This window comes from Castanea sativa, chromosome 7 (assembly GCF_040712315.1).
Source record: "Castanea sativa cultivar Marrone di Chiusa Pesio chromosome 7, ASM4071231v1".
In the NCBI taxonomy this organism is placed as follows: domain Eukaryota; kingdom Viridiplantae; phylum Streptophyta; class Magnoliopsida; order Fagales; family Fagaceae; genus Castanea; species Castanea sativa.
This window is the reverse complement of record NC_134019.1, coordinates 2,460,109-2,532,197: the sequence shown is the minus strand read 5'-3', so window position 1 is coordinate 2,532,197 and position 72,089 is coordinate 2,460,109. Positions and strand designations below refer to the sequence as shown.

Here is a 72,089-nt window from a genome sequence, read left to right as displayed (position 1 = left end):
AGTCCGATTTTGAAAACATCATCTCTTCCGACGACCTCGTCTCCATCTGTGACTTTGGTTCCCTCCTCTCTGGTACGATCGATCAACCCAGAAAACACAAATAGACCAACCAAAAATGAAAAAAAAAAAAAAAAAAAAAAAAAAAAAAAAAAACCTAGAAATCAACCCAGAAAAAATAGAAAATGAATCAAGAGACAAACCAAACCAGAAATCACAGAAAAGGAACCTTCGGTGCCGAGATCAACAAACCCAAGCCGCTCCGGTGCCGAGATCGTCAAACCCATGGCGCTTCGGTGCTGAGATCGTGAATTTTGGGTTTGGGTTTTTGCTCCGATTTTCGAGATCGTGATTTTTGGGTTTGGAATTTTGAGAAAAGGGTTTGGATGTTTGAGGAATGAGAAGAAGAAGGAAGAACTTTCTTCGGACAGAAGATGGAGAAAGAACCAAAAAAAAAAAAAAAAAAGAGAGAAAAAGAACAGAGGAGGAAGATGGGTTTTCTGCGTTGGCTTTGTTTTGAAGGAACTCGAGTCTTAGAGACTCGATTTCCAAGTGGATTTTTTTCCTCCACGTCAGCAACGCACCTCATGGAAATCGAGTCTTTAGAACTCGATTTGCTACAGTAAAATCGAGTCCATAGGACTCGATTTGTTAGAAACTAAAATAGTTTCAAACCTTGGCTAACTAATAATATAGTTTAGATTTTATAGTTATTTAAAAAATTTTGCCCTTTTTATGAGTTGTGAAATTATGATTTATGATATTACAAATTTGACTGCATAAGTCTTGTAAATTAGTTTATAATCAAATATATAAAACTAAATTTTGACATTGCACAATACATATTCTTGCCACGTAAGTTTTTTTTTAACAAAAATTGTAGTGACTATAATATTTTCCTTTTATATTATATATGTAAAAGTTGATATAATAGTTTATAATATGTGTATTAGTATATAGTAGCATTTATAGTATTCCAATAATTTTGGTTCTATCCTTTTAAATGGCAATTAAATTTTTATTACTTAGATCATTTTGTTAAAAATATATATATTAAAAATAAATTGTGGCCTTTTTTTTTTGAGAAACAAATTGAGGCCTTAATAGTAAAAGTTTTATAATTTATAGTGAAACGTAGAAGAAAAAAAAACACAGATTAGTGTATGATAAGACTAAATTCCCTTAAGCTGGTTTTTTTTTTTTTTCCATTTTTCCTTCATTTTCCATTTTCACCTTTTCATCTCTCTCCCATTGATCATCAATTCTTTATCCACCAAATGGCTCCATTTTAAAATTCTATTTTCCTATTAATAAATATTAAAAAAATTATGCTTTGGACATTCTTTGAACTCTTATTAAAATAAAATATTCAATTCACATTCAACTTAGTAAAATAAAAATAAAATCTTTAAAGCAATCATTATTTTCATAAATAATTTTATTAATTTTTTTTTATAGAATCCTACATAATAGGAAAATATTTAACTAAAAGTTATAATGTTAAAAAAAATTAAAAACAAAAAGAAGTGTGTGCATGTACGCATACATGTGTACATAACATTGTTAATCTTGAATTTGTCCGATGAGAGAGTTGTAACCCATTTTTTTAGGGTGGCTAATTTTAATACTCATAATATTATCAAACTGGCTATTTTGTTCAAGTTTGAGGGAGTGATTCACATCTCTTTTGTACTTGATTCTTGCCCAAGTTCATAGGATAGAGAAAGGTTTGATTCCCCCTTTCTATAATTTGCTACCTTTTTTATTCCCCCTACATTCTTTGAAATACTTTTATGCTATGTTTGGAAGTTTTGAGAGAGAGGAGAGTAGAGGAAAGGAGAATAGTGAAAAAGAGAGTAGAGGGGAATGGTTATCCTCTACCTTGTTTGGATGTTTTTAAAATTAAGAAAGGAGGAAGGAAATAATTAGTCTTTTTATTTGTAATTTTGTTAATATAGTAAGGGCAAATTTGGTAATTCATTTGGTCAAACATTTTTATTCTCTACTCTCTCTCCAATTTGGGGGAATTAAAAATGAGCGGTTAGAAGTAGTTCAAACCCCTCCAAAGCCCTCAAAATCATTCATCCTCCTTCCTTAAAACACATCCAAACAAGGTAATTTAATTGCTCTCCCTCCCTCTACTCTACTCCCCCTCCTTTTCCCAACATCCAAACATAGCATTAGGGTTACCTTTTTTCTTTCCCCCCCCCCCAAAAAAAAAAAAAAGGTTCATGCCTAAGAACTTTAGCCAAACGGACAATTAGTTCATTCTTAAGAACTCAGCCAAACGACTAGTTCATGTAAGGTCAATGAATATCTATGTATATGTAATTTTTTCATATTTCCATACTAGCCAGCCGCAAACAAAGATCCTTATCCTTGTCCATACTCTCGTGCTCAAGAACTTAGTTAAAAGACAAAAAAAATAAAAACAACAATAGCAACAACAAACAAATCAAATAAAGAAGCGAATAAAGAGAAAAATAAATGAATAACTATTTCTTAATCACGATTCAAATAGACTTGTGTTAAGAATTTAGCTTCTTATTTTTATATTAAATTAATGTCCAATTGGAATTTTAAGCTTAGGTTTAACTGGTCAATTAATGTGCAACCCCGTGCATATGCACGGATAAAATTAAAAATAATTACTGTAAGGACCTGAGAACTCACAAACTTGTTAAAAATGCTTCCTCTTTCTTACTCGATCTAAGGTCCTTATACAATATATTTGGTAGGGAGGGTCCAACAACAAAAGTCCCCTCTCCGTAGTGTCCTGACTCTTATTTATATTGTTTGTTCCTTTCATCATGGCCTTACACCTCACAATCTACTATGCTTTTCCCTCTGACACTTGTTTGTCGGTAATGGAGCAGAGTTCTAACTTTGCATTCAGCACTGTTCAGGTCATGTCCACATTAATGCAATGGATTGAGTTGGTATCCTCCAATTAATGCGGCCAGAATGGTTGTTGCCGGGCATTTAATGCAACACTCTAAATTAGCCTGCCACCTTCGGATATTTGTAACCCTTATGTCAGCAGTGCCCATGCCACGTCATCTTCGGGTATCCCCAGGTAACTTCCCTTACTCCTTCACTTCATCTTGCTTAATGCATGTCGGCCTTCTTTTCCTCGGGTCTTCGGGTTCTTGGGTCCTCGGAACCTCACAATAGCCCCTTTAACACTTGAGTCATTAACGATTAGTTAATAACCAAGTTTTAACTACTCACACACGCTTCTTACCTTCCCTTTGTTTTCACACGTACAGCCGTCTTTTCACTGCCCCATGACCCGCGTCTGGCGCCTCGTATCCCACGATGGAGCATTTATGGGATTTGGCGTTTCTTTTCCCGCGCACGTTCTACGGCTGGATGGGTAATGTACGGCTCAGATCCCGCTTTCAATTATGAGCGGGAAAGTTACCGCTCTTATTTCTTTTACCCCCCTATAAAAGCAAACTTTTACGCTGGATGAAGCTCATTTTGACACTTCGAAGGATTGAAAGAAAAGTGAGCTCCCGAGGACCATCTTTAAGCGATCTTCAGAGGTGTGTTCATTTTCCTTTCGTTTTTCTCTACTTGCTTGCTTTTCTACTCTTGTAGCGAGGGTTAATGGGTAGGTACGCTAAGTTAGTGAACACAGATGAGGCGAAGGCCGCCTTTAAGGACCGATATCGAATCCCCCATGACGTAGATATTACGTATTGTGAGGAAGAAGATATTCCACTGGTGTCTCGGCCACCCGAATCCGTTTTGATTCCGATGATTGCGTTTATTAAGGGGGGTATGGAAATTCCTATGGGTAGAGTAACTAGGGATTTTCTAATAAATTATAGGCTTACCCCTTCGCAGTGCTCCCCAAATGTCCTTAGAATCTTAGGATGTACTGATGCCCTTAACCGAAAACTGGGGACCAACCTGACCTGGCAGGATGTAAATTGGGTATATAACTGCCAGAAAGGGGACAGGACTAAATACTATATGAAGTGTAGAATCCCTTCTGTTAGGCTGATTTCCTGTTTACCCGATTCAAGCAAAGGGATGGATGAAGATTACCTCGTCATCTCGGGCAATTGGCATGACGGATTGCATTGCCCTACCCGAGAAGGGGTACCAGGTAGGGTTCCCGAGGACTAACCTAGCACTTAGGATTAACCATATTCTTTTCTTTGCTTTACATTACTCTAAGCATTTGTTCTAATGACTTCAATCATTATTGCAGACGATTACCATACCGCCCCGGACTTGTCTGCCGTGAACCGTGCAGATTTGAACAGGATTCTTCGGTCGGAGATATTCATACACAGGGACGGACAGCTTCGAGCAGCCCACATCATTCTCGGATACACCCCTTCTACTAAGCGTTTCCAAAGCCCGAAGAACGTAATAAGAGCAAGAGATCTAAGACTAGCTCAAATTGACGTTGCCGCCCCAGGATTCTTATTAGCCGTACCTCCACCTGCAGGAACTCAAGACGCACAACTTCCTGCCCCACTTGCTGCCCAACTGATCTATCCTCCTTTGGAGCAAGCTGCTACTCCTATCGCTGAGGAAAGAGCTGCCACGCCCGAGCTCCCTCCTCCCGAGGTGACAGAGAAAGATTTCGAGGTGCTCTACCGCCCAGACGCTCCCTCCAGTTCCCAACCACCAAGAAGTCAAATGGGTTTTCAAGAAAAAGAACCCGACCTGCTGGCCTTACTACAGGCACATGCAAGCGGCTCTTCGCCAGCGGTTCCTGCTCGTCCAGTTACTCCGGCTGTTACTCGGGCCCCTTCCTCGGAGGTGACAGATAAAAAACGCAAAAGGGGCCAGAGTAGCAAAAACATTATAGAAATCGAAGAAGGGGAAAGCCTCGACCCTTCTGTTAAAGATACTAGGGCTGTGAAAGCCCTTTCCAAGAAAGTTGCTCCCACTGGTTCGTCGAAAGACCCCAGTGGTGAGTCTACAAGGAAGGCATCAACCTGGCGACCCAACTTCACTCTCAGCTCGGGCAGCCCTGTCTTGGATGATGCTAATTTGCGGGATCCGAAAAAGGGAAGTTCGAGCCTGGTGGCTGAATGTTTGGAGAACGCTCTGTGCCTTCCTGAAGATATGGCCGAGTTGCGATCCTTCCGCAAGAGAGAGGTCTTCCTGTCTTTAAAACAAGATTTAGCCAAGGTACTTCTTAACCCTTGGCACATTCTATTTATAATCTTAGCTGTTGGTTATGACTAATTTTGTTCACTTCATTATGTCTCAGGCGGTCCAAGCTTCTTTTATGGCCGAAGAGTGGGTAGACCATTCATTGGATCTTGCCCGAAAAGCTGATCAAAATGCCGAGGCGGCAGTAATGGCACAAAAAGAAGCCGAATTGAACTTAAAAGAGACCCTTACTCGCCTGTCCGAGGTAGAAAACCTCACAAAAATGCTGAGTCGGCCCTGAAAAGTTACGAGTCGCAAGCAAATCTTGCTCTTGAGGCCCAAAAACAGGCTCAAAGCAGGCTCGCCCTCACTGTGGTCGAGCTCAAACAAATGCAAGGCTTGCTGGCTAAGAAGGAGCAGGAGCAGGCTGCTGCCGAGCAAGCGGCATACGATGCGGGGATGAAAAAAGCTTCTGACAGCTTAACTGCCCAACTTAGAGGGGTCGCCAGAGCGTTCTGCTCGGAGGTGTGGGGTCGCGCTTTGGACGCTGTGGGGGTAGATGCTGACGCGGTACTCCGTACTCCCGACAACATTTACTATCCCCCAGCGTTGCACTTAGCTCCTACTCCCCCCACGTCGACAAATGATCCTGAAGTGCCCATCCCTGCTTCTGTTCCTTCTGATGCCCCAGTCACAAAGGATCCTTCTCCCCCAGCTCAGCCCGTGGACGAGGCAATTGAGGGTGATTTGGCTGAAGAGCCAAAAAAGAAGAAAAAAGAAAAAGACCCAGAGAAAAGAAAGGACAAGCAGCCTGTTGCTTAGTCATTTTGTAGTTATTGCCCTATTTTTTATTGTATTGTTTTTTTTTTTACGGATGCAAGGGGCTATATGATGGCCCCAATTTTGTAATGAACACTTTTTAAGAGATTAATATTTAGCCTTTCTCTTTTCGTTTCGTGCATAACTCTTGTTATAATACAATGCCATCCAACTGTTACTTTGTACGCATTTAGATAGACGCTTACTTGAGTTAAAAAGCATAATATCACCTCAAAATTATTCATCATATTATTTTTTACGTTTTGAAAGAGAAGGCATGAGATTCCATATGCTAATAAGCGACAAGGCTTAATGATTTGTTTATGCTAATGCTGAGCTGCTTGAGATTACTTAGCCTTAACCTTGCCGGATTTATGATTCTTGTGTTATAGTCCGTGGAACCAAGGAAGGACAAAAATCAGTTTAGCACTTACATTTTTGCAAGTGGTTAACTTTTCTTGGACTTGTGGCCCGAGGAGCCGAACAAGAGATAATGTCAATTTAACACTGGCATTTTTTGCAAGTGATTGATTTCTTTCAGACTTGTGACCCAGGGAGCCGAACAAGAACTAAGTTTAACACTTGTATTTTTTGCGAGTGATTAATTTCTCATAGACTTGTGGCCCGAGGAGCCGAACAAGAACTAAGGTCAGTTTAACACTCGTATTTTCTGCAAGTGATTAATTTCTCTTAGACTTGTGGCCCGGGGAGCCGAACAAGAACTAAGTTTAACACTTGTTCTTTTTGCAAGTGATTAATTTCTCTTAGACTTGTGGCCCGAGGAGCCGAACAAGAACTAAGGTCAGTTTAACACCTGTATTTTTTGCAAGTGATTAACTTCTCTTAGACTTGTGGCCCGGGGAGCCGAACAAGAACTAAGTTTAACACTTGTTCTTTTTGCAAGTGATTAATTTCTCTTAGACTTGTGGCCCGAGGAGCCGAACAAGAACTAAGGTCAGTTTAACACCTGTATTTTTTGCAAGTGATTAATTTCTCTTAGACTTGTGGCCTGAGGAGCCGAACAAGAACTAAGATCAGTTTAATACTTGTGTTATGATTGAGACAAAATTGATACGAACAGAAGTCACACACAAAAGGAGATTCTTTTCTTAATAATAATATCGTCGTAAGTTGTTTACATTCCAAGGGCGAGGAATCACCCTGCCATCCAGATCTTCTAAACGATAAGCCCCTACACCTGCTATTGAGGTAACTTTATACAGCCCCTCCCAATTAGGACCCAACTTTCCCCAAGCTGGATTTTTTGCTACCCCCACCACTTTTCTCAGTACCAAATCTCCTGGTACCAAGGGTCTGGACCTAACTCCCTTGTCGTATGTCTGCTTGAGCTTCTGCTGATAACTGCCCAATTAGGACCTAACTTTCCCCATTAACTTGCCCTGCTACCAATCGGGAATCACAATACAACCTCACTACCTTTCCTCCCAAGTGTTTAACCATTTGGGCGCCTACTAAGAGAGCCTCGTACTCGGCCTCATTATTAGTGGCTGAGAATCCCAGCCTCAATGATTTTTCAATGACTAGCTTTTCAGGAGATACTAGCACGACTCCAATCCCGGCTCCCTTTCGATTTGACGCCCCATCCGTGTAGACTTCCCAAGGAGCGACGCTTTCCAGCCCAATGGACATTACTGTCATCATGGTACCTTCGTGGTTAACCTGACCTTCTGTGAACTCGGCCACAAAGTCGGCAAGGATTTGCCCTTTGATAGCTGTCCGAGGCATAAACTTGATGTCATAAGCTCCCAGTTTGGTTCCCCACTTTGCTACACGACCCGTGTAATCCGACTTCCTCACGATAGCTTGCAAAGGCAATTGAGTGAGTATTACTACGGTGTGAGCTTGGAAGTAATGGGGCAATTTCCTTGTCGCATGCACCATGGCTAGAAGCGCTTTTTCCAAAAGTAGGTATCGCTGTTCTACTTCCTGTAAAGACTTGCTGACATAATATATAGGTTTCTGGACCCCATCATCATTCCGTATTAAGACAAGACTTACGGAGTGATTCGTGACGGCTAGGTAAGCATATAGCACTTCTTCCTTCTCGGGCGTTGATAATATCGGTGGTCTGGACAGGTATTGTTTTAAGTCCTCAAAGGCCAAGTCGCATTCATTAGTCCACCAGAAATCTTTCCATTTGTGCAAAAGGCGATAAAATGGGCGGCACCTATCAGCAGACCGGGATATAAACTTGTTCAAGGCTGCAATCATACCAGCTAATTTCTGCACCTCTTTCGGATTCTGAGGGGGATGCAAGCCTAAGACAGCCTTAATTTGATCAGGATTAACTTCAATTCCCCGATGAGTAATCATGTACCCTAAAAACTTTCCCGATCCCACTCCGAAGGAACACTTTGATGCATTCAAGCGTAATTTATACTTTCTTAACACCGAGAAGGTCTCCTGCAAATCTGTCAAATGGTCTTCTGTCCTCTTACTTTTAATGACCATGTCATCGATATACGCTTCCATATTACGCCATAACTGCGCATCAAACATTCTGGTCACCATTCGTTGATAAGTGGACCCTGCATTCTTTAGACCAAAAGGCATCACTCGGTAATGGTAGTTACCATTAGGGGCACGAAAAGCCGTCTTCTCCTGATCATTCAATGACAAAGGGATTTGATGATACCCTTGGAATGCATCCAAGAAGCTCATTCGGGGGTGCCCCACAGTTGCATCCACCAGTTGATCAATTCTGGGTATAGGGAAAGGATCCTTGGGACATGCCTTATTCAGATCTGTAAAGTCAATACAGACTCTCCATTTCCCATTCTTTTTCTTTACCACGACAGTATTGGCCAACCACTCGAGATAGAAGATCTCCTTGATCGCCCCAGCTTGCTTTAGCTTACTAACCTCCTCTTTAACTGCTTCTGCGTGCTCTTGCGATGCTCGCCGAGGAGGCTGTTGCCTAGGCGTCGCATGGGGGTTAATATTCAAATGGTGGCAGATAACTTCTGGATTAATTCTTGGTACGTCATAAGTCGTCCATGCAAAAACGTCAATATTATCCCGCAAGAATTGAACCAATTCTTCTCTTTCCCGTATCGGCAATTTAGATCCGACTTGAAAATATTTCTCTTCGTCTACCCCAATAACTACCTTGACTAGCTGCTCGGCAGAGCCTTCATCCTCATCTAGGCCGACTTCCCGAGCAGCCCCCTTTAATTGCTATGATGTCTCAAGATATTCCCCTTCCAACGATCCTCGGCCAATTCGAGTGGTGACAGACGTTAGACATTGCCTGGCTACCATTTGACTGCCATGTAATATTCCCACGCTTCCTCGTGCATGGTACTTCACCATTACATGTAAAGTAGATGAAACTGCCTCCATTGCATGCAGCCAAGGTCTAGCCAAAATGGCCGTGTACGGAGAGTATGCCATAACAACTATGAAGTTTACCTGCACTTCGGAACCCTCCACCTGCACAGGCAACCTAATCATTCCCCGCGGGATCACCTGGTTTCCATCAAAACCGACCAACGGATGGTCGTATTTTTCCAAATCTTCTTGTTTCAACTTTAATCCATTGAATAGGTCCGGATACATAATCTCGGCACCACTTCCATCGTCCACCAAGACCCGTTTCACATCATATCCCACGATACGAACTGTAACGACAAGGGCGTCATCGTGGGGTTGAAACGTGCCTTCTTTATCCTCATCAGAAAATCCCAATGTGGGCGTCGCCGAGGACCTCATTCTTTTATTTGCTTGATGGCTCTCTTCTACGCCCCCATTCCCACATTTGTTTTGAACGGTCATGACCCGAGAAGGTTGCCCCAAGTCTCCTCTCGGCTGGGTCAAGATGACGTTAATAGTACCTAGAGATGGTTGAGGGGCCTGACCCCAATATTTTCGAGTGCCTTGTTGGCCCCTTTTCCCATCCGGATTAACCAATAAATGATTGATCTTTCCAGCCTTAATCAAGTGATTCAGATGATCGCGCAATGTCCGGCAATCCTCCGTGGTGTGTCCCTTATCCTGGTGATAATGGCAGTGGAGGTTTTGATTTCTCGTAGATGCATCTCCACTCATCTTGTTTGGCGGCCTAAAATAGGGCTCATGCCGAATTTTCTCCAGTATGTGATGCACGGGTTCCTTAAATAATGAGTTAATTAGAGGAGACTCGGCGGTCCTCGGATGGCTTGGAAAGTCTCGTTTGGGCCGACTACCTTGAAACCCCCCTACCCGAAGATCCCTCTTCTCCAGGTATCCCTTCATTTTTGCTTTGCTCTGCATTTGATCTTCTTCCACCCGTTTATACTTATCTATCCGGTCCATGAGCTGACGCATATCTATCGCGGCCTTCATTGTCAAAGACCTCCTTAACCCATGCTCCGCGGGAAGACCCACCTTGAAAGTCCTCACGGCTACATCCTCCACATCCCCATCAATTTCATTATACGTTTCCCAATATCGGTCGGAATAAGTTTTAAGTGTTTCACCTTCCCTCATAGTCATAGACAATAGAGCATCCAAGGGTTTTGGAATCCTAGTACAAGTTATGAACCTTGCTCCAAATGCCCTAGTCAACTCCTCAAAAGATCTCAGAGAACCTTCTGCCAAGGCATCAAACCACCTCATAGCCACAGCCCCCAAACTGGAGGGAAAAACTCTGCACATCAATGCCTCATTATTCGAATAAACGGCCATCTTCTGACTAAAATGACTAACATGCTCTACAGGGTCAGTCCTCCCGTTATACATAGTAAAGATGGGCTGTGAAAACCTACGAGATAGCTTTGCCCTATTTATCCTGGCCACAAAAGGGGATTTGGAAATTTGTCTCAGGGCTTTACCCATCGCATCACTCCCGTCATCACGATATATCCCATCAGTATCAGGCATCCTAATCTCCTTCTGTTGCTTTGCCCTAACGTCCGAAGACACACCGCCACGGGTAACACTTCGAGTAGGTTCAAGTACTGGGGGAACCCTTCCTCTGAGGTTTGCTCCCGAACTGTCACTAGAAGAGCTAGCATTACTTTTACGCCTCCGCTTCCTACTATCCATACACTTGCGTAGATAAGCTATTTCAGATTGCATCTGTTGCAATACCTCGTCACGAGACATATGGTCCTCAGTCAGTGATTGCTGCTCAGCCCCCTGACCGCCATTATGCGCTTTCACCACCTCTGAGGTATGTCCCTTCCCCTTGTCACGCTGGAGACTTACCGCTACGTCCCTGCTTCGTGAACTTACTGACTCCTCCCCTTCTAGGTACGCTTCAGCCATCTACTCCTATACTAGGTTGTTGTTCCCACAGACGGCGCCAATTGTAAGGACCTGAGAACTCACAAACTTGTTAAAAATGCTTCCTCCTTACTCGATCTAAGGTCCTTATACAATATATTTGGTAGAGAGGGTCCAACAACAAAAGTCCCCTCTCCGTAGTGTCCTGACTCTTATTTATATCGTTTGTTCCTTTCATCGTGGCCTTACACCTCACAATCTACTATGCTTTTCCCTCTGACACCTGTTTGTCGGTAATGGAGCAGAGTTCTAACTTTGCATTCAGCACTGTTCAGGTCATGTCCACATTAATGCAATGGATTGAGTTGGTATCCTCCAATTAATGCGGCCAGAATGGTTGTTGCCGGGCATTTAATGCAACACTCTAAATTAGCCTGCCACCTTCGGATATTTGTAACCCTTATGTCAGCAGTGCCCATGCCACGTCATCTTCGGGTATCCCTAGGTAACTTCCCTTACTCCTTCACTTCATCTTGCTTAATGTATGTCGGCCTTCTTTTCCTCGGGTCTTCGGGTTCTTGGGTCCTCGGAACCTCACAATTACGATTATACGATTTAAAATATACTTTTTTTTAGAAAAGGTTTAAATTATACATTTCTGAAATATGTAATAGTTTCTCATTATATATTAGAATTTAATTAGATTTGGACTCTTCAATTTTTGTATCCAATAATTCATTTTCCACAAAATTAAAAAAGTAGATAGACACGTTGTCAAAATTGGATTCCAATCAAAATGTAATTTAGAATCTAATTGGATTTAGAAGATTACATGGATATGCCTAATTTACCAATCCTTGATCTAAGTTCAGATATTACGTTATAGGATTTGGAAGGTATTAGACACCCAACTTACCTGGTAAAACCAATCTTCTAGACTGTGGTGGCTAATGATCATATCACATCATTCAAACAGTTTATATCATATGAAACATGTGATTACAAGGTAAAACATCCAAGAACAAGATGAAATCCTATTATAGGCATGCATAGATTGGATATTTGAAAGAGATAATGAATATGTATGTAATGTGACAAACCCTAATCTTAGAGCATATGCACATGTTATTTAAATTGGAAAACCTTAATCTAAGAGCATGTGAACAGTTTATTTCAAATTGAAAATCCTAATTCATGCAAGACTATGAACATCCTAGATCTAACATACTAATATATGGACAAAAACATGTGAAAAACCTAAAAACTAAACATGCTTAGATCTAAAACATTAGGGCATACAAATAGAAGAAGGTTTAGAAACCTTACATGTATGCAGAACTCTCCTAAGCACTCCAAGTTAGACAATACTTCCAAAGGGGTTTGTAAGCAAAAAGCTGGTAACTAGCTTAAGACCACGAGGTCCAAACTATCCCTTTTAGTGAATTGAGATCAGGAGGTAAAAAACACCAAAGACACCTTATTACTACTAATTATAGAGAGAAGAGAGAGAAAACTTAGTTTGCTAGGAAGCTTTGAAAGTTTCTTTATTTTATGGGGTGCTTGGTGTGTTTTTGGACTTATGGTAGAGAGGGGGTATTTGTACTAGATGTGTGGGAGCTTGGGTTTAGTCTATAAACATTGTGGGAATTTTGGAAAATTAGGTTTTTTGAAGGAAAAATTAGGAATCAAGGTCAGACTGAGTGGGGAGTAAGTCGAACTAAAAAGGGAAGATAATTTGGATAATATGGTCCAAGTGCCGATCAACACTTGGTCTAGATCCTCCTAAATCTTTTCCTTTTTAGGGTTTGTTTGTTACCCTTTTCAATTGTGGTTTGATTCCCTCTGAATTATATCTTTATTTTATGATTTTCTTGGCCCTCAAGGTCAGAAAATTAATTTCAAATATATATAATTAATTAATTACTTGTCTAATTAATCAATTTATGCTTATTTTGTCAGAAAATCAATCAATGCTTTGACTTTTGATTAAACTAGTCACGAACCTGTGTGGCGTGATAAATTTTTTTATAGTAGTGTTATTATTATTGATAATATTTTTCTATGTATTACTACTCAAGTTGCATTATATATGTATCTCTCTCTCTCTCTCTCTCTCTCTCTCTCTCTCTCTCTCTCTATATATATATATATATATATATATATATATATACACACACGAGCGCGTGTGTGTGTATGACCAATATATTGTAGGATTCATGGTGACTAGAGGTTTTGGTCATGGAATTAATTTTGTATTATTAGAGATTAGTATTTGGAATAGAAAGAGGAAATTTTTTTGTAGAATTTTTTTTTTGAAACATAATTTCTACCACACTCGATTGGCTAATTTGTACATTTCCAAGTCAATTGAGCACATTTTGCATGTTACATGTAGTTCTTCATTTCCCTCATCATTTGATTTGCATAACAGCCAATTGCGAGTCCATATTTTGCATTTTTGTCTTTTTTTATGTTGGCTTGAAGAATGATTTCTTTTCTCACTTTAGTTTGATTTTGTACAAAATATTTGTGAGCTCCGACCCAAAATAGTGTTTGTTTTTTTCCAGCCCTAAAGCATTGATGAATGAGTTTTTCTTCATCCTTTTGAAGGAATAAAGGATTTTGGAGCAGTCTAGTTAGATTGATGTGGTGAAGAACTTTTGTTTTTTTGGTTAGGCAATTGAATTGTTTGCAGCTATTTTTAAAACATAGAAACACATATTAAGAAATGTATGTACTAAAAAAAAAAAAATCAAGTGGCAACAAAACATGACAATAATCATATACTAAGGATGACACGTGAACATTATTATCATCATAATTGCAATATTGGATCCATGAACTCAAAATTTTTATTTTATTTTTTTTTTTAATTTCAAATTATAACAATGACTCTAGAACTGTGCACAACTTCATTGTATAAAGTTAATAAAAAGAGAAAATATAGGACTACAATATTTTGTGTGATTGTTTTGGACAATTTTGGATGTGAAAGATTGTGATTAGTAGAGAAAAAGTGGAGAGTTCATGTGAAAGTAACATAAATCAGTTGTGAACTTAAATTTTTGTACCTTGTCTTTGAACATTAGAAAATATTTCGAGCAATAATTTTATAAGTAATTCATGTTGTACGCTCATTTCGTGATTGTGTGGAGAGTATTTTTATGATATTTTTGGTTTGTATTTTTTGAAGTTGTTTAGAATTTTAATTTATAATGTTTTGCTTGTTTTATGGATGAGTGATTGCTTAAGTTATTAGCAATTATTTTTCGCTTTTTTTTTTTTGTGTGAATAGAAGTCTTTCATATACCCTCCACTATAAAGCTTAAATCTTATTGTATTGTATATATATTTCAATTGTAATTTACATTTAATGTTCTCCTCCATAAAGTGTATCATTATTTAGATGTTTTGATAAGTGGCGGCTCCAATAATTTTTCTTAGGGTGTTCCTTAAGAAGCATAAATTATACAATTTAATAAAAAGAAAAATTCATATATTGATAACAACAATAAAAAATACACAAATAAATAAAGTTTACAATTGTCTTTTACAAGTTTTCATATTTTGAAATTGTTGCATGATAGTCTCATTATCAATGCTACAAGCTCTTTCAATGTACACAACCAAACAATTATTCATCTACTCAGTGTAGAACAAATTATGAAGCAAAATTTAATTTTATTGACATAAAAAAAAAACTGAGGGTGTTCTCAAATTCTTATTTGTAGGGTAGACAAATAAAAATGATAAATTATTATATATATATAAAAAAATTTCCAGGTCAGGGTGGTCCTAGGACCACCCTGGCCTTAAGGTGAAGCTGCCCCTGTCTTGATTTGAATTGATTGGTACGGTATAATTTTGATCTGCCAACCTAGCCATATTTTAATTAATATTATAAGGTTTTCATTAGCAATCACATATTCCATGTATCTAAATAATCAACAAATGATGAGGGTAGCAAATAAATTAACATGTGTCTGTTACTTTCATTAATGGTAAAATAATAGTTGTGGAGCAACCGAATAGTTCTATATCTTTTGCATAACAGAGTAGTAAATTTTAGATTGAACATGTAACATATTCAATAAATAACTGTTACTTTTATCTTGACAAACCTGTGCCATACAACCACAACCTTGCTCTTCTGTTCTATAAAGCAATGTAGAGAAGGTGAGAAGTAAATATGACCACAAGTTGATTCCTTTTCTTGACTAGTGTTACCTTGATAGGCTCTTAAATAAAGTAAACAGCAATCAGTATGACAAAAGTTCACTTGTAAGATGATAGTGCAAGCATTGAATATTGCAAAAAGAAATAGAATGAGAGCTGGCCAAACACAAACCATGCATAAGTTGTATCAACATATAAATAATTTATTAATAATTTTGAAATAGTTGAAACCGTTCATGTAACAAAAGGAAAGGAAAAACTTGAAGTTTGTAACCTTGAAAACAAAGGGTTTCACAAAGGGTTTAGGTTGAAAAGGCTTTGGGTTTGGGCTTTACGATGGAATTAAATTAATAAGAAGTGGGTTTTATGGTGGAGATAGGGTTGAGATTTATTTTATATTTATTAGTATTTTAAAATTAATAAAAACTATTTTAAAATTTTTGGACAATGACATGGCTGTTGACGTGAATCAACATAAGCATAGTAACATTAGATGCTACATTTCAGCTTTTAGTAATATATATATAGGTTAGATGCATGTAACCTTATCATTAATGATATCCTTGGCTAATAGGAATATGACACATCATTTAATTTAATCTGGACTAAAAATAGGCCAATTAGAAACAAGAGATCACAATCACCTATAGTTTGAACCAGTTTTATGCAAGTACATATTATTGTTAAAATTTGATCATTTGATTTCTTTTAATCCGATGGTCGGATTAATACTCATGAACTATCATTTTGATTGTTGTGATCTCAAGATTTGTTTATGAAAAGTATTTGAAGATCAAATGGTCAACATTACAGTCTTGCCCTGAAAACATGAGATGATGTTGATATGCAATACAATGCAAGTAAGGTTAAATGAAAGATGCAAAATGGGGTGTCCACAGGTTTATGGTGGAAAAATATAATTTCTCATTAAATCTATAAAAAAAAAAATCATCAAATGTCATCTTAAAAATGATTCTATTAGAACCTAAGGCTAAATATTTATGGAAAACTATATAAAATAAGATCTAATTACTTTTGTTTTTGATAAACCGATTGTTGGGGTGGGCAAATTGAAGATTGGATGTTCTTGTTTGAAACACAAGGTGCCAACAAGTGGAACTGCAAGTGACTCTTGGCAATGACTCATTTGTTTGAAATGATGCTGCATGTATGATCAATTATAAAGACTTCTTATTTGGTCTTGGGCTGACAAAACTTCACCATGTTGTGTGTATTAGGTTTTGATGACTTCTCCTCCACCAGCGATGTGTTAATGCTCCCTACAAATGAAATTTTAGCCATATAGCAATTATGGGCACACCAGTAGCTTCCTTTAACCATTTTTTTTCTTACAAAAAAAAAAAAAAAACTATTAAGATTGTAAGCTTATTGGCCATTTAATCACATCCTAAAAAGTGACATAACCATGAATCAAAGCATTATATAACCTTAGGAGGTTCGTATTCAAAATTTTTAAGGAAAAAAAAAAAACCCCAAATTTGTATTTATATGTTTTTTGTGTTTTCAAAGAAAAGAGATATAAAAGTGGAACAAAATTATATATTTCGCAATGTTTTTAACCGAGATGGATTAAAGAAATCTAATTAAGCTAATTTAAAGTAAGTTGGAATCTACCAAAAAAAAAAAAAAAAAACCAGTTTTTTTAAAGGCAAATATATTATAATAATAATAATAATAATAATAAAATGAGTTACCGCTCTTTCTTTTATCTCTAAAACCCTAGCTGATCCTGTCATCACTTTCATCAACCTCCCCCCAACTTTAAGCCAGGGTTTTTGCTGCAAACCATGGAGGGCATCGAAATGGAGGATCCCACACTGTTCCTAGAATCACTCACCATCACCAACCCCAACGAAGACCTCTGCAATTGGATCCACTCTCGCTTCGGCAGGTCCTTGAAAGAAGACCACCAACACCTCTGCGCAGTCATAGGCGACATCTCTCAAACTCTCAAAGACCAGTCCCTCCCTTCCACTCCCGCCGCCTACTTCGCCGCCGCCTGCTCCTCCTTGGACCGCCTCACCTCCTCCGCCGCCGCCGACCCAATCGCCTCGCCTCCCGTCCACGTCATCCAGCCGCTCCTCATCATCCTCCACCTCGTGCTCCCCAGAATCTCCGCCGCCGTTCTCAACAAGGAGCGGCAGTTCTTGTCTCAGCTCTTGTTCCGGCTGCTGAGGTCGTCGTCGCCCTCGTCGTCGTCGTTGTCACCCGCCGCCGCAACAGCTTTTGGATTGAAATGCGTTTCGCATTGGTTCGTTGTCGGTGACAACAACGCTCTCGCCTGGTCTGAAGCTTCTCAATTGTACGGTGTTCTATTGGGATTCGTCATCGATGAGCGCCCCAAGGTCGTTGTTTTACTAATTGGGTTTTCGTTTTTTTGTTTTTGTTTGTTTAGTTATAAATTATGTGATTTTACTGTTTATTCTGTGATGAAATGGAAAAAGAATGCGAATTCGGTGTATTATGAAAATTTTAGAATCTTTTGGACTTGTTATTTCACATTTCTTTTGGTCATAGATAGGAATTTGAACTTATGACATCCGTTCCATAATGGTTGCTAGAAACCACTTAGTTAAGTAGTTCATAAAGATTACCTTTACTTTCAATCAGGTCTTTCGGACGATATTTTATGGGAAAAACTTAGGTTCCCTAATTAAATTGAACAATGTGGTTGTATTTACAAATAAGTCACATAATGGGCAATTCGGTGATTTTAGATTAAATGGGTTGTTGATGGAAATGGAGAAAAGAATGTAAATTTGGTGTATTCTGCTAGTTATAATCTTTTGGACTGGTTATTACACAATATCAATTAGGTATTTTTGGGACAAATATATTGTTGGTAAAACTTAGTTACAGCGCTTTACCTTCGGTTTCTAATTAAATTCAACAATTTGGCTGCATTGACCAAAGAACCACATATGCTGAATTTAATTTAATTGTCCTTGGGACAAGATGACACTGTTTGTGGGGGGAACATAATAGCCGCACTTTTGAAGATACCAAGAAACCAATGGCTCAGTTGGAATCCTTGTTGATTCAAACTGTGTAGTTGGCCTTGTGTGTGGGGTTTTACACATATCAACTCCATTCTCGAGTTCAATGATTCACTTCGTTTGTCATTTTGTGTATAATTCTCTGTAATTTTTTGAGTTACTTTGTGTTCATCATTGTGAACATGAATTAGTCTTCTCTCTTAATAAAATACCGTCACTTATGTGTGTGTGTGTGTAAACACTGTTTATCCATGTAGTTGAATTTAATTGGGGAAACTAAGTACAACACCTAAGGAATTGTACCTCAATATGATTACGCATCAAACACACTACAAAGGATATGTGGATGTTGGTCCATTAATTGAAACTAGATTGTAACTTGTGCGTAACAATAGTGATGATGAGGTGGTCTTACCTAGGTGAGTAAAGTGAAGTGATCATCTCGGCTTTCATGCTGAGTATTATGAATGAGTCACTTGTCATTGAAATTAAGAAACTTAAATTGAAACGTGGGGCAAAATCAAGAAATATTTAAAAACTAATTTGGATTCTGATTGTGTTTCGACTTTAATATAATATATATGATTCGCTTTCTAAAAAAATTATATGGGTTTTGAACATTTAGGATGATCAGTGCTATTTAGTTTTTAACCCTTGAAGCTGTGTGTTAATTTGATTTTGAACAGGTGAGAAGGCAATCACATCTGTGTCTTCGAGATGTCTTATCAAGATTTCAGAAAACGTCGTTGCTGGGACCAGCAAGTGAAGGCATTACAAAGATATTTGAAAGGTCTCTTCTGCTTGCTGGTGGATCAAATGTGAACAACAACGAAGGTCACAAAGGAGCACAGGAGGTCCTTTTTGTTTTAGATGCCTTGAAAGAGTGCCTTCCATATATGTCATTGAAGTGCACAACTAGCATCCTCAAGCACTTCAAAAGTCTATTGGAGCTGAATCAACCTGTAGTCTCAAGGCGAATAACAGATAGTTTGTATTCACTTTGTCTTGCCCCAGCCTTAGATGTTTCTCCTGATGCATTGCTCGATTTGTTAAGCTCAATAGCCCTATCTGTCTCCACAATTGAGACATCTGTAGATGCCATGACATTCGCTGCTCGCTTGCTAGATGTTGGAATGATTAAAGTGTATTCACTTGATAGGCAAATGTGTGTGACAAAGCTTCCTGCTGTATTCAATGCACTCAAAGGTCTGTTTTTATTTTTTAAATTTAATTTTGTTTTTTTTTCATAGATTATAGAACCTTTTTTCATGTTATTTTTTTTTAATATCTGTTTGACTCAACCAAACGAAAGTGACAATCTGCTAGTGTATTTCTCTCTTTTGTATTGGCAGATATTTTGGCATCCGAACATGAGGAGGCTGTATATGCAGCCATGGGTGCATTTAAGAGTCTGATAAATGCTTGCATTGATGAAAGCTTGATAAAACAAGGAGTGGATCAGATTTTGATGAATGCACACAATGATTCAAGGAGGACTGGACCTACTATCATTGAAAAAGTATGTGCAATTATTGAAAGCTTACTTGACTATCACTATACTGCTGTCTGGGATGTCGCATTTCGAGTTGTCTCGACTATGTTTGATAAATTAGGTAATCCCGTTGCTGTATCTAACTTATTTTGTTCTAGTTCTATTCACTTTAAGATTACTATTGATTCCCAGCTCATTGTATCAGAAACATAGATTTGTAATAAGATTAAGCAATCTGATCCTATGTGTAGGGATGATCTCCCTCATTCTTTCATCAGATGGTTTACACTTCTGTTTAATTTGTACTTTGATCTTCTAGGATGCTGTACACTTTTTTATTTTTTCCCCTGGGGAGAGAGGGGAGGGGGGGGAGGGGAGTCAAACCATGACATGGGATTTGGGGACTGGGCTAGGTGCCAATCAGGCTACAAGCCTGCTGGCTAGTGTGTCATATGTTTGTTTTTATACATATAGGTCTAAGTTTTTATAATATTATTTTGTTATCGAATTTCTTTCATACAGGGCACTATTCTTCTTACTTTTTGAGGGGGATTCTTAGCAGCTTGGCTAAAATGCAGAAGTTACCTGATGAAGATTTTCCTTTCAGGAAGCAGGTATTGTGCTATTTTTCTAATTGTCAGTATTGTCATACTATACCTATACTGATCGTAATATCACCATATCTGATTTAAACCTATGGATATGGTTGAGAGTTGATTCAATTGAAGATATAGGATTGCTATTCGAACAACATACCATCCATTTTTTTGGAGTACTGGATTTTTGTTCCTCATTTGGTATATCTTTGCTTGATTGCTATATATTGTTTAGAGATTACTATGAAAATGTCCTGTAGCTCTGCATCCTCTTTTTCTGGGAGATCTGCTGGTCCTTGTTTAAATTCTTCAATCATAACCATTTTGTGCTAGATAGCAAAAATGTAGAACCTGCTGTTAGATATTGATTAAATTTTTGGGTTATAACCTTCCGGAAGAGTTTTGGAGCCTTTTGATCCAATAGCAATTGTTAATGGGACATAATGCAATGACCAAATGATACTTGCAAACTGTATAGTGCTTTACTTTTTAAATAGATTTCAGTATTGTTGTGATCCATTATTGTGGTTTGTTGATGGAGATGCATACATCAGCTGGTTTGAAGACTTTTATGTATGGCACTCATTGGCAGTAGTAAGCTACAGTTTCTTAGCTGCAGACTGTACTGCTATTATGCATATCTTTGCTGAAGATAATGTGGAAGCAACCCTATTTACGTGCTTTTATTTTATAGTTTTCAACTTTGCAATATGCACTAACAAAATTGATTCATCAATATGCAGCTGCATGAATGCCTTGGATCAGCTATTGGTGCATTAGGACCTGAAACTTTCTTGGGCCTTGTACCTCTTAATTTGGAGGCTAAAAAGCTATCTGAGGCAAATGATTGGCTCTTTCCAATTCTGAAGCAGTATATTGTTGGTGCTCGTTTAAGCTTCTTCACAGAGTCCATTTTGGGTATGGTTGGAATGATGAAGCAGAAATCTCAAAAGGTATGAAACCTTTTATACAAATTAGATGCTGTTTGTCTCTTTCTTTATGGCATTTGCTAAGTTGTTTGACTTTTGGCAGCTTGAGCTACAAGGACAAGTTTCTTCGTCAATGAGGGCAAATGGACTTGTCTACTCTTTGTGGTCCTTGTTGCCTTCATTTTGCAATTATCCTTCGGATACTGCTGAAAATTTCAAGGATCTAGAGAAAGCTTTATGCAGTGCGCTTCAGGAAGAACCTGATACTCGTGGAATAGTATGCTCCAGTTTGCAGATTCTTATTCAACAGAATAAGAGAATTATGGAACAAAAAAATGAGATGCCTGATCTTGAAGAAGGTACTGCCAGACAGCGAGCAGTGTCCCATTATACCCCACAGGTGGCAGCAGATAATTTGAATGCACTTAGGTCATCTGCTCGTGAATTTTTAAATGTTTTGTCTGGTGTCTTCCTGCAATCTACAAAAGATGATGGTGGTTCTTTGCAGGTACTTATTCTATCTCAATTGCGTATTCTGCTTCATTTGTCATGGTCGCCAGGCGAATAGATTCTATTTTTAAGTTTCTTTTTAACTATATATAGAGATATAACATGTGTCTGTGTGTGCACTTATTTATTTATTTATTTGTGTCAACTTTTGCTTCTGAGCCTAGAAAGTGGGACAAAGTATTTACTTTAAGATTGCTGGCTGGACTGTAACATAATATACTTTATATTGATTTAAAGCTAAAAATTGTTATAGGTTCTAGCATCTAGCATTATTGTAAATTTTATAAGAGGATTCACAGTAAGAAAGCTAAAAATTTTAGCTTTTAGCAACTCAAATGAATATTTTATCTATTTTAACACCTCATTTTACAATACACCAACATCAAAGGTTTTATTTTTTTACTGCTTAATTTAAATATTATTTTTATATTCTTCCATATATGCTTCTTTCTCTCTCTTCCTCTCTGTCTCAGCAAACCCACCCCAACCACCACCACTGAAAAAAGAAAACACCAGGCACCCATACCCACTCCAGGCACCACCGCCAAAAAAAAAACACCAGGCACCCATACCCACCCCAGCCACCATCACCTAAAAAAGAAAACACCAGCCACCCGTAGCCGCCCCAGCCACCACCACTGAAAAAAAAAAAATACCAGCCACCACCCATCACGAAACCCACTCCACCACTGCCACAGCCACAACAATCACTGCCACTGTCACTGCCACCCACAACCGGAACCCCCAAAATCACATCCAAATCACAAGCCCAAAACCACAACAGCATCCACCACCAACCAAAAAAACAAAAATAAAAACAAAAACAAAGATCTGACCACTGTGAGAGAGAGAGAGGGACAAGGAAGAGAGGAGGAGGGTCAGAGAGGAGCTAACTGAAATGATAATCGGAACGATGTGAGGGTGCCAACCACTGGACCTTGTGTCGCCGGTAGGTACAAAGATGAGCTTGAATAGCCCTTGCCAAAAGAAAAAAAGATTTAAGAGAAGGGGGGAGAATGCAGGGAGAGGCTCGGCCAGAGAGAGAGAGAGAGAGATGTCTGAAGAAAGAGAAAAGAGAAAATGTAAAATAATGAAAGAAGAGAGAGAAACCAATAAATTTATTTATTTATTTTTATAACTCTGTTGCTTCAGTAAACTGCTATAGATGGCAAAAAATTTTATATTTAGCAATTTTGATGTAGTGAGTTTTTTAGTGTTGTTGCTAAAATAGCAATTTACCTAATTTTAATAGCTTTGATGTGAATGCTCTAATAATGTTGTTTGCACCATGCAGTCCACAATCAATGAATTTGCTTCCATATCAGATAAAGAAGTAGTATCGAGGTTCTTTAATACTACGATGCAGAAGCTTTTGAGAGTTACTCAACAGGCTGCTAAACCAGAAAATTCAAGAAATTCTAATTCTATGCGAATTGATGGTGTGTCAAATGAAGATTCGCTGTCACTTTTGAGGTGTTAATTTTTCATCGATTTTTGTCTCATTCTATTTTTTTTTTTTACATTTTGGCCATGCTTCTGAATCTCTGATGGCTTTTTGGTCTATTATGCATCATTTGTCAATTATAAAGTCTGAAATTGTTTCTTTTTTGTTCATGAAATGGACACTTTTTGGGTTTCATCAATATTTGACATTGCAATTGTTCCTTCATCTTAACTTCAGGGCTAGGCTATTTGACTTGGCAGTTTCACTTTTGCCTGGTCTGAGCACAAAAGAAATTGATCTTTTATTTGTTCCAATAAAGCCTGCATTACAGGTTTGTAAATGATTCTATATAATCTAGTGAATTTACCTTTTTTCTGTTTATGGAGGAAACCCCTCAAAATCAAAGTTTTTTACTTCAGAAAGGGTGAGGTAATTAGGAGTATTTGAACTGCAGGATGTCGATGGTCTGATACAGAAGAAGGCATACAAAGTTCTTTCTGTTATTCTTATGGTATGTCTCTTTTTGCCATTGCAGGAGCTTTTAAGTTGTAATTTTACCATCTGTCATTGTGTATTTTAGATATTGTCTAAGTGATGGATCTCTTTGCTATGAATTTGTGTGGGCAGAAACGCAATGAGTATCTCTCATCAAAGCACGAGGAAATGCATAATCTTATGACTGAAGTGCTACCTTCATGCCATTTTTCTGCTAAGCGTTACAGACTTGATTGCCTGTACTTTATAATAGTCCATGTTTGCAAGGTAGTTAAAGATAGATGAGATTCTTTTTAAACTTAATATCACAACTAAAATAGCTCTAGGTTTAAACTTGATAAGTATGCATCGTAATGTTGACTTAAGAATTTATGCTTTTGTTTACAGGATGGTTCAGAGCAGATGCGACGTGACATTATTATGTCTTTCCTAACAGAAATAATTCTTGCACTTAAAGAGGTACATGTGTTAGCAAAGTAGCTCTCCTGCCCCCTTACCCATCCTTTTTCTTGGTTGGTGCGATTATTATGGGTGCCTTATTATTTAAATTCATCCTTAATCTTTGGACACATGCACACACACGATATCTTCTGAAATTTCTTCTTAATATATGATTATCTGTCTTCTGTTGTAATTTTTTCTTGCAGGTAAATAAAAAAACAAGAAACAGAGCATATGAAATTCTTGTTGAAATTGGCCATGCATGTGGCGATGAAGAGAAAGGCGGAAATAGAGACAACTTGTATCAATTTTTTAACATGGTACTGATCGAACCGTTTCATAATTTTCATTACTAAATTGATCATGGCACCTTTTTTTTTTGAGCTAAAAATTGATCATAGCATTTGCACTGTTTAATGGATGCTTAGATACTTTTTTAGAAATGCCAAAAATATCCTGTTAATTTGCCTTTAATAGCAAAAAAAAAAAACATAAAACAAAAATATTGCTATTGACTAAAATGTCATCTTGAATTTGATTGGAAGCTTAGATACTTTTTAGAAATGCCAAAAATATCCTGTTAATTTGCCTTTAATACAAAAAAAAAAGCCATAAAACAAATTTTTGCTATTGACTAAAATGTCATCTTGAATTTGATTATGTGGTAAACTTTACTTTTAGAACTTTACTAAGCAAAGTTTATTTATGGTTGAAGGTGGCTGGAGGACTTGCTGGTGAGACACCTCACATGGTTAGTGCTGCTATTAGAGGTTTAGCTCGCTTGGCTTACGAATTCTCGGATCTTGTTTCATCTGCTTGGAATGTACTGCCGTCCGCATTTCTCCTCCTTAAGAGAAAAAATAGAGAAATAAATAAGGTTTCCCCCTGTCCTTTGAGATATGTAATTTATTCTCATTATAGTTGGTTTTGTGGAGTATGTTATTACTCTCTCTTTCTATCTGATCTTATCTTAACTCATCCTTTATTGTTGTTCAATGCAGGCTAATTTAGGTTTGTTGAAGGTATTGGTGACAAAATCAGAAGCTGAAGGGTTGCATACGCACTTGAGGAGCATGGTGGAAGGTGTGGTGAAGTGGCAAGATAACACCAAAATCCACTTTAAAGCTAAAGTAGGTTATTCAGCAATTTTGTTACTCTCTTCAGTTGCTGTGGCAAATGGCTGAGTTCCTATACTGATCATCTCAAGTTCTCTTTGGATAATTTTGAATTGTTTTCAGGTTAAGCTTCTCCTGGAAATTCTTATTAAGAAATGCGGTCTGGAAGCGGTTAAGGCTGTAATGCCTGAGGAACACATGAAACTCCTTACTAATATACGGAAGGTCGGTGGAAAGTCATCATATGCTAGAATAAAAACCTAAGTGGGAATTGTTTCTGATTTATGTGATACTTGTCAAACACAGATCAAGGAACGGAATGAGAAGAAACTAAGGGCTAATTCAGAAGCAAGGTCTCAACTATCAAAGGCAACAACGTCCAGGTTTCAATCTGTTGTAATATAATTTTCATAGATGTATATACATATACTACATATGTGAAGATGAACATGCATGTCTTTGTGCTTCTGCCCTTGATGTTTAGATGAATTCAATGCCTCTGATATATGTTTAATACAATCCAATTTCTAGTTTCATTTAGTAGGCACAGTGTCACTGTGCTGGTGTGGCAACTGCCATGTGTTCTGTACCAGAAGTCTCTGTGGACTATACGTAGCTAGGTTAGCACCGAGGCATCTGGCTCCTGGTGCTCGCATAGTATGCAAAATCAAAGAATTAGCTTCAATTTGTAAACTATGGGAGCTATTGAAGTAGTGAACAGCCATTATGTGAATCAATGTCATACAAATTCAAATTCATGCACCAAAAAAAAAGAATCCATCTGTTTTTAGTCACTAGACTCACTAATTCATCTGCACATTGGTGACTTTTGTAATTATCTGTTTTTTTTTTTTCAGGCTAAGCAGATGGAATCACACAAAAATATTTTCTGATTTTGGTGATGAAGAAACTGAGGGAAGTGATGCTGAGTATATGGATGGCAGGACAATGACTAGTCAACAGAGCAAGGCTCCTTCACAGAGAAAATCCAAAGCAGCTTCATTACGGTCAGTTTTGGACCTTTGAGTCTGCTCATTTTATCTACATAATTGATTGGAGAATGTCATTTTGGGCTGTCAAAGATGAATGTGTGTAGGTCAATGACTGTCTGGGGATCTCATAGTAGACAAGGTTCAGTCCAATCGTGAACAATGTAACCCCCCCCCCCCCCCAAAAAAAAGCGTGACAATTAAATTGTCCTGGCCTAATAAGATAATTTCTTGTAATTATATTGTTAGCTGCTTCATTGAACGTCACCTACGTATTTGTATCAATTTTTACTTCATGTCATAAAAAATCCAATTTTTCTCTCCAGCTCTAAGAGAAGAGCAGGTGTGAGCTTGCCTGAACACTTACTTGACCAACTTGAGGATGAGCCACTTGACTTGCTCGATAGGCAAAAAACATTATCAGCTCTTCGAGCAAAACATCTCAAGCGAAAGGCAGATTCGGATGTGCCAGAACTGGACCCTGAAGGGCGCTTGATTATTCGTGAGGAAGAAGAACTGGAGGAAACTCCTTCTGAAACTGATTATGATCCAAAGAGTGAAGCAGATAGTCACTTGTCAGCAAATTCCTCGAAGGGAAACCAGAAGCGCAGGAAAACATCAGACTCCGGTTGGGCATACACTGGTAGTGAGTACTCTAGCAAAAAGGCAGGTGGGGACTTGAAGAAGAAGGGCAAGCTTGAACCATATGCATATTGGCCGCTTGATCGCAAAATGATGAGCCGTAGACCTGAGCATCGTGCAGCCGCAAGAAAAGGAATGGCAAGTGTGGTAAAGATGACGAAAAAACTTGAAGGCAAGAGTGTCTCAAGTGCACTCTCGACCAGGGGCTTGAAGATTAAAAAGAGTCAAAAGAAAGGCAGCAAGAAAAAGAGCAGGTAAAGGAGAAACTTTCTACATTGTTTTAATACATCAACTCAGAGATGTGCAATCCTACAGGTTCTGAAATTTTTTTTTGTTCCTGGTAATTTTATTTGGGGGCTCCAATTTTTGTAAGATGTAAATTAGATAGGAATCAAGGTATTATGTTGGTTCTCTGTAACTACAGTATGATGGGAAAAACCCATAACTGAAATGTTTTTTGTTATTTATAGAATTTTTTGATGATCTGTATTTATAATGTCATTGGTAGTGTAGATTTTAATATTTTTCTCTCATCAATAAAATGGTCTCATAAGATAATTTTTCAATCAAATAGGGGCCAAAATGGCCCAATACCACAATTTTCAGAAATTTTTAGCAAAAAAACACTGTTTCGGAACTAAATAGGGAAATATCACTTTTATGGTACTCGAGTTTGCCAAACTCGAGTACCATTTGGAACTCGAGTTTGCCAAACTCGAGTACTATTTGGAACTCGAGTTTAAGACACTCGAGTTCCTAGAAGTTTTGCCATCGTGGCACTGTTGAGGTGGAAATTTGGAGAATAAAAAAAATAATGTGGTACTCGAGCTTCGTATACTCGAGTACCATGCAACACAATACTCGAGTATAACATGCTCGAGTACCTTTTATAAATAAAATGTTTATTTTATTTCTACAGTACTCGAGCTCACCAAGCTCAAGTACCTTGTAACTTTTTTTTTTTGTTGGGATTATCGACAAATAAACATAAACATAAAATGTTGTTTATTTTATTTCTACAGTACTCGAGCTCACCAAGCTCGAGTACCTTGTCAGTGGCGGCTCCAGATTTTTTTCAGGGTGTTCCTTAAGAAGCATAAATTACACAATCTAATAAAAAGAGAAATTCTATATTGACAACAACAATAATAAAAAAAAAACGTAAATACATAAAATTTACAATTGTCTTCTACGAGTTTTCATATTTTGAAATCGTTGCATGATAGTCTATTATCAATGCTAGAAGCTATATCTCTTTCAATATACACAACCAAGAAATCATTCATCAACTAATCTCCCTTTAGATTGTGCAGTTAATTCTTTATATATTTCATTGCCGAAAAACTTCTTTCTACCGTTGCAGTAGCGACAGGAATAATCAAAACTAACTTTATAAGCAAATAAGCTAATGAACCGTAATGACGTCATAATTAATTTAATAATTTTTTTAAAGATAAATAAATACATTAATTAGTAAAAGTAGAAAAATTGACTAAAATATTCAAAATAAATATTGAGATTTATCTTTCAAGTGTATTTTTTATATCATAACTTTCATAAAAAAAAAAAAAAGAAATACTAAATTATAAGCAAACATAAATTAAATATCAAGTTTCTTAATCAAGGAGTTGATAACATCATGGAAATTGTTTTAATTTAGAGAAAAGATGAAATATATATATACACCCACATACTTATATAACATTTTTGTGCTAGTCTATATTTAAATTAATCTTAACTTATGCCCAACAGCCCAAGTCCATTTACTATGTATTAAATTTCATATATATATATATATATATATATATATATATATATATATCTTGTAAAATCCGGAAGAGTGGCAGACATGCCCATTACAAAATTAATTAAGTCCCCCTAAAAAAAATAATTAAATAATAAATACTAATACAAGCCCAATTAAATGGTTGACAGCTAATCATCTGGTACAAATAAAAGAAGAAAGTTTTGACACTTTACACATTAACAGCCAAGCATTTACTGACTTGGGGAAGACCATGATAGAAAAAATAAAAAGTTCGTCTTCATCCTCAGCAAACGGGCAAAGAATAGCAGAGACTTTAGAAAGAGCAAAAATGCAGAAATGGCATAAACGCAGAAAAAAAAGAAAGAAAGAGAGAGAGAGAGAGAGAGAAAAGAAGAAGAAGAAGAAATGGAGATGCAAGCTCATGGTCTGCCAGCATCTCACCATGGTTGAGAAGCTTCAACAATGGCTGTAAGGGTAATTTTTTTTTAATTTGAGAGTGTTCATGATTTTGCTTGAGAGTGTTCATAATATTTTTTTTAAGGGTAAACAAATAAAAATAAATAAATTATTATATATATATATATATATTTTCTTTTCAGGTCAGGGTGTTCCTGGGAACACCCTGGCCTGAACATGGCGCCGCCACTGTACCTTGTAACTTTTTTTTTTTGGATTATCGACAAATAAACATAAACATAAAATGTTGTTTATTTTATTTCTACAGTACTCGAACTCACCAAGCTCGAGTACCTTGTAACTTTTTTTTTTTTTTTTTTGAGATTATTGACAAATAAACATAAACATAAAATGTTGTTTATTTTATTTCTACAGTACTCTAGCTCACTAAGCTCGAGTACCTTGTAACTTTTTTTTTTTTTTTTTTGGGACTATCGACAAATAAACATAAACATAAAAATAAGTAGCTTTTTTATGTATTTATTTATTTAAATAGAAGCATTGTAAAATATAGAGATTTTAATTTCAAAACATGAATTTAATTTCTACATTAAGTAAAACTGTTCACTGTTTTCTCATAAAAATTGTTCACTCTCTTTTTTGCTTAAATTATTTTTTGTTCACTATTTAAAAAATTGTTCGCTGTTTTCTCATAAAACACCTAGTAAAATCGTGTTTTCTAAATTTAAACGCCAAATCTGAATGTTTTTTCATGTTTGAATTTCACAATAAATTGGATCTATTTTTCTGCATTGATAAAATCTACTTCTACATTAATAAAATTTTCTCTCTGCACATCATGTTTACTGTATATTCGAATCTGCTTACTGCATTCATAAAATTTGATTTTTTCATTAAGTAAAACTGTTCACTGTTTTCTCATAAAAATTGTTCACTGTTTTCTGCATAAACTATTTCTAGCATTCTGCGTAAAATTATTTTCTGTTTAGCATTATTTAAAAAATTGTTCACTCATTTTTCTGCGTAAATTATTTTTTGTTCACTATTTAAAAAATTGTTCGCTGTTTTCTCATAAAACACCTAGTAAAATCGTGTTTTCTAAATTTAAACCCCAAATCTGAATGCTTTTTCATGTTTGAATTTCACAATAATCGAATCTATTTTTCTGCATTGATAAAATCTACTTCTACATTAATAAAATTTTCTCTCTGCACATTATGTTTACTGTATATTCGAATCTGCTTACTGCATTCATAAAATTTATTTTTTGCATTAAGTAAAACTGTTCACTGTTTTCTCATAAAAATTGTTCACTATTTTCTGCATAAACTTTTTCTAGCATTCTGTATAAAATTATTTTCTGTTTAGCATTATTTAAAAAATTGTTCACTCACTTTTCTGCATAAATTATTTTTTGTTCACTATTTAAAAAATTGTTCGCTGTTTTCTCATAAAACACCTAGTAAAATCGTGTTTTCTAAATTTAAACGCCAAATCTGAATACTTTTTCATGTTTGAATTTCACAATAATTGAATCTATTTTTTTGCATTGATAAAATCTACTTCTACATTAATAAAATTTTCTCTCGGCACATCATGTTTACTGTATATTCGAATCTGCTTACTGCATTCATAAAATCTTTTTCTTGCATTAAGTAAAACTGTTCACTGTTTTCTCATAAAAATTGTTCATTGTTTTCTGCATAAACTGTTTTAGCATTGGCGCGGTTATTGCACTTAAATGGTTTTTGTGTTTTTATTTTTTATTTTTTATAAATATGTAACCATATGAATAATGGACAAACTCCATGAAAGAAAAATGAGTGATTCGTATAAATCACCTAATGGTAAGTGCCTCAAATAATTCAAATTTGTGAAAAAGTTCGAATTAGTTGAATGTAGAAATTCGGGAAAAATCAATGGAAAATCAATGAACGTATCAAATTATGAATGTGTACATAAGATGTACAGATAGTCTAGACTTGTTGAGAAATTTGACTTCATTGAAAGTACAAAATAATGAAAATTCAATGGAAAAGTATGTACGTTAGATGTACAGATCGTATGAATTTGTTTAAAAATTTGAATTCGTTGAATGTACAAAACCGTGAAAGCTCAAGGAAAAATAGTGTACATTAGATGTACAGATAATACGAATTTGTTGAAAAATTCGAATTCGTTGAGTGTGTAAAATCGTGAAAATTCAAATGAAAATTGAAGAACATACCAAATTAAGTAAACTCAATGGAAAATTAATTACATTAGATGTATAGATCATCCAAATTTGTTTCCAAATTTGAAGTTGTCAAATGTACAAAATTGTGAAAATTCAATTTAAAACTGTTTACTAATGTACTGATCATCTTGATTTGATGAAAATTTCAAAATTGTTGAATGAACAAAATCGTGTAAACTCAATGGAAAATCAAAGATTGTACCAAATCATTGAGTAGCACATGTAGCACTGCAAACATCAGTGTAGCAATGGTGGACAGCTCACCCCCAAAATTGATGCAAAAACTTTTCAGGGATGCTCTGCATCCTTGAAAACGGTGCATTACAAAGGGTTGCATATTTGTGTATTCATGTGAGTGTGGATGGGTACTTCTGGTCAGGGCTCAATAGTACCGAGTTGTTGAACAGCACATGTAGAACTGTTTACTATCTTTGGTAATTTTCAAGGATGCTACTCGAAACGCTCTTCCCATAATCTGTGACTACTGGTTAGAAGTAATAGCACATGGGTATTTCTGGTCAGGGCTCAACAAGTAATGTACAATAAATCTAATTTGCTAAAGAAACATGACTTTTTCTATACCTCTTGTTTCAAATTTATTTGACTTTCCTCTACTAATGGTTACGTTCTAATGTCAACTCGTACTTTTGATTGGAAGATTATTGCATATATTAAGCCTATGTGAGCGGACTCTGATTGGACCAGATATTGTGTATTGTTCCCCATTCAGCAATCAGCTAGAAAATCTTTTAGTTTCTAAAGCATGGAAGCAATAGGCAGTAGAAATCTAAAAGAGACATTTGCACTTGTATTGCATTAAATTTTGTAGAAATACAATGTAGCTTAGTATGAAAATAATACACATGAAAAATACTTAAAAAAAATTATGAGAATGGCATTATAATGTAATTAAAAATGTGCAATTCCTAGTGTTTGTACAATGCAGTTATTCAATACTAATGATTAGGTACCCAGGCCATGAGTATGAAAGAAGTTGCAGTACAATCTGCAAGCTAGCCAGCTTTAAAAGACTACAATGGGAGGTGTATGCATCCCTGTAAAAGTAGATTTGTACTTTCTCAACAAGTCTAGACTATTTGTACATCTTATGTACACCTTCACGATTTGGTACGTTCATTGATTTTCCATCGATTTTTCCCGAATTTCTACATTCAACTAATTCGAACTTTTTTACAAATTCGAATTATTTGAGGCACTTACCATTATGTGATTTATATGAATCACTCATTTTTCATTCATGGAGTTTGTCCATTATTCATATGGTTACATATTTAAAAAAACACAAAAACCATTTAAGAGCAATAACCGCGCCAAAGCTAAAAACAGTTTATGCAGAAATAGTGAACAATTTTTATGAGAAAATAGTGAACAATTTTACTTAATGCAAAAAAAAAAAAAAAAGATTTTATGAATGCAGTAAGCAGATTTGAATATACAGTAAACTTGATGTGCAGAGAGAAAATTATATTAATGTAGAAACATATTTATAAATGCAGAAAAATAGATTCGATTATTGTGAAATTCAAACATGAAAAAGCATTCAGATTTGGTGTTTAAATTTAGAAAACACGATTTCACTAGGTGTTTTATGAGAAAACAGCGAACAATTTTTTAAATAGTGAACAAAAAATAATTTACGCAGAAAAGTGAGTGAACAATTTTTTAAATAATGCTGAACATAAAATAATTTTATGCAGAATGCTAGAAATAGTTTATGCAGAAAACAGTGAACAATTTTACTTAATGCAAAAAAAAAATTTTATGAATGCAGTAAGCAGATTCGAATATACAGTAAACATGATGTGCAGAGAGAAAATTTTATTAATGTAGAAGTAGATTTTATCAATGCAGAAAAATAGATTCAATTATTGTGAAATTCAAACATGAAAAAGCATTCAGATTTGGCGTTTAAATTTAGAAAACACTATTTTACTAGGTGTTTTATGAGAAAACAGCGAACAATTTTTTAAATAGTGAACAGAAAATAATTTACGCAAAAAAGAGAGTGAACAATTTTTATGAGAAAACAGTGAACAGTTTTACTTAATGTAGAAATTAAATTCATATTTTGAAATTAAAATCTCTGTATTTTACAATGCTTCTATTTAAATAAATAAATTCATAAAAAAGCTACTTATTTTTATGTTTATATTTATTTGTCGATAATCCCAAAAAAAAGAAAAGAAAAGAAAAGTTACAAGGTACTCGAGTTTAGTGAGCTGGAGTACTGTAGAAATAAAATAAACAGCATTTTATGTTTATGTTTGTTTGTCGATAATCCCAAAACAAAATAAAATAAAGTTACAAGGTACTCGAGCTTGGTGAGCTCGAGTACTATAGAAATAGAATAAACAACATTTTATGTTTATGTTTATTTGTCGATAATCCCCCCAAAAAAAAAAAGTTACAAGGTACTCGAGCTTGATGAGCTCGAGTACTATAGAAATAAAATAATTGACTTTTTATTTATAAAAGGTACTCGAGCATGTTATACTCGAGTATTGTGTTGCATGGTACTCGAGTATACCAAGCTCGAGTACCACATTATTTTTTTATTCTCCAAATTTCCACCTCAGCAGTGCCACGGTGGCAAAACTTCTAGGAACTCGAGTTTAAGACACTCGAGTTCCAAGTACCATAAAAGTGGTATTTTCCTATTTAGTTCCGAAACAGTGTTTTTTTGCTAAAAATTTCTGAAAATTGTGGTATTGGGCCATTGGCCATCAAATAAGTGTTAGGAAAAGGAAATCTAATTAGGGCAACTGTGAAGTCCTGTTAATGGGCCCGTAGTGGTTTCCTGGCCCAAAGCCTTTGTTCATATTTGTTCTTTTTTTGTTATTCTATGAAAAAAGAAGGAAAACCATTAATAAAACTGTGTTTCACTTAGGTAACTAGGTTTTATTTTTGGGCAGAAACTCTATCCAAGTTCAACTTTCTCTCTTTAATGGAGTTTTCTCTCTCTACCCATTCCGTTCGATGAGCCAAATTGTTTTACAAACAGTAGGCTTATGTGAAACAGAGAGTTTAGTCAGTGTATTTTTTGTCTCTGCTTTGTTATTGCTCAGAGTAACTAAAATAAATAACGAAGATGGGATGAGCTTTAAATTGAAATTATTTCATAAGTTTGACTCTTTAATTAATAACAAAATAGTATTAATTTTTGGTCTTTCTTTTAATGAATCTCTTTCCTCCTCCCCTCTTTTTTTGTCTTTTGTTAAGATAAGTTGTGAGCCAAGTTTATTGGGAGAATATGAAAAACTATTCGTCGTTTAGATCTGGAAAAGTTTTTGATAGTTGAATAAGAAATCTGGAGTTCAATCCTTGCTTACACCAAAAATCGATTGGTCTTGGTTTGACGATAAAGAACTATCATCAGGAACGGACGCTATAGGTTGAAACTCTTTCTAAAAAAAAAAGTTCTGGAAAAATACATGCCGTACCAATGAAATATTGGGTTTCCCAGGAGGTTTTTTATTAGTTCCAAAAATTTCCTTTCTATATCAATCTAAAATTCTGTGTGGTCTTTAGTGGATGCTTTAGGAATTTTTTTTAGGTAGTCACTAAGAAACTTAAATTATACAAAAATTTAATAAAGAGACAACTTGAATATATTAACATCATCAAAAAAAAAAAAACACGCAAATACATGAAATATTACAATTTTTTGTACTAGTAAAGAAAAAAAAAAGACTAATAAGAGATAAAGTGGAAATTGAAAATGCTAATATGAGAATAATAAAGTGACCACAACAATTTCATAACAAATATTATGCAACAAATTGTTATTTGTGGGTAAAACATATTCATATTAAGCCCAAATTAGAATTAGTGACAGCTTACCAAATAAAATTTGTTGTGAAAATATTGTGGATGTAACAGTACTATTATTTTTGTTGAATTCAATTTTTTGTGATTCTAAGGTCATGTGGTTTAACATTTTTGTTAGGATGGTCAAAATAAGTTAATATAGTATATAATTTTTTTTAAGTATATATATTCATTTTTTCAAGTATGGGTGGTCACTGAATAGATTAATTTAAAATAATTATTTTTATATATTTTTTTACTAAGTTAAAAAAAAAAAGGCAAGTAAGGGTGGTCCTGTGACCACCCTCACATACAAGTGGAGCCGCCACTGGTGGTCTTCTAGTCAGATAGTACCTTTTTGATTATTAATTATTACCTCAACCATCAGCCCATAAACGTCTTCCCTTCAGCATGCCACATGCTGCATAAGTGATGGGAGATTTAGGGGATGTTTGGTAGATTAGTTCTAACACATTAGGGGATGTTTGGTAGATTAGTTCTAACACATATTTTCGCATTTTAAACAACATTACACATATTTTCACACTTTTTCATCTACACATATATCAAAAACACCCGAACAACATAACACAAACTCCTTTCCCAAACACCCCCTTAAAAGCTAAAACACTTGGAAGTGCAAGATTTTAAGAGAAACAAAAGGAATGGGCTAAAAAAATAGATTAAAAAGAAAAAAGCAGTTGGACTAGCCAGTTCTTCATGTGCCCTTTTGATTGTGCAGGGCTAATGTGTGCTCTTTTTTGAGAATTCAATAGTTATAATGAGGTATAGGGATTTGAACCTTGCACATCTCTGTTGAGCTACACAGCTCTTTGGCTGATATGTGTTCAAACTATTGTCGTTTAGTTACTTTATGGGGTAATAAATCACAAGATTATCATGGATATTTTGGCTGATCTCAAGCAACATACTAGCAAGCACATAGAACATCACATATAATAACATCTATGCAACTGCCAACTCAAAATTCATTACAAATGGCTATCAATACAATTAGAGCAGCCATCTAAATGTACATGAAAAACAAAACTTAAACAGGCCAATACTGCCATGTAGTGGTGGTTCAAATTTCAATGGCAAGTATCAAGTATATCAAGCCCTACTTATAGCTATGTTTATGATAGAAGGAAAAACTTATAACAACAATGGAAGCAAGAGTATTTCATGATAACCAACACGTTAATTTTGAAGCTTTCTCTATCTCAATCCAGGGCTATCCATCTTCTTTCCTGACCAGCCGTCCCAAAGTAATTCTATTGCATGAGGCCATGCAACTAAATAAATTGACAATTGGTACACGGAACAATTTCATGACTATTCACCAACTCCAAGATGTTGCCAGCCCATCAATACTAACAGCAAACCTGACAAATACACCATGCCAGTTTTCTTTTTCAATTAACTTGCTGGTAAATTATGCATGCAATGGATGTAAAAGCTGCTCATTCTGTTCTACCTCCAGATAGTTCAGATAAACCTTTTGGTTTTTAAAATTTTTTTGTCATAGCATGCTCAAAATTGAATGTCTGCATTGAGCAGCCTACATTGGTATCTTGGACCAAAAAAAAGTATTTATCTAGGAAATTGTCTTGAATAATGTGACCCTTGGCATGCTCTCTCTCTCATATCCCAATTTCCATTTACTACAGATAGGAGATATCTTGGAACCCACATACCTTCAGCATTACAGCAAGGTTGGAGTAGCCTGCCAGGTCTTTCACTTGTAAGGAGCAAATATGATTGATGAATTGTGACCACCAAACCCAAATGAATTAGACAATGCTGCCTTAATGTTCAGTCTCTCTTTCTTTGGGCCCACCAGCACATTTTTGTCCTGAATTGATATGTTGACATCATTAGAAAATCCCATGCTTGATTCATCATGGTTAAAGAACACATAATCGATATAAACAAAAAGTCACAAAGGATGCAGTAGGCAAACATACCACCCCTTCATCTGGGTTTTCCAAGTTGACATTAGGATGAACCCACCCTGTTCGTATTGCCTGTCATGAAGAAACACATGTCAATAAGCATAAATCTGCTTCATGAGTTCGAATTATGCCAACCCAAGGAAAAAAGAAAAACAATTCAAATAGTCCTTTTGGGAATACTTTCCATTATGAGAATAAATTTATAAAGATTATAGGCTAAGTTATATATTGCCCTTGGACCCTCTAACTTTGACCAAAATTCAATTCAGTCATCTAACTTCACTTTTGTTCAATTTAGTCCTAACTTTCACATTTATTCATTTCAGGCCTCTCGATAGTCTCCATCAACAAAGCTCTGTTAGAGACCCTCTAAAGCATCAATTTGGCAGAACAAAATGTTGTCATTTAGAGGGTCCCTAACAGAGCTTTTTTGACGGAGACTAACAGGAGGTCTGAATTGAATAAACTTGAAAGTTCTAGACTTGATTGAATGGAATTATAGTTAGAGGACTAAATTGAATTTTGGTCAAAATTAGAGGGTGCAATTTGAAATTTAGCCAAGATTATATTTCTTGAATTTAGAATCACCAATCAGGACATAAATTGTTTACCTGTATCGCTGCAACAGCTTCCACCGCACCAGCTGCTCCTAATAGGTGACCAATCATAGATTTTGTAGAATTCACTCTTAACTGTAGAAAGCAGAGATATTATCAGGTATCAGAATCTGGTAATCTCATCAAGTATTTGAAATATGGTATCATCAGAAGCAAATGGCATAAAGAACAAACATTATGAATACAAGTTACCTCAGGATTCTGGCCAAAACATTGAAGAAGTGCTTGATACTCTTTTAGGTCTCCAGCTGGTGTGGATGTAGCATGTGCATTTATGTAATTCACATCTTCCCTAGATACCCCAGACTGAGCTAATGCCTTTTCTACGCAAAGGATAACGCCAGCACCTATTTTTGGAGGGATATTAGGGACATTAGTTAAGAATTTTAGCACCCAATTTTATGGAAGGATACAAGGTACAAAAGAGTTGATGAAGTCAGGATTTGCATATGGTTCCTAGCCCAAAATATTTAACAAAATGGTACCCAATTAAGAGGGTATTCTAATTAGATAAAAGCAAATATCACTGTTAAATTGAGGGGTGGAAATATGCATGAGTAAAAGAAGAATTCATAGCAATCCAGGATGTATTAACAGGGGATATGGTGCCAGTCTACCAGAGAGTAAAGCTTAGTGGAGTTTTGACAATTATGCAACTGATTTTCAGGTTTTATTGTCTCTCTGTGCCACAGCCTTTGCTATCAAGATTGTGGACATAAAGCAGCAATTCAGGTGGTCAATTTGGTGAACTGCAATTCACTTTCTGAGGTAGTTAGTAGCAACACAGTATAGGTACAGTATAATATAAACTAGTTTAAAAATTATTATGACAGAAAAGAACTCAGGAAGAGTAGAATAGATGCAGGAAATAAGTCCAATGTACATGCTCCCTCAAGAAAAACTATTAAAGAAATGCAACCTTTTCAAGGGTTGAAATTTAAGTACCAAAGAGAAGGCATGTTACCATCAGGATGTGGTTCAGTCATGTGATAAGCATCACAAGTGAAGCTTCCACCAAGAAATTCTGCATAGATATTTGCACCTCTTCTCTGCAAAATAGGAAATCAGCTGGCAGAGTTATTTACAAAAAAGAAACATGATATCACAGGCTATACAAAGTAATGATTGAGCTTCACTGATCACCACTCTTTAGCAAGCAAGAAAATATAGAAATAGAAATATCAGTTCATGAAAATTCAGAGGTACCAGAAAATAACAAAATAAAAAGTCATCTAATTCACACTAGTAAAATGAATACCAGTGGATATTCCAACATGAAAAAGTGATTTGATATAACTTTGAAGAAACTAGAGGCACAACAGAAATGCCAATGAAAATGGGTCAAGGAATACAATGGCTGGTAATCTAAAAGCAAACGAGGCCCAAAGAATAACTGACAGGCTATGCCTACAGACATATAGGACATGGACTTTATCGAGTTAAGAGTTAAAATACCTTAGCATGCTTGAAAATTCATAGGTAGTTGAGGATAACAAAACAAAAAAAACAAAAAAATCTAATTCACACTAGTAAAATGAATACCAGTGGATATTCCAACATAAAAAAGTGATTTTATATAACTTGAAGAAACTAGAGGGACAGCAGAAATGCCACTGAAAGTGGGTCAATGAACACAATGGCTGGTAATCTAAAAGCAAATGAGGCCCCAAAGAATAACTGACAGGCTTAAAGGGAAATGCCTACAGACATATAGGACATGGACTTTATTGAGTTAGAGTTAAAATATGTTAGCATGCATGAAAATTCAGAGGTAGTTGAGGATAACAAAATAAAGAAACATCAAATTCACACTAGTAAAATGAATACCGGTGGATATTCCAACATGAAAAAGTGATTTGATATAACTTGAAGAAACTAGAAATACCACTGAAAGTGGGTCAATGAACACAATGGCTGGTAATCTAAAAGCAAATGAGGCCCCAAAGAATAACTGACAGGCTTAAAGGAAAATGCCTACAGACATATAGGACATGGACTTTATTGAGTTGAGTTAAAATACCTTAGCATGCTCTAATTCTTCTAAGAGCAAAACCCCGGCTCCTTCACCCATAACAAATCCATCACGATTCTGTTGAATAACAAAAATCAGATGTTATGGCAACACACATGAACTATACCAAGTAAGAAACTAAAAAAGAGGATTGAGACCTTGTTTATCTTCCCTCAATCAACAATCAAAGAAATGAGTGTAATATCTTTAGGAGAATTGCTTAAAGTTCAATTAGTATAGAAACTCAGATCTAGAGCATATTTGCTATCAGTATAAGAGCCATTGACAACATATAATAAGAAGATGTTATGAACTTAGCTTCCTATTTCTATTAGAAAATAGAAAATTAAATTCACAAGATCCATAATGTTGATAATCAACAGTTTTGGATAAGTTAACTGAAACATGATATAAAGTTCTCAGATGTAAACAGTGAAAAAAGAAAAAAGAAGATATGGAAGCAAAAGGATTATTGATAACATACACTGTCCCAAGGGCGCGATGCTTTTGTGGGATCACTGTTCCTCTGGGAAAGTGCTCTGCATGCCACAAAACCTCCCAAGCCTGCACCAACAAGAAAATAATAGGTTATGTAAAATTCATGCTATAACAAGTAGGTGCATGCTAAGATAAAATCAGCATAGGTTTAGTAAAAAAGAGATACCAATAGGTATAATGGCTGCATCTGAGCCACCAGAAAGCATCACATCCTGCATGACAATTTCAGAAGAAAACGCAACATATATTTAGATTTATTATATTGTAAGTTTTTCTTTTCAAGGTTGCATCTTATCAACAAATCATTCTATGAAAATATGTAAAGACAAGACTAATATAAGAGATTCACACACTTTGTGGCTGAGAAAGAGTTGATTACAAGACACTTACAGCTTCACCTCTAATGATATGGTTTGCTGCATTCATTATACAAAAATTGCTTGTAGCACAAGCAGTAGAGATAGAATAGTTTGGCCCCATCCATCCCTGCAATTTGAATAAACAAATGAGCTGTTAAAAGGTTTAAGACCCAACTTCCAAAACCCATCAAGGTGTATCACAAAGTTGAAAAAATAGTAAGTTGACCAGATCCATTGCAAGCATGGCAGAACCCATATTTGTAGTTGCAAATGGTACGCAGAAAGGATTCATCTTCTTGTATGAAATCCTTAAGGCTTCAATCGCATCATTAAAAACCTGTTCACAACACAAAACACAAGAACAAAGTAGTCAGTTACAATTGTTGATAAATTTCAGAATTAATATGCTTTCTCATCCTATCTGCAGGTCACGTAGTTTCATCTAGGGCTTTATACTTTGGATTCCACTTCCTGCCAAAAACCATTACAGCTAGAGAGACAGAAGACTAGCTTGAAAACATTCATAATTCCAACTCTAAGGCATGTGGCAAAAATCAGAACTTGACTTTAAGTTGCAAGTTCCACTGCATTAGGAAACCACAAAAGCAGCAGACATGACAACAACTTACAGATTTCGTAAAGCTCTTGTTATCAATCAAATTGAATATCAGCCAGTATAAGCTCTGGTTAACTTAATATTTTCAACCATGTTCCATTCTCATTATATACTGTATATCAAACTGCTGAAGGCTTGATGTTACCTTCATGCCACCCATTGCTGAGCCAATCAAAACTCCACATCTTGCTTTATCTAATTCATTCATTACATCTTCTGTAATTCCACCATCTGCCAAGGCTTTTTTCCCAGCAGTAAGCATGTATAGCATAAATTTGTCCATCCTCTTGGAAAGTTTTGGTGCAACCCATCCATCAGTTGAAAAAGACTTGATCTCTCCAGCAATTCTCTGGAGAAAAAGAACAGTAAGAATGCTAAGAATAAACTGCAGAGAAAGCAACAGAAGAAGAGAAATCTTAAATATGGTTTACCGTTGGAAATTGGGCACAATCAAAAGCCTCTATCTCACTTACGCCACTGACACCCTCAAGCAAATTATTGTAGAAGACATCTGGATCATGACCAAGTGGGGTCACCACACCCATCCCTGTCACAACTACTCGCCTTTGCTTTGTGACTGGTTTCTTTTTTGTTGCGACTTCTCTGGAAGGTTGCACAGCAACAGCCATGGCTTCCCCTAGAGTATTGATAAATGTGCAGTAGTTAGTACATCAGAAAAACTTTTCTATTTTAATGCTTTATCAAAAAAGAGTCATGCCAAAGAATAAACATCAACATTAGGGTTTGAATTGATACGACTGCCTCAAGCCTGCAACATTGACACTACTGAACCAATAAAAGTCAGAAGACGCTAGCAAGGCCCAAAAAATTAATAATCATAAGTCTATTGATGACAATATATTAAAATCAAGGTCAGTGTACCAGACTCAAGTAACCAACCCATTCAACAGACACACACACACAGCTCTATTATACTATGAATAAAAGAATGAACAGCCACAATGCTCCTATACTTTGCAGCTCTAGAACTTCCATTTCATGCACATGATACACCAAGAAATGGCCTGATCTTAATTTTCTTCAGAATACTTGTAAGACATAAAATCTGAAAGATTGCCACATAAAATAAACTAGAAACAACCTAAGTTATGCAAAATTCCCAATCCTAAGTCCAGGCATATCAATCCAACTGCAAAAAGCAGTACATGAATGAACCTCATTTGGTGAAATTAGTTCTCACCCAAAAAGAAGGGGAAAAATATAAAATACAAAACCCTGTTAGAATCTATTCCCCACTTTCCTATAGCTTTGGCATAAAAGTAATACAAAGACCTCATTCAGCAATAAGCCACTCCTACAACTTAATTATTTGAATTCCTCATCTTTTCCTATTCTTTTTTAGTTCTCTATGCAACCAAATGAAAAGTGAATAAAACCAAACTCCCACAGAACATGAAAAAAGGGGAAAGAATCATTATTTCATTATCAAATCTACCTTCAAGAACATAGAAAAAAAAAAAAAAACCCATTAAATTGAGATATTGGAAACAAACCAAATTACACACAAAATGTAAAAACAAAATCCCAGATTTCCAATTCCATAAATAAAGAAAGAAAGAAAGAAAAAAAAAAAACAGAGACAAGAATCAATGCTTAGTTTTGAGGAATGAGGAGTGCCTGAATGGACGGCTCGATTGAAACGAGTGTGTCTCCGATTCGAACGAACACGAACATTGCCGGCGGATCCAAAGAGAGAGGAAAAGTGAGCGTTAGAGGCATAGTACTGATTGCAAGGCTCGAAAGCGAGGCAAGAAGTCATGAGGCCTTGAAAACTGGATCCACAGAGCGAGGAAATCAAGTCCCGCTGGCTCTGCAATTCAGAGCTACATTTAGACAAGAACACCCTCTTCCTCCGACCCCATTTGCTGCTGCTGCTGCCACCAAAGAGTCGTCGCTTGTTGTTGTTGCAGCTGTTCGATTGGTCCCCTCCGCACGTGACCGACATGCAAGCAGCCACAAGCCACGTGCACAGCGGAGACGTGACAGACGAGGCTGCAGCCATGTGTTGAGTGAGAGAGACACAAAGTAATATATATATATGTGTGTGTATATTACCAATGGAAGAAGAACAAAAGAAAACTGAAGAAAACCCAGAAGCTAAAATCGAAAACCCAGATGGAAAAAAGTGATTTTGATTGGATTAATGGGGGCGATGAAAAAGGCTAATAAGGTTGTAGGAGATGTTAATCTAGAAGATGAAAATGAGAGAGAGAGAGAGAGAGAGAGAGAGGCGCTTAGAGAAAGAAAGGTAGTGAGAACTGAGAATAGTTGGCGAAGGTAGTGAGAGAGGTCACATTCGATTGATTATATGGAAGGAAGCGTAGCAATCTATAGCAAGACAAGTATTGAGAGTATTTTGGATTAGGAAAGCGTTTGAGACGCCAAGTTTTTGATTTTGTGCAATCGGACTGAGTCGTCCTCAGAACAGAACGACAAGTACTCTCTCTCTCTCTCTAAAGTCTCTACACTATTATACTCCTACAAAAGAACAAATAAATATATTAAGCGAATAAAAATTTCAAGGATCTCTGACCAGAAAAAAAGAAATGAAAAAAAAAAATTAATCTAATAAAATTTTAAATTTTGGTATTTTTTATTACAATAAAAAAAAAATTTAGACTTTGGTATATTTTTATTAGAATATTATGTTTATATCTAGAGCACTCCTGCTTCTTCCACTTCTTGAAATGAAATGACAATATTGTGCATGATTTAGAAATGATACTAACTGTGGGTCACGGTCCATGCCATCTGTTAACTCAATTGATAAAGTTTATTGTCGTTAAGAGTAATGTTACAATTGTAAATATTTTATAATATTTTTACAAATTATTAAATTGACTAATTTTTACTAGTTCTTGTATAAGTATACCACTAATATTACTTTTTTATTTACCAATAATTATTTACTAATTACTGTGCACCCTTAATGTGAAACACCAATAACCAATTGACGTCTTGACCAAATAATTAAGAACAATTATCATGAATTATTTCTCAAAAAAAAAAAAACAATTATAATGAAATGTGTGTGTATATATATAACCTGCATATATTTATAACGGAAACATTTAGTATTTAAATTTTCCCTCCACCAACTATTAAATTATTATTTTTTTCAAATGTCCCTTCCACCAACAAATTATTATTATTTTTTTAAAAAAGGAAAAAAGATATGATGCCATTTAAAAATGCTATCTCAACATGGCTGCTATACCTATCACAGTTTTCCCTTATAAAGTAACTGTAATTGTTCTTATAAAAAAAAATGCTGTAATTGTTGAAATATAAATTGGGAGGCTCTTAATGAGATTGAGTATTTTGTCTTTTGTTTTTGTTTTTGTTTTTATTACTGCTAGTCAAGTGTAGAAGTATGAGGGGACTTAAAGGAGGGGATGAATGTGCTCTAGTTAGTTCAATTGCTAAAGTTTTTTGTTGTCGAATAAGAGATTTAAGTTCAAAACCCTATCAATACCAAAAACCAACTAGTGTTTTACCTGATGATCTAAGCAATCATCATAAAGTGAACATTATAAATTTAAATTTTACCATATCTCTATATGAAAAAAGAAAAAAAAAAAGAAAAAAGAAAGGACCCTTGGATTTTTTATTTTTAATCCTATATGTTAATAGGATTAACAATAAATACAATTGAGAAAAGTTTCAAAAAAATTCAAAGTAGTCCATATTTGTGACAAGTAGTCCATTTCGAAACCAAAAAAATAAAAATAAAATAAAATTTTTTAGTACCAAAGTCAAAACAAATCTCTTATATAAAAAACTCTTTGCTAAGGGAAAATAAAAAAGAAGATTTTTGCATTATAATTATGTGCTTTTTTTTGTGTGCTGAATACAATATAATTATGTGCTTGTTATCACACTTTGGTTGTTTGTTTATTTGGGGTCCAAATTAAAAGTTGGGAATTTGATATTTGAATATTTATGTGTCCTCAAACACCACTTAAAGGATTGTCTAGTGTTTGGTAAGATGACTTTTATAATTGAGTATTATTATCAATTATATATTTTCCATCTTTGTAATAAATTATAAATTTAAAGAATTAAATATCAATTTACTGAACATATAGTGAAGTTACTTATTCTTAACTTAACTCTTGATTCTTGAAAGGTACATGAATTATTATTATTATTTTTTGTTGTTGTTGTTGTTGTTGTAAAATTCATGATATTTATTTGTTGATAAACACATTTTATCCACAAGAATTCACAAATTCACTAAAAGCTAAATTTAAAAATGGATCTTCGCTATTATGAGCATAACATAATTCAACACCTAGATCTTAAAATTTGTTAGTTTTTTTATAATTGTTTCAATTACTCTAAAAAATCATACACTACCAATTTTTTTAAAATTGATTGTATTTTTATATACTCTTCTAGTTTCAATTGTAATTATAAAACGAGTATTTTCAATTATAAATATTATTATTAAAATAAGATTTCACAATAAAATAGAAGATGATATTATAATAGACTTTTGAGTTCACATTTTGAATTCCTGATATAAAATTCTGATTTCGTCTGTGTCAATATATATATATGATATGGAATAGGGGAAGGGAAAACCTAGACTCAATCCTTAGTGGAATTGAATAAGGACTTAAACTCACACGCCAACTCCAAAATTGCATGCCGGCAGTTGGAGTTGTTAAAAGTCTTGTAATGCAATAAATAAATTCTAGAATAAGTTTTTACTTTCTTTAATTTTTTTTTCATGTGTCTTGAACACAACCACATATTTGATATAGAATAAGGGAAGGGAAAACCTAGACTCAATTCTTAGCGGAATTGAATAAGGACTTAAACTCACACGCCAACTCCAAAATTGCATGCCGGCAGTTGGAGTTGTTAAAAGTCTTGTAATGCAATAAATAAATTCTAGAATAAGTTTTTACTTTCTTTAATTTTTTTTTCATGTGTCTTGAACACAACCACATATTTGATATGGAATAAGGGATAGGAAAACCTAGACTCAATCCTTAGCAGAATTGAATAAGGACTTAAACTCACACGCCAACTCCAAAATTGCATGCCGGCAGTTGGAGTTGTTAAAAGTCTTGTAATGCAATAAATAAATTCTAGAATAAGTTTTTACTTTCTTTAATTTTTTTTTCATATGTCTTGAACACAACCACATATTTGATATGGAATAAGGGAAGGGAAAACCTAGACTCAATCCTTAGCGGAATTGAATAAGGACTTAAACTCACACGTCAACTCCAAAATTGTACTCCGGCAGTTAGAGTTGTTAAAAGTCTTGTAATGCAATAAATAAATTCTAGAATAAGTTTTTACTTTCCTTAATATTTTTTTTCATGTGTCTTGATCACAACCAGTAGACTCGTGGACTATTGGTACACTAGTGAGAGTAGCCAGTGTCCTGTTTGCCCGTGAACGTGGGAAGCATGACAATAGACTAGTGCTTGCCCATTGCGCCACGAAACGTTTGATTAGTTATCTTGTGAAGCTAGCATTGGATTTGCACGAAATTAGTGTTTTCTAGTGTTTGTTTGTTTGCACTATGAACGGTTTATCAATTACATCATCCATTGAAAACATGTTGCTCCAGGAACAACGGTGTCTTTTCAACCCACATACTTCTTACATACTTTTCTAGAAATTGTGCATCACGTGCTACCTTTAGTTTATAATTCTATACATATTTATGAATATATTTAAAAGATATTTATACATAATATAATTCTTACATATATAATTTAAATATTATTAAAAATCATTCTAATATTTTTTAACTCTATAAAAAGTCTTGTAAGAATATTATTAGAAAGAAAATGTAAATTGTTATTTTTTTTTTAAATTTTAAAAATTTTATTTTATGCTCATTAGTGTAAGTGCACAATTGCACCTGGCCCCAAGAACAGTTACGGGCTCAGGCCCAATGAGCCTTAAACAATATGAATTTGTAGAATGTGGACTTGAAACCAGGTTAGAAGTGTCTGAGGATTAAATGACAAGCCAAAGATTGCAAACACTTGAAAACAACAAGGAATATTGTAAATCAACCTGCTCGGACGTAAGCCGAGAGCTGTTCTTATATTATCTCTTTCTCTTTTTTCTTTTTCTTTTAGATTACAAAAAAAAGGGGGCCCTTATTCCTGTTCTAGGTTTCTTCTTAAATACTCCTCTTTTTGATACTTTGTACACGTGTTGCCCCAACTCCCCCTTAGCCTAGATATTTATTTTCTCAGTGCCTTTGAATAGTAACCAGAAGTTTCCTTTCCACTGTTCAGGTGTCACTTCCCCATTAATGCAGCCAGGGTGGTAGGTGCAGGGTCTTTAATGTGAAGGTGATAGCCTTTATTTTTGGTATTTCTCTAACATCGGTGCTTCTAGGACATTCAAGGATTCACCCCCTTTAACCATTGGTCTTGACCGTGTCATTCCCTAACCTTTACCATGAAGTCCCGGGTTCTCCGGTGTCCGTCCGAAGGGAAATTCATCCTCGGCTGGATCCTCGAATCCTCGGCGTATGGGCCGACTTGTAGTACTAACAAGTTCTAAACCCAAGAGCAGGTCGGCCTTCCTTAGCATGGCCCAAAGGCCCACATCCCCATCAGGGTCTTTTTACTCCCCACAATTAGTTTTAGACTCTTCGGTTTTTGTACGCAATAACTCACTTGGATGAATATTTATTATGTGATTCCACATTTGACTCCAAAATCAAGAAATAAAACTCCCTTTAAAAATAAATAATTTAGGACACATAACGCAAAATTAGACTTCAATTATAGAACTTAATTGGATTTTCTTTGAGTTTTACCTATTAACGTATATATAGATATATAGATTACCTTCACTGATGTGCCCTATTGTTGTTTATAACTATAATTAATGGCTCTCTCTAACTCTAAGGTATGTATGCATGATCTCTATTGAGCTAAAAGACTTAAAAGCACTATATCCCGCAACCTAATGGTAATAGTAATGCCCCTAGCAGACTTGGTAGCCTCCCTCTGATGCCAATTCTTCAATGACATCAAATTGGTTCATTTCCAATTCTAAGTTTTTTGCTTGCCGCCACTATCACATTTCCATGCTTTGTTTGTGTTCGCTTGATTGAATTTGTGCATATATAATTATATATATATATATATATATATATATATATATATATATGTATATATATTGCATTTTCTACTAGGTCTTTCTTCATCCCTCCATGTGTTATTTGGTTTATGTTATTTCAAATTCTCAAGACAATGACAAGAAATGGTTATGGTTCAGCCAGAAAGAAGAAGATTAGAAATGGTTATGTATCCACATTCTCATTCTAAGTTACCATAGTTGGACCCATTGAACAAGTTCAAATTGACAACAGCTACACAAATATAAGAAATCTTCAAGTTCTCCTACACGAGTGAGGAATATTCATTTACTGCCAGTAATTACAAAGACTGTACACATCAAATTAACCATTTTAATATTTATTGAATGCTAATAACATATCTTCAGGGATAGAGAAATAAAACTTTCATTGAGGGATGGAGTTGCTGTAACAATTATTGAAAATGACTTCAATCAAGATCAAGATACAAATATAATTAGTGTTACTTCAACGATTGTAAAAGCATTCCAAGGTCACGAAAGATAAATGGTACATGTATATGTAATTTAAAAAAAATAAAAAATAAAACATAAATAGTTGTGTGTAACAAATCCTTCAACATGTTTTATGGTTTTTTTAGGCAAACTGAATCTTAACACCACAAGTACAAGCAATGTTTATGTCAATTTGGATATTATAGATGTTTATGAGCCTATTGACAGGTTCATAGACATTTACTTTAATAATTCTCTATGATGGATTACTAATGGATAATTTATTTAATTCATTTCTTATTATGTTCAAATGTAGAGCTATTTGAGGATGAAGGAGATAATCAGGGACGGAGTTATATATTGACCAAGGGGGCTCTAGCCGCGCCCCCCCCCCCCCCCCGGGCTCATGAGATTTTCCTTAGTATTAGTAGTATTAACGAATATCTTTGCAACAACTGACTTGAGTTTCTGGTTGTGTTCAACAACTGACTTGATTAGCAACAGAAAATTAATAAATAAAAGTGGTGCTTAGAGTCTTAGATCCAAAGAGTGATTGAGTGGCTTTGCAACAATTGACTTGATTAGTAATAGAAAATTAATAAATAATTTTTTTTTGCTTCGCCCCCCTTTGATTGAACTTCTGGCTCCATCCTTGGAGATAATGTTGTTTGACATATTCCAACACGTGACAAAAAAACAAAATATAAATTAGAACTATTTATGCAAACTACGATGTCATGGGCAAAATTAAAGCATTGGAATGGGCGGAAGGAGTAAAGGTTTTCTTTATATCAAATTATTTCAAATCTAAATCTTTATTATTCAAACTAAAACTAACCTCAATAAGTGATCGCAAGAAATTTTTTTACTTGCTGTGCTAATATTGTAAATATAGAAGCGGTATTTGGGCGGAATTATATTTCATGTCAACTTTGCAAACAAATAGTAAAGTTGCAAAATAATATGTTTTGCAAATTTGAATCTCAGTTCCCGGTGCCTAGGTGACCAAATTGTTCCCTACTTATATTATATAAATATGAAAATGATTGCATAGGAAAGCATGATAATTGCTTTAATTATAGACGTAAAAATAAACTTATTACATTCTCCAATTTCTTTCATTATTATATTCAGTTACTGAGCACAAATCCAAGTGAAAGATAACTTTTTTTGTTCTGTTTGATAACGAAGTAGAAAAAATAATTCAAAATTTTGCTTTGGAACTTTCTTTAAAAGGATCGAATCTAAATTCTTAACCATTTCCAATTTTTGTTAATTATTCAAATTTCTTAATATTCTTCTTTTGATGGTCATATATATTGAAGCAAAGTGCAAGAAATTGACAATATAACAGGCTCTTACTATGAAACAAAGACCAAAACCAAAATATCAAATTGTAGTCAATAATCAATTATTGAAACATTATGATAAACATATAGAAAGCAATTGCAACAATCACCACTAATATGAACCGTGCAACAATCTAATTCAATTCCGAAAAGCAAAATATATTGAAGTAGTTCTAAAATGACAAAATCTTGAACATATCCATGTCATAATTAAATTACATTAACTAATATATTTAATAACCCATAGCACTACTACAAGTCTACAATTGACAATTTCCATACATAAGCATGAGATACATACTAGTAACATTAATAAAATTAGGCACTTTTATTTGATTATTCGGCCAGCACATGAGCACACCATGTAGATTTACAGGACAGTTTGAGATTTAAAAAAGAAAAAAAAAGAATTGATAGAAGACAGTTTGAGATATTCTGTACACCTGCATACAGAATCTCGGTGATGTATACAATATCTCAACTACTAAACCCATCGTCCCATATAGTATATTTTTTCCAGGTTCCAAAAAGGTTGCTTAAGCCTTCTTTTTTTTTTGGGTAGAACTTTTGGATGTTTCGTGTGCAAGTGTGTTTTAACTTATATTCCTCATCATCGAAAAAGAGATATTTGTACACATCACTTAGGACTACGAGTAGAATGTATAGAAGTGTAGATGTCAAAATGATGGGGGCTAAAAGAATAAAAAAATTCAAAGAAAAGATAGAACTTAAGCCTTTTATACTCTAAGTTGAGAGAGAAAATGACATAGAATAAGGGAGGATTTTCATATCTCGATTACTTTTTTTAAAGATAAAATAGGAGAGGATATATTAATAAACAAAATACAGATCTTTTAATATATATATTTTTTAATTATTGAAAAAAAAATGCACAGGAGGGGAGGGTTACAATCTTTACGCACGCAGAACAACACGGAGGAAGATGAGAATCAATACATTCACCAGTACAGATCAGGGATACTTGGCTATTTATACACTAAGTTGTTGGTTATGCTACCTCATGATGACATTGTCCATCATCCTTAAAAACAGCCCTTTAAGAAAATATTGATTCTCAAAAAAAGAAAAAAAAAAATCTCTATAAGAAAAAAGAGATGCTACGTTCACAACATTTTCACAATAAATCATAGGTGATTAGTTGTTAGGAGAAATTACACTTTACCACCCTAAACTATGCACCAAATTACACTTTGCACCCTAAACTATCCAAATACACACTTTGCACCCTAAACTATTACACTTATCACACTTTGCACCCCGGTGTTACTTTTTCTGTTATGTTTAACAGAATCTTGCTGCATGTGACAAGCACATGCTTCTTACTTAGGTGGAACAAACTTAAAAGACTGAAATACCCTTCTTCAAAATTAATTAAAACAACAAGATTATGTTAAACATAACAGCAAAAGTAACACCAGGGTGCAAAGTGTGATAAGTGTAATAGTTTAGAGTGCAAAGTGTGCATTTGGATAGTTTAGGGTGCAAAGTGTAATCTGGTGCATAGTTTAGGGTGGTAAAGTGTAATTTTCCCTAGTTGTTATTAGTTCAAATTTGAACATAACACTAAGATTACTTTTTTGCCCCAATAATAACAACCAATAACAACCGGCCACTTAAGATTTGTTGTAAAAATATTGTGAAAATATTGTGGACATATCATTTCTCTTAAGAAAATATTGATGCCACGTGTAAAAAATAATTAATCAAATGTGTCATAAGTCAAATTAAATTAAATGTTAGTCTAGCACATGTTTAAAGCAATTAATCATAATTAATGACATGTATTATTAGTATATATATATATATATGATAATCTCATTAGTTTATATTAAACTACAACTAGATCAATTACTCAAAAAAAAAACATCTAGATCTAGCACATATAAAGCAATTAATCACATGTTTAAAAAATTAATCACACGTTTAATTAACTTTTACAATAATTATCGACATGTAACAAATGGTACCTAGGTGGCAAGTCCTTTTAGAAGCATCAGCATACTCTTGGGTTCATTGTCAATAATGAGCTTAAACCGCAATTAGGAGAATTCGAGCGATTTGTACATCCTGCTCACGTAACAAGGGGAACCAAAATGCACAAAAAGAGGATATATCCCATGATGCTCACACTATAGAAAAGAAGTTTTATAATCTAGTTCAAACTTTGACCCTAGACTCTATTTGGAAGTTTAACTTACTGATGTGACCCCACATCAACTCCAAAACTATTGAACTTTTCATGCATGAACCCTTTTTCACTAACCTCATTTGCAATCATGATTAGACCCTCTAACTGACTCTAAGGACCTTCCATGAAGGTTTGAACTTCGTGGCAGCACACTAGGATTGAAGGTAATGTGGCTTCAACTCTTGATCACCAAAAGGCAACAACTCTGTTGTGAATATTGACTTTTGAACTCACGAGTTGATCAATTTAGGTTTAGGTTTTCAATTAATCACATGTTTAAAACAATTAGTCACACATTTAATTAACTTTTAAAATAATTATCGACATGTAACAAATGGTTCCTAGGTGGCGAGTCCTTTTAGAGGCATTAGCATACTCTTGGGTTCATTGTCAATAATGAGCTTAAAGCGCAATTAGGAGAATTTGAGCTATCTGCACAAAAAGAAGATACATCCCATGGCGCTCACACTTTAGAAAAGAAGTTTTATTTGGAAGTTTAATTTACTGATGTGACCCCACATCAATGGCAAATAGTTGAAGTTTTTTTGCTTGGTTTAGGTTTTCAATTAATGCGGTGCGAGTAAGTAGGCTCTCTAAAAACTCATATTGAAATCTAGGTAGTAGCCAACTTCAATAAAACATCATATTGAAAATTCATGTTTTTCAATTGTTCGAGTAGCATTTTAATATCATTTGAAAATCTTCTTTTGTTCAATCAAGTTGCAATTGAAAGGCTGTTGCAACTTTAGGTTCAATCAATTGAGCATCGATCGAAGGGCACTCAAAATCTTGAGTAAAAGTCTTCTTTGAGCTTCATCTTAGACCTTTTAATCTTAAACATTTGATAAACATTTTAGACTAGATTCAAATTACAATGTCATGAAATTTGCCAACCTAAATCCTAACACAAGCCATGATAAGTATACTTAAGGATATGCTTAATTGTTGTAAGATAAGTGTCTGTAGGGGTGCGTATGAATTGATAAACTTGATTCATAAAAAAGCTAAGGTCAAGGGGCCCTTAAGGGTGTGTTGTGTGTCTTGGAAATCCTTAAGGGTGTGTTGTGTATGCGAATGAAGTCGTCACATATTTTATTAAGGAAAAATATAAGACTGCTTAAGAAAAGCTGAATCTGCAGGTCTCAATACTTGGCTTCATCCTTGTCAATCTATCTAGAATTAATGAACTTCGATACCTAGCTCGACACCTCTTGATCTATCGAGCTTTGGGAAAACTGAATGTTAAATTTTGTTTTCGGCCCATAATGACTTGGCTTTCTAGGAATTTGTGCACTGGGGTTTTAGAGCATATAAAAAACATATTTTATAGTCATCATCCTTAACACAATGAGACATATCATAACAGGAGTTGCTACGACGTTTGTGTGCATACTGCATAGGGTTTTTTGTCCTAAGCTACTCCAGTTCATCTAAGCATGGATTGAAGAACTCTGCAAAGGCATAACAATTAAAAGGGTTGTTGTGGAGTTAGTCATGGATAAAAGATTTGTGCAAAAGAGAAGTTTTCTACAAGATCAAGTCCAATTGGGGGGATTGGAGCTAAGCTTCCTATATAGATCAGTAAGTTCTACTAAAAGTAGGTAAATACTTTAGGATAGGGTAAGATTCCTTGCACTTTTAACCTCTTTTTCTTGTTAGTGGATTCTTCGAGAGCGATGACTTGAAATTCACCCTATGAGATTTTGCATGCAAGGGTTTTCCCCCTCATAATCAAATCAATGTGTCAAACTTATTTTCTATTACACTCTTTTTAGTTTGGTGATTTGATTGTGCCTTAATCTGATTTGCAAGTAATTTGATCTAATTAGCCAACTTGGATAATTGGTTAATTAACCGAGGTCAATCTATAACCCAACATAAGGAAAATAAAAAATTAAAAGGCTTTTGATCATAATTACATTTTACAAAGCAAAAAATTACATCACTTTATTTCATAGTTACAACATTGAAAATAAAGCAAAAATGGCAAGGAAATGGTCTACAAACTAGAGATTCGAATTTGGAGGCTACATTACAAAGATGAGATATTAGGCACCCATTCTGCCCAATTTGTAGATTAGTCGTTGGAAAATTGATGGTAGTGATCTCATGATGCACTTAATACACTCAACATGTGATTCATGATATGATTCTTTTCTAATTATGAAATTTACGGAAATTAAATAATTATTCCATGATCTAATGCATGATCATGTGAATTTTGTAGAAATTAAATTAAATTTTAAGATGCATGGACATGTTGTTATAGCAAGAATATATTAATCAAACCATATCATCAAAGATCATACTTTCATACAATCAATTAGGTTGGAAATTAAATTAAATTTGGACCATGTTGGAAAGGAGATTTATGCACGTTGAGTGTTAGCCTTAATAAATCTATTTTGTCATTTCCAATAGCTTGACAACAATAAGAAAGTGTATGCATGCTTACAATTTGCCATTTTTAATAAAATCTCTCTCTCTCTCTCTCTCTCTCTCTCTCTCTCTCTCTCTCTCTCTCTATATATATATATATATTTATATATATATGTTTTGGAAAAAAAATGTAAATGCCGTCTTAGTTAGAGGTATTGTCAAGTTATAGTGATTTATATGAATGATCTAGGTAACATTCATGCATTAGTATGAAGTTACAAACTAATGAGCATGTTCATTAATGAATCTAAATGGCTTATTAATGAAAATGTTAATGTAGCACATTTGTTACCTGAATTGTCATTACAATAGAGAGGAGTTTATGGTTGTTCATGACGTTTATGAAAGTTATAAATAATGTCAAGGTCACACATACAAGGGAAGTGAGAAAAGAAAAGAATGCTTTATTTAATCCTGACCAGCTGGGGAGAGTATCTTGATAGCTTTTGAGGTTCTTAATAACTTAATTTTGCAAGAAATTTCTCACATCTTGCAGTTGATTTTTATTACCTATGCTCATGATATAAATGTTCAATTCACAGATATATTATATTTGTCTCTTGAATTACTTTCTAAGTAAAATTCCAACAAACTAGTGAATCACTTTCAGATATATATTAATGAATGATGTACATGATGCTTTACTTTTATACTGGTGAAGCAGAATTTTAGTAACTCTAACCGAAGGAGCCGTTTGTTGCTCAATAATAACATATTTACAACAAACTAATTGGTCTAACAAGCTCTACTAACAACAACCAATGATAAAAAGGCACCTAGACCACTAAGGTGGCATTTGGTACGGGGAATTCACACTACTTCTGGTATCTAGATTACTAGGAATGTGATGTCTTGCAATCTAAATGCCTAGAAATGTAACTATTTCTATGTTTGGTTTAATTGAAAATCTAGTAAAATTCCTAAGAATTTGAGATTATAATGCTTAGTTTATTCCTAAGAATCTTAAATGAATTATTTGTTTTTCCCATTCTATCCTTAGATTTGTAAATACAATATCAAGTCTTTTTTTTTTTTTAAATCTTCCTCTAAATAAATAATGAAAAACAAGGTATAAACTATAAATTATGACAAATTCACTAAAACTATAATCTAACATTTCATAATGACAAACTACAATAATAAGAGACAAAATTGCCTCAAAATTAAAGGCCAAATATAATAAAATAAATCATACCAATTAAAGAAAAGGTATCAATAAAGCAAACAAATAATTTACAACATTATTTGAATATAGAAACTAGTGGTCAAATAATTTGAAAATAGATCCATTAATAATTTGTTAAGCAACACACACAAAATAGTAAAAGTGAATACCTGACAACAATAGAGGATTCCCTTCAGACCTTTTTTTTTTTTTTTTCCACATGTGAAACCTAAATAGAATTTTGTTGAGGAATATATCAACAGAGCTGTTTATCCCGTTTATATTATTTTGGCAGGAAGAGATAAAGATAAGGGAAAAAATATTGATGATTTGTTTTATATTTTATCTTAATTGCTTAAATGATAAGAAAAAATGGTTAAAATTGTCAATTTAAAAAAAAATACAATTTTCTCTAAGTTTGAGAATCTGGATATCTACTTTTTTTTAAAGGGATCCACATTCCTAGTTGAGGGGGAATCTAGATTCTCCTAGTATCTGATTCCCTGGTGTGATTTGCAACCAAACATGTGAATCTTTAAATATTCCTGAGAATCCTAAAACATTACTTCATACCAAACGCCACATAAGAACTGTATTAACCTCTTTAAATATGCACCTTGCCTTAACTACATGTGGCACTTCAGTGACTAGGCTTGAATGGCATGCAACACTATTGTTGAAGTAGAACCGAAATGTAATAAGGGCTAGATCTCGTTCTAACTTAACAAAACCCCTAAATCCATAAAGAATTCTTTGAATCCACTAGGAAAACCTAAAATTCATCAGAAAAAGATTTAAAAAAAAAAAAACTCTTTGAAAATATTATTGACCAAATACTGAACTAAATTTTTGTTTTATATATTGCAAGACTATTTAAAGATTTCCAAGTAAAATATTACTAAATTGATCTTAATTGATACCCTACCATAATAGGACTCTAATTTGACTAGGAAAACCTTAAAAAACACCTAAATGCTAAAATAACAATATTACATAAAAAGTCAAAATCTAACAAATGATAGAAATTAAACCCTATATCTTGTCCTACATAGACCCCTCCACTTGAATGAAACTTGACTTCAAACTTTGTCCAGAAATTGAAATCTTCAGTTCCAAATAAACAAATATTTGGAATACTTTATTAACTTGATCCGGTTTTGAAACTTGTCTCCATAATATAGCGTGGCATAAAATTTCTTCTTATTGGCCTTCAATTGATTTACAACATCAATTAACAACAGATTGAAGAAAAAATATCAAAATTTTCTACTACCAAATAATCAATAGGATGAATTATTAATGGGATCCTGAGGCTTGAAGGTTATGGGCTCACCTTCATATCTAACTTCAATTATATCTTATATCCTCCACAGTATCCAACTCTTAATTTTTTTCATTTTCGCCAATCAACTTTACATTTTCCTCTTGAGCTTCTTCAAGAACTTATTCTAAAATATCATCTTCTATAGATGGTTTGTCTTCCAACCCTTCAATTTTTGTCAAAACTTGATCTTGTTTGACTTTAGTAATTGAAATTGTATTTTCATCAACATCATCCAAAATTTGATCTTCGCATGATGAACTAATATTGAGTTTCTCACTACAATCCCCATCAAATAAATTCGTTTGTCTATGACTATAACTTGTATAAATTAATATCTCATCACAATCACAAGAAAAAAAAAATTACCATCAATATTTTCATTATTGGCCAAGAGGAAATTTCAGGCTTACCTCTTCGCATTTTGAAATATTGTATATCATTTCACCAATCTTTTGCATCACTCTTTGAGTTCTCTTGATACAAGAAGAATTTTAAAATCTTCAAGGATCTTTGATAAGGAAAATAATCATCAAGATCCAAAATCCAATTTATGAAGACTTCTTTGTATGATATGCCGTCAAAGCATGGAATATCATTAAAATTTAGGATGAGTCCATTGATAGGTCGTCTGCTATGAGCATGATCTCTAGCATGATTATCCCTACCATCTTCACAATCTTGTTTGACATTCAAACCCAAATTGATTAGCATGTCACGAATCTATTGGACACTCTACTGTTGAGCTGATAGTGCATCTCATAGGGCATGTACCCTTGCACTCCTTCAACACAATTTTTACACTTATCGTGGTTTTTTTTGGGTACCAGATCATTGAAAAGCTTGGATACCAATTAACGCATAACGGAAATCGTGATAGGGGCTATATAGCATGATGCTAACGGGCTCTGACATGAATTGACGCAGAGCGAAAACATAGTAACGGCTAGATCTCAGTCTAACTTAATGAAACCCTTAAATACACAAGGGGTTCCTTGAATTCATAAGAAAAACTTAGAATCCATGAAAAAAATAGAAAAAATTTTCTAAAAATATTATTGATTGAATACTGAACTAAATATTTGTTTTACATATTATTGGCCATATAATCAAAAGGCACCTTTCTTCCGAGGTTTCTTTTGTGTTAAGAGTCTTATAAGCTATATTTGAATGAAATAGTCTCATTCTTGTATCAATCTTTCTGCCCCATTTATCGTGAGGAGAAAAATGTGTTTTCTTTTCAATTTCTTTTCATTCTTTAATTTAAGATTTCATAACATAAACATCAAATCAATCTTTAAGAAAGCATATAAAAAATATTAATTGTCGTAATTTTGGTATTAAGAAAGCATATGCATCATCATTTTATGCTCGGAAAAAGTGACACATGGTATCATTGTATGTATCCAAGAGTTTTAAAAATTCAACTTTTATAAAATACTAGTAAGTTTCCCGTGCGATACACAGATGATTTTGTAATATTTTATATAAAACGATTTTGGATAATGTTGTACATATATTATAAAGAAAAAGTAAATTAAATTAGAGTAAAGGAACATGTACATTTGGAGATATTAAAAATTTATTTAATAGCTGCATTGCATATTTGTAGTCTTCTTAAAGTAAGATTTTAAATAAAAAAAAAATCATGAAACCAAAAATAAATGCAAAAGAGTAATGGGACCATGAAAATCAACTAATTTGTGTTATGTTCACATATTTCATACTATGAAATGAAAGTATGCCCAACTCTTTGATCGTCTTTCACTCATCGATAGTGCGACATTAAGACATGATGTGGGCAAGTGTGTATGCATGTGTCTTATAGATGATTTAAAATTAAACCATGGTATATGACTTTACATTGAGCATCAAATATTCTCTCTACTTATATACCTAAAAAAAAATTATCCAACCAAATTGCCTAAACCTAAATCATATTTAAGCCTCTAATTTAAAAAAAAAAAAAAAAAGATTACCCCAAGGGGTTTCGGTTCTTTATGGTGGTGGGAGGCCAGTGTAACGGAGGTGGTGACCCCTCAGATTTCTCTTTCCATCTCTTTCAAATGTTTTGTTAGTTTCAAGTTTTTTTATTTGGTAATATATAGTGATGTTTTGTTAGTTTCAAGTCTTTTTATTTGGTAATATACAGTGAAATAGTGTATTTTATTTAACAATCCACAATATTTTTGTGTCTCTCTATCTCTCTCCAAGGCTTATAGATGATTTAAAATTAAACCATGGTAGAATATGACTTTACATTGCGCATCAAATATTCTCTCTACCTATATACCCAAAACAAAAACCATCCAACTAAATTACCTAAACCTAAATCAAATTTAAGCCCATAATTTAAAAAAGAAAAAAGGAAATAAAAAAATTATCCGTAGGAGTTTTGGCGTCTTGATGGTGGTGGGAGACCTGTATAATGGAGATGGTAAACCCTCAAATTCCTCTTTTTCTTTCTTACAAATGTTTTGTTAGCCTCAGGTCTTTTATTTTGATAATATATAGTGAAATAGTGCATTTTATTTAACAATCCACAAAATTTTTGTATCTTTCTATCTCTCTCCAAAGCCTTATCTGATTAGTTATTACTATTAGTCCTTACTTTTTTTCTTTTTTCTTTTTTCTTTTTTGTTTTTTTAAAAAACACTAAAATAGTGGATATGCTAAAAGACAAGAAGAATAGAGAAATTTGTGGTGTAAACTTAAACAATTAATGAGATATTAATGAAATAATAGTAAAATAATTTAATGTGAACTTTTGGGTAACAGTAAAAAAATTTAATAAAAAAGGTAAAAAAAAAAGGCTAAAAGCATAGAGCGCCACTTAGTAGAACTTCATGTACTCTCATATGAGTACTCTCATATGAGGTCTCTATTTTTATGTACACACACACACACACACACACACACACATATTGATTGATTGATTGATTAAATGGGAAAACATTAAGGCTGCGTTTGGTTCAATGTAAAATGATTTCAAAGTGTAAAATATTTTCAAGTGAAAATATTTTTCAGAAATGAAAATGATTTCAGGTGTTTGGTCACATCACAAAAAATATTTTGGAAAATATTTTAAGATGTTTGGTTGTCTTTTTGAAAATCCTTTAGAAAACACATTTTCTCAACTTCCAAACAAATATTATAATAGGAAATCTGAATATATAAATCAAATCAACAATAAAATATAAGAGGGAGAGGGAGAGGGAGAGCGAGAGATAGATTGAGAGAAAGAGAGAGGTAAATGACCACAGATCGGTGAGTGGGTCTGAAGGAGGCAAGATGGGCGAGTGGGTCTGACAGCAGTGAGATCGATAGGTGGGTCTGATAGCAGTGAGATCAGAGGAAGAAAGATTGACAGATTGAGGTAAAGAGAGATAGATCAGGAAAGAGAGAGATCGGAGTGGATGGAGGACGGTGGCGGCCAGATCGGGTGGGTTTGGGGGTCGAGTGGAGTGGGCTGGTGATTGGTGGCGGCCAAATCGGCCAGGGCGTTGGAGAGCCTGGTGGAGCACGGCCTAGGGTCGGTTGTCAAGATCGGAGCTCAACCTGTACTCGTCAGTGCATGGCTAGCGATCGGAAAGGTAGGTCTTGGGTGTTTGTGGATCGGTGATGAGGGAGGGGCGGGCTGAGGTCTTCAAGTGTGTGATGTTTGTGAGTGCGTGTGAGGATTGTGTGAGAAGTGTAAAACATTTGAAGGTAAAATAAGAATGTAAATGGTTTTACGGGTGAGAGGGGGTTTTTTCCGGTTAAAGTGTAAAAGAATTTCAGGTTGACCATATTTTCCTTTGGTACTAAACACACACAAGGGTGTAAAATAATTTCTTGAAAAGGTTTTCACCCAAAACAAACGCAGCCTAAGATCTTTAGCAATCTAGACATTGGTGGAGTGAAATAGGAGTGGATACATCACACTAGCCTAGTGTTGTCCCACCACCCGCCTAGACTCGAAGATTCACTCGAACCCGACACTCTCCACCCAATAACCGCCTAATCCAAGCAGTGGTTCAATTGACCTTAGGTCGCTGGCACCAAGACCCAATGTTGTCGGTTCGAGTGGCAATTTGGCTGTCTAAGAAACCAACGAACCCGACCTGTCCAAAGACTTGTTCTTTCCCCGTTAGAAATTGCGAGTTTTGGCCAAAATTAAGGTAAGCCCAAACTGTAACTCCGCCGATATAAGGAGATTTCAGCTAGATCTCGATAGATCCAACGAGATCTTGACCAAATCTTGATAGGTCCAAACGAATATTGGCCAAATCTCATTAGATTCGGCCAAATCAAAAGAGATCCAGCTAGATTTAGGCCAAAATCCGGCAAGATTTGCAAACCCGAAATTGGCTGATACGCACCTAAAATCGATACGACCTGATTTGGTTGGTTTGAAACTCCATTCAAGTTAGTTGCAGGTTAAAATTTCCCCTACCCGATGCTGTTAGGTTGAGTCCGGATTGGGCACAACCCGTGGACAGCGCTACACTAGCCAATGCTTAAAAGTAGCAACTGAAAACAAAAGAAAAGATAAATAAATAATAGCCCAAAAAACTAGAGGAAAAGATTATCTATGTATTGACAATATCTTTCTTGACAGTACGATCAGCTGGAAAAAATTCTGGTGATCATAATTCATAAGTTCATTATCCAAAAATTCTCGTCTCAGTGGTCAATTTTTAAGAAAAAGTGAGGTTAAATATTGCACGAGGTAGCACTGAAAACAAAAGAATGAAGTTCTAACTAATCAACATCAACAATCACGTTGGCAACGTGAAATTAATGGTATTTTTTTTTTTTTGGGCAAAAGTATAATGGCGACCAACGCATAACTACACGTTGATTTTCAAGGGTTCAGATATTAAAAAAGAGATTTGGCTTAGACTAAAACATTGGACATAATACGAACACCATATATGTCCGAAGACATTGGACATAATATTAGCATGTGTAGCATGTTGTAATTATCTCTAAAAAAAAAATACTAGCATGTAACTCATTCAAACACATGGATACATGTAAAATTAAACACGATTTTTATCATAAAAAAATAAATAATTAGTCAAATTAATTTTTTTTAAAGTAAATGTAATGAGTTACATATTAAAATTCTTACGTAAATTTAATACTACGTGATGATGTGTGAATCGTCAGTAATGTAGGTTCGTCCAAATGAAGTTGAACCCATGTTACTGTACTTGCAAATGTGGTGCAAAGTTTTCCTCAAATGGTCACCGGTGTGGTGCTTGCCACAACGCCTCCGATGATAAAGTCAGTGCACAGAAGCTTTTAAGGAAGCAAGAAAGCTTAAAATACCAGAGTTATGTATGCTAGTGTATTTTTGGGTGTGTGTATCTGTACCTGGTTTGGTTCTGATGGGCGTATATATAGTTTCATAGTTTCTAGCCGTTGAGGCCTTAATTGCGGCTTTAGTGCTCCATTCGTAACGCCTCTGGGCTTATCAATGTGGGATTTGATAAGCTTCCAATGGTCTGACAGCTAGTTGGTAACTATCTGGAGCATTGAAACTTCTTATTAATGACTTGCCTTACTTCGTCCATGACGTGGCGAGATGGACGAAGGCGTCTTATCAACTTGTCTGGGCATGAGGGTTCATCGGTCCCATCACTGCACACGATCATTTTTTTTTTCTAATTTTTAATAAGATAGAACATGTGATGATCTTTGTTGTGTGGTGATTTTTATTGAGTATATGTGATTGGTCTTTTTAATCTTTTTGACATTGAGTTTTGTCTAATATGCATGCATGTTTATTTTTCAAAATTAGTGATATTATGCACTAAAAATTTGGTTTGAAATTGTGGATTATTATATCATCTTCTCTATAAATAGGATTAAGCTTCAACTTGGGTTGATGATCTAAATGATAGTGTAGATAGCATGTTCCTCTTCCATTTATCTCATGTTCACTTTGTTTTTCCCTTTACCTTTTTTAAACTAACAATTTTCTATCTTAAATGCGGTACATGTTTTGCCGTTTATTCTCAAAAAAAAAAAGGGGGTACACATTTCTTCTTTGAAATCAAACTTGCAGTGTTGAGTAGGAAATAAAAGTTTTGAAAATTAGGTCCAATAGATGCAAGAGCCCAAAATAAGGTTTGCTCTAAAATTCCTATATATATATATATATATATATATATATATATATATATATAAAGTATGCTCTAAAATTTCTTATGCAATTTTCAAATTAAATATGGCCTCTTATTTGAAGATATGAGAGTGAAACTTTCAATCTATAAATTAGTTTCCTGAGTTCCACCACAATCATTTGACATTCACCAATTATCATAATCTTACTCTTCTTATTACAAATTTACAATATGAGGACATTATGTCTTCTAGATTTACTTTTTTGGGCCTATATTCATTAACTAATTTGAAAAAAGTTTTCATCCATCTTCTACATCATTACCACTTTATTGGTGTATCCTTGCACATAATGATGATCATTTGAACCTTTTTCACTAATCTCATATAAAAAGGATTGTTCAAAGTGCCTACATGTAAGAACTTTTGGAGTCACAATGGGTTAGGTAGATGTCATAGGCTTAATTTTAAGAAGTCACTATATTAAGAGCAATTATATATTTATACTGTGTAGTAATTCATTTTTCTTATCAAAGCAAATGTAAGAGCACTTTTATGTTGATGAATTTAACTATGCATGAATTGTATTCATGTAGCGTAAGTTTTTTTTTAATCATTTTCAAGTCATAGTACTTAAAGTAAACTTAATAGTTTTAATATTTATTTAATTATCCTGTATATTCCACGGGTTAGCGACTAGTATATCATAAAAGTTGGTTCTAACAATTGGTGTATGCACAAAATGATGACAAGTGGTGCATGTTTTTATTTATTTAGAATGAAGTTGACAATAAAGCCACTAGGCAAGTAGTAATTTGTCTATAATATAACACATTTGACATGTGTCAATACATTCAATTATAAAATGAATTCATTTCCCAAATGAGTAGTATGTTATAAATACTAGTATGTAACCCCGTGCTTATGCACATGACTTGTCAATTGTAGTTGTGGTATGGGTTATTAAACATATATAACATTAGTTAATGTAATTTAATTATGACATGAATATATTCAAGATTTTATCATTTTAGAACTACTCATACATATTTTGCTTTTTTTGGAATTCAATTAGATTGTTGCACGGTTCGTATTAATGGTGATTGTTGGAGTTGCTCTCTATATGTTTGTCATAATGTTTCTATGATTGATTATTGACCACAATTTGATATTTTGGTTTTGGCTTTTGTTTCATAGTAGGAGCTTATTGTTTTGTCAGTTTCTTGCACTTGGTTAAACATATATGACCATTAAATAAAGGATATTGAAAATTTGAATAATTAAACTAAAATTGGAAATGGTTAATAATTTAGATTAGATACTTTTGAAGAAAGTTTCAGAGCAATTTTTTGAATTATTTTTTCTACTTCTTTATCAAAAAAAACAAAAGAAGTTGTCATCTTTCACTTGGATTTAACTGAATATAATAATGAAAGAAATAAAAAATCTAATAAGCTTATTTTTACATCTATAATTAAAGCAATTATCATTTTGGTTTCCTATGCAATCATTTTCATAGATATCTAATATAAGTAATGAATAATTTGGTCATCTAGCACACAAAAACATATTATTTTGCTGCTTTACTTTTCATTTGCAAAGCTGACATGAGGTATAATTCCACCCAATTTCTGCTTCTATGTTTACAATGTCATCGTAGCAAATAAGAAACCTTTCTTGCAAAATCAATTATTGGGTTAGTTTTAGTTTGCATAATAAAGATGTATTTGAAATCATTCAAGATAAAGAAAACCTTTATTCCTCCTGGGCCTTCCAATGCTTTAATTTCTACCAATGACATCGTAGTTTGCATTACCAGTTCTAATTTGTTGGGTTCTAAGACTTTAGGTTTAAATGTATTAAAACTTCAATTTGTAATGTTGGCAAGCCATGATCAAAACGCTTAGTCTTGTTTTAGACTTGTTCAAAGTATGTTTAAGTGTAAAGTTGGAATCGAGTATTCTGCAGGATTTACTGTGTAAATCTGCCTGGCTCGATCGATCGAAAATTAGACTTGAACGATCAAAGCTCGTGCAGATTGTTTTTCTAGCAGAATTTTCCAACTCAGCCCTAGCTCGTTTGATGTGCAGGGTTTTATGTTTTGTCTTAAGTATAAAAGGAAAAACCCTAGCCACGTTTTAAGGTTGCTCTTTATGTTGTGTGTGTAAATCTCTTGTGAGATCTAGAGGTGTTTGCCTTCACATACACTTAGGGTTATCAAGATCTAGATTGATGTCAAGAGCTTGGTAATCAATTCAGTTGCAGATTCAAGAGCTTAAAGATATACAAGCACGAGTGCTTGTGCTTGCTGGGAATCCAAAAAGAAGTAGTCTGTGGACTCAGAGTTGTCACGTGGTCGTGGTGGTAAGTTTCCTACTCGAGGTAGCAATAGGATGTTAGTGGTCTAAGTCGCTATTGTGTAAACTTCAATTATTTCATAGTGAATTCAGTTTACCTTGAGAATAGCTAGGTTAAATTCTCCCCAAGTTTTTTACCGGTTTGGTTTTCTTGGGTTATCATATTATTGTGTTTTTTATTTTCCGCACTTTACAATGATATGATATATTTGTCTTAACCTTGATTTGTTTAATTTGACTAAGTAATCACTTGGCTAATTAACTAGATTAATCTGGTTGTGTTTAAGGGGTCTCAAAACTGTACATAATTCATATTTTGGTTTTTTGATCACATGCTGGAATCTGTTGAACAATATTATCTCCTTCATCCTCAACAACTTTATATTTGAACATTATAAGAGATGAATTAAACAAAAAATCCATTGGTAATCTATCATAGAGAATTCTTAAAGTAAATGTTTATCAACTTATCAATAAGCTTAGAAACCTTTGTAATTTTGATTAATTAAAATGGAGAAGAGGTGAAGTAAAATATTTAGGATTTACTATTGATGTGATTGACGAATTTGACTCCCACGGACGAAATCAGCGTTGTAGACGAGGCCAGTCCCTGAGACGAGCTTGCCTCAAGTGCCCACATCAGTGATGAAGATACCCAAACCTTTTAATACATGCAATAATATCCCAAATGGTTACAAAATAGCTGTACAGACTATTGAACGCCTATTGAAGTCCACATTACAGAGCAGGAGGCGTTACCAAAAGAGGCATTAAAGCCCCAATAATTACCACAACGGCTAGGGATTGTGAAAAACATATATAAGCTCCTCACAAGCACCAGAAAGAGGTAGACACACTGAGAAATACTACTTGTTATTTTTACTATATTGCTTATTTCTTTTCTTATCATAACTTTGGCATCGGAGGTGTTGTGGCAGACACCATACCGGTGACCATATTAGGGGAGCAACTTCATCGGTTCCACCACAACGGAAGTTAGGGTTCGACTTCATCTGGACGCACTCACTGTGATTGACGAGCTTGTGCTTCATCAACTATAGTGCTTTATATATATATATATATGAAGTAGTTATCTAATGAGCCAAGAGAAAGGTATTAGCCTCCAGATTTGTGAGAATGCCTTGCAAATTAAAAAAATAAAAATTAAAGATGTTAATAGTACTATAGAAAGTGAAATAGATTATAAAAAAAATATTATTACGAATGATCACAAATTTCCCAATTATTACGTCTAAAGGCAACCAAAGGAAAAACACCCACAAGTAAAAATACTTAAAAGTATATAGAGTAAGAAGCAACAACGAAAAAGAAGAAAAATAAAATAAATAAAATTACAATCAAGTCCATGGTTGTGGAGGAGGAGGACCTATGTGAGATCATGTGCGGCGCTAAAGTGCATCCAATCAATTATTAGGCAACCATTGCAGGAGTGAAAGAAAAAGGGTTTGAAAGAGGGGTAGACCGTAGAGGGAGACTAAGAGATGGGCTTTGGTTGATCTTGAATGTGATTAACTCACATTTAATTGAGAATAAAAAAAAAATATTCAAACCTAATTTAATAAGAATTTGTTTATTATTGGGTTACTTTATCATGAATCCAAATTAATTTAAATGAACATAATTCAGGAACGTGTATAATTTTTGAAACCACATTAACATTATTTATTCTATAAATAATATAGATTTCTAAAATTTATGTTTATGTGTAGAAGAAAACATAAAATCAAAGGCTTATATTTATATTGTATTTTACTAATCACATGCTCACATGATAGGCGACAGTTTCTTGTTAATCACAACATGAAACTCTTGAGCAGAATTGCAATGTAATACCGATATTTTAGATTAAGTAGAAGTCATGGAAGAGGTTAGAAGAAGAGCAAAACATATTTTTCATATAAAGCTTTGTTCCAGGGGATTTTGATGATCTATACCCAAGTGTCACAAATGCAAATACATGAATAATACACGAATGTAAAGAATATAATAGTAACTAAAGTCAAAGTACAAAAACTTTTACCTGAACAAAATAATGAGCTTCAAACCTCTATTTACCATTATGGAAACAATCGATGAACCTACAAAACCCACCGAATTTAATACCTAAAAAAATTCACCTTCCCCAAAAAATAATTCTGCCAAAATCAAAGATTTTGTTTGTTATTGAAAAATAAAAACTAAAAATGAATGTTATAAGTGGAATACAATTTTTTGCATATAATAATAATAAACACGGAGATAATGGAATAGAGCATATGCTAATAAAATTAAATATCATATAGAGCAAAAACCCAAGTTACAACACAAATTCTAATGGCAGGTTGAAGTCTTTGTGAGAAAGGAGATGAATAACGATGAGTTTGAGTTAGTTTGGTGATTACATCTGAATGTTAGTAATGTGATCCTTGGATTTCGTTTTTGGCACAAGATGGAAGAAGTAGATAAGTTGAATGAGGGTTGTGACTTGTGAGTGGAAAATTGAAAGAGAGAGAGTGAAGGGGGATGTAGCTGCATTCTATTCTTTCAAGAACATCTTGGCCATAGATACTGTATTGAGATTGAAGTAGATGACTAAAAAATTTCATTCATTGAATCAAAATTATTTATTCACAACGAATACTTTGATGGATATTTATAGTGTAGTCCCCACATATGGGATGCATGGCAAAAATTTAGCTCACAATTGAAATCTAATTTTGGATCTAAAAGATAATTATGGTGTGGTCCCCGTATAAATCTAGACACAAAACACAAAATTGGAATTCTAATTTGGAATTCTAATTTTGACATTTTCTCAGTTTCACCTATTATTATATATATAGATTATGTATTTAACACTCTCGAAGGTAATTGTGTAAGTATAATCATATATATTATTTACAAATCATTTTTGTTGTTGCTATTTACTGTTCACATTTGACTATTTGATGATAATAATAATAATAATTTCACCTTTATCTATAGTACTTTCAGTAATAATTTTTCAATTTCAGCAAAATAAGCGATATCCAAACACACCCTATATATATAGATTATGTATTTAACACTCTCGAAGAAAATTGTGTAAGTATAGTCATATATATTATTTACAAATCATTTTTGTTGTTGCTATTTACTGTTCACATTTGACTATTTGATAATAATAATAATAATAATTTTTTTTTTTTTGGAGAAACAAACACACACACACACACACACATATATATATATATAGGAGAAGGGGGATGAGATAAGGGAATACACTCACACGCTAACACCAAAACTGCATGTGCCAGTTAGTGTCGCAGAGCAAGTAATAAATCCCTTCCCAATATCATACCTTACTGATGTGGGACAACTCAACAACACTGAGTATTTTTTTTTTAAGAAACAAACACACACACACACACACACACATAGGGGAAGGGGGATGAGATAAGAAAATATACTCACACGCCAACACCAAAACTGCATGCGGCAATTAGTGTCGCGGAGCAAGTGATAAACCCTTTCTCAATATCACATCTTACCGATGTGGAACAACTCAACAACACTACGTATCTTTTTTTTTAAGAAACAAACACACACACATACACACACACATATATATAGGAGAAGAGGGATGAGATAAGGGAATATACTCACGCGCCAACACCAAAACTGCATAATAATAATTAATTATGTTTGAACTTTGAAGCCCTATAAATGTTGTATAAGATCTTTTAAAAAAACATTTTGTAATTATCTAATTTTCAAAAAAGAAATATTAATTTCAATATAAATGTGTGTGTTTATAATATATTATAAAAGTTGGATCCCACAACTGGTGTATGCACAAAATGATGACAAATAATGCATGTTTCTATCTATTTATAATGGAGTGGACAAATAAAGCCACATGGCAAGTAGTAATTTGTCTATAATATAACACATTTGACATTTGTCAATACATTCAAATGTAGAATGAATTCATTTCCTAAACTAATGGTATGTTATAAATATTATGTATTTAATACTCTTAAAGGTAATTGTGAAAGTATAATTGTATATATTTTTTACAAATCATTTTTTTTTTTTTGCTATTTATTGTTCACATTTTGACCATTTGATGATAATAATAATAATAATAATAATAATAATAATAATAAAAAATTACATTTGAACTTTGAAGTCCTATAAACGTTGTATAAAATCTTTTAATTTTTTTATAATTATCTAATTTTCAAAAAAGAAATCTTAATTTCAGTATATATGGTCTCTCTCTCTCTCTCTCTCTCTCTCTCTCTCTCTCTCTCTATATATATATATATATATATATATATATATATATATATATATATTAATTTAATTTAATTGTCTAAACACGCAATGTTTTTTCATCTTCTAAACATTGGTAATTTTTTATTTTGAGAAAAACTTTATTGGTAATTGGTAATACATACAATGTTTAATTTAATTATCTAACTTCCTCACCTCCTCCTTAAATTAATTATCTAAACATACAATGTTTCCTCATCTTTCTCAACATTTCAACTTCCTCACCCCCCTTATTGGTAATACTTTTTTTTTTCTTCCTCTTCATACTTTCAAATTAAATACGTTCTCTCTTTGCCACTCTTCTGAGTTCAAGTTTAGAAATTGTGATTGGGTAAATTTTCTACCCTTACATTTTTTGTTTATGATCTCTACCGTTAGAGGTGTGTGTATATGTATATATATCCTTTTTTGGCCCTTAGCCATGACCCTGACAACAAATAGAGTTTATACTAAAACAAAAAAAAAAACTCAATGATGTTGTCATCATTTTTGTTTGTTTTTTAATTGTTAAGGGAGATTGAAAGAGAGTAACAATGACTTTTAGAGTAGCTTGGAGTTCCAATCTTTCCAAGGTAGATAAATGTTTGAACTATTTTATACAAAATTGGTATGTATATATGTCAATTTTTCTCAACGTAAAACCTAAATCCTTGGTGTATTTTGTCTCTGAAAGCCAAATAGAATCACTTGGCATTGCTCCAATGGCCGAATTGTCCCCCTCTCAGGACTCATATTTTATTGAATTTGACAACTCTACTCAGTCAGCTTCTATACACTTTCTTACTATATTCTCACAATTCAATCTTATATTGTAATCACGAAATCAAAAGTATCCAAATCACTATTTTGATTGTTTAGTCTCTTTGTGTTAATAAATTCTTATAATTTTGATCACATCTCATTCATATGGAAATTGATTAGGGTTTGGAATTTTATGTAATGGGATTGTAATTATGGGTTACTTGGGTTGAAATAATTCCTTTTGGAAATTTTTCTTGCAATGGGTCTACAAGTCACTTGATATGCGGTTCTTATGCCCAATAAAAATTAAAGTGTTTTTATAGTTGTTTGGAATGAAAAATTATCGATGTATTTTTTGGGAGATATTTTTGTAACAATTACTTCACTTCATTCTTTTAACATTAATTTAGTAATAATAAAACTATAAATTGTTAGATTTTTATAAAACTCAAAAGTATAAAAGGTTTTTGTATGTGACTTATTTTATAGAAAATGATATTTGGATAGTTTTTAAAAATAGTGGAATTGAAGTAGACATGTTCAATAGACTTTGTGTAAGTGCACAATTGCATCTGGACCCAAAGATAGATGTGGGTTCAGGCCCAATGAGCCTTAAACAATAAGATTTGTAGAGTGTGGATTTGAAATCTAGTTTAGGAGTACTGGAAACTTGATAAGCAGGCTAGAATGCCACAATTTTTGCAAATGATAAACAAATATGACAAGGGAACCTCCTCGGACGTAAGCCGATGACGATTTGTATATTACTTCTCTTTTATGCCAAAAATTACAATTCTTAGTTCTTTCTTTTTGCTAACTCACAGATCCCTCCCCTTTCTTTTTTCCCTCTTCTCCTTAAATATTCTTCTTCTTTCCTCCTACCTCCATGTGTCTCACAAATCTTATCCTTAGGTGCTTCCCCCTTTCCACCACCTTCTTGAAATCTTTAAATAAGAGCAAGAAAGTTCAATTCTACTGTTCAAGGGTCATTTCTCCATTAATGCGGCCAAAGAGGTAGGTGCAGGGTCTCTAATGTGGAGGTAGCAGCATTTTCCTCAGATATTTCTATCAAGCCGTTGCCTCTAGAGGGTACTTGGATCTCCCTCTTACCCAATAGTTTTTCCAGAACTCTGCCTTTAATCTTCTTGGCAAATCTCAGGGTGT

General features: G+C 34.3%; 3 protein-coding genes across 3 annotated transcripts; 1 reads left to right on the top strand and 2 right to left on the bottom strand.

The window, feature by feature from the left end:
• Positions 1 to 7,314: 7,314 nt before the first annotated feature.
• On the bottom strand, positions 7,315 to 10,773 carry LOC142643163 (uncharacterized). The gene is made up of 3 exons (XM_075817711.1): positions 9,217 to 10,773; positions 8,692 to 9,126; positions 7,315 to 8,442 (listed from the first exon to the last, which is right to left on the bottom strand). Exons 1-3 carry the CDS (start codon positions 10,771 to 10,773, stop codon positions 7,315 to 7,317), a joined length of 3,120 nt encoding a protein of 1,039 aa, XP_075673826.1.
• A 6,305-nt stretch (positions 10,774 to 17,078) lies between these two features.
• Positions 17,079 to 27,498, top strand: LOC142643359 (uncharacterized). The gene is made up of 18 exons (XM_075817947.1): positions 17,079 to 17,705; positions 19,043 to 19,562; positions 19,709 to 19,969; positions 20,371 to 20,462; positions 21,188 to 21,397; positions 21,477 to 21,881; positions 23,178 to 23,356; positions 23,565 to 23,658; positions 23,782 to 23,838; positions 23,955 to 24,089; positions 24,210 to 24,281; positions 24,470 to 24,583; positions 24,979 to 25,140; positions 25,265 to 25,393; positions 25,502 to 25,603; positions 25,685 to 25,761; positions 26,236 to 26,385; positions 26,694 to 27,498. The coding sequence occupies exons 1-18, from the start codon at positions 17,148 to 17,150 to the stop codon at positions 27,265 to 27,267; spliced, it is 3,891 nt and encodes a 1,296-aa protein (XP_075674062.1). The 5' UTR covers positions 17,079 to 17,147; the 3' UTR covers positions 27,268 to 27,498.
• An 8,689-nt stretch (positions 27,499 to 36,187) lies between these two features.
• LOC142643181 (3-oxoacyl-[acyl-carrier-protein] synthase II, chloroplastic-like) lies at positions 36,188 to 43,809 on the bottom strand. Its single transcript, XM_075817725.1, has 14 exons — positions 42,953 to 43,809; positions 41,746 to 41,951; positions 41,460 to 41,663; positions 40,925 to 41,035; positions 40,730 to 40,825; positions 40,506 to 40,551; positions 40,326 to 40,405; positions 39,851 to 39,919; positions 38,795 to 38,879; positions 38,023 to 38,177; positions 37,825 to 37,905; positions 37,226 to 37,285; positions 36,956 to 37,113; positions 36,188 to 36,643 (listed from the first exon to the last, which is right to left on the bottom strand). The coding sequence occupies exons 1-13, from the start codon at positions 43,335 to 43,337 to the stop codon at positions 36,997 to 36,999; spliced, it is 1,695 nt and encodes a 564-aa protein (XP_075673840.1). The 5' UTR covers positions 43,338 to 43,809; the 3' UTR covers positions 36,188 to 36,643; positions 36,956 to 36,996.
• Between the last annotated feature and the right edge of the window lie 28,280 nt (positions 43,810 to 72,089).

Bases quoted from the DNA above. Each gene is read 5' to 3' on its own strand.
- LOC142643163 (XM_075817711.1), bottom strand. From the start codon at position 10,773: ATGGGTAAAGCCCTGAGACAAATTTCCAAATCCCCTTTTGTGGCCAGG. The intron at 9,127-9,216 runs GTAGCCAGGCAA...TAGCAATTAAAG, and splicing joins TATTACATGGCAGTCAAATG to GGGGCTGCTCGGGAAGTCGG. The intron at 8,443-8,691 runs GCATGTCCCAAG...TTTGATGCGCAG, and splicing joins ACTTTACAGATCTGAATAAG to TTATGGCGTAATATGGAAGC.
- LOC142643359 (XM_075817947.1), top strand. From the start codon at position 17,148: ATGGAGGGCATCGAAATGGAGGATCCCACACTGTTCCTAGAATCACTC. The intron at 24,584-24,978 runs GTACTGATCGAA...TTATGGTTGAAG, and splicing joins TGTATCAATTTTTTAACATG to GTGGCTGGAGGACTTGCTGG. The intron at 25,141-25,264 runs GTTTCCCCCTGT...TGTTCAATGCAG, and splicing joins AAAATAGAGAAATAAATAAG to GCTAATTTAGGTTTGTTGAA.
- LOC142643181 (XM_075817725.1), bottom strand. From the start codon at position 43,337: ATGGCTGCAGCCTCGTCTGTCACGTCTCCGCTGTGCACGTGGCTTGTG. The intron at 41,664-41,745 runs GTAAACCATATT...CTTTTTCTCCAG, and splicing joins ATTGTGCCCAATTTCCAACG to AGAATTGCTGGAGAGATCAA. The intron at 38,178-38,794 runs GTAACATGCCTT...CTCCAAAAATAG, and splicing joins GACTGAACCACATCCTGATG to GTGCTGGCGTTATCCTTTGC.